The following is a 72,089-nucleotide window of genomic DNA, read 5'->3' on the forward strand; positions in this document are numbered from 1 at the left end:
AACAGGTTAGTTGAAAAGGAAGATGAAGCAGTTAAATGAAACAAACAAATATGGTGACAATGGTATGGCCAAGCAATTCTGAGCAACATGATCTAGTACTATTATCATCACATTCTAAGTCAGACAATATAATTCTGAAGCAAACTGACAAGTAATATATTTACATATAGAAAATACTTAAAAACCACCAAAAAATCAACATATTTATACAACGTTATTGTTAGAGTTAAGCATTTACTGAATTGATTAATGCCTCAATTACTCTTTCTGACATGCTGTGAGCAATTCAGCACCCTCCTTTAACAGGTACTAAGTTATTGTAGTTTAGATGCTTCTTTCAAAGTCCAGAAACCACATAAATCATTTGAACAAGGAAAACTTAACATAGACCTATTTATGTCTGAGGCCCTGAATTTAATCCCCAGCACTGAGAAGAAAAAAGAAAGAATCAAATAGGAAAAGAAGTAAAAGAAGGCTCAGAAGAACAGAAATGGCATACATAGGGAAGATAGTGTAGCCAAGGAAGGAAAAAATGGATGACACCAAATGTTTGAAGATTTCCACACCAATTCTCTGCATATATATGGGTGTCCTATAATTCAATTAAGGATTTACAAGAGAATCCTACAGGTTAAGTGGACCCCACAGTCTTAAAAGTATGTCCCCATGACTTCAGATGACAATCACAAGATGGCTCCTCAGGTTACCCATCTGTTTCTGAAGTTTCTGTCACTGTAAGGAGGTCCAATGTAGTCTCTCCGGTGGCAAAGCAAACCTCTACTCAGGACTTTCAGACCCTTGCCCATACCACAGAAAAGAATGTAAGGATGTGTCTGGCTTTAGTAAAGAGTGTCTCAAATTTTTAAAGGCAGGGGTTGGGTGCTGGAATTGTAGCTCACTGTTGATGCAAGTGTGAGGAACGGGCTTTAATCCTCAGCACCACGTTAAAAAATAAACTAAATATAGGTATTGTGTTCATCCGCTACTAAAGAAAAATATTTGTAAAAAATATAATTTGGGATTGTTGCTAAGTGATTAAGCACTCCTGGACTCAATCCCTGGTACCAAAAAAAGAAAAAAAGGAAAGGAAAGGGAATAAAAGAAAAGAGAAAGAAAGATAGAAAGAAAGAAAGAAAGAAAGAAAGAAAGAAAGAAAGAAAGAAAGAAAGAAAGAAAGAAAGAGAGAGAGAGAGAGAGAAAGAAAGAAAGAAAGAAGAAGAAAGAAAGAAAGAAGAAAGAAAGAAAGATAGAAAGAAAGAAAGAAAGAAAGAAAGAAAGAAAGAGAGAGAGAGAGAGAGAGAAAGAAAGAAAGAAAGAAAGAAAGAAGAAAGAAAGAAAGAAGAAAGAAAGAAAGAAAGAAAGAAAGAAAGAAAGAAAGAAAGAAAGAAAGAAAGAAAGAAAGAAAGAAAGAAAGAATTAACTTGCCTTGCAGTGGTCCTTCCAGTGCATTGTACCAACAATCTCACATTGTCTCAGATGGCAAAGAAGTGTTTACAAGGTGCAGTTCCAATAACACAAAGAAAAACCAACATGGAGTGGATTTGGAACAGAAATGCAATGAAATGATACTGGACTCTGTCCACATCTTTGACTTTATACTTTATGTGTGCATACATGTTTCAACCATTTTACAACCATTAGAACTTCCATAAGACAACAAATCTATATGACAAAGCCACCTGACAAATGAAGAGATTCTCATCTGTTCTCCCACATAAGGAAAGAAGCACTCCCAGTCACTGTACACTACACTTCTATATTATCCACTCTTCAAATTCAGTCAGTCTCGTTGACTATACTATTACCAAAAAGACAACAATTTGTATAGAAAATCATAAATATAAGAAGAGAGGAAGCAAATGGTCAATATATACAAATATACACATATATACCACAAGCAAAGAGAAAATATACAAAGCTATTAAAGTCCTTGTTTTTAGAAGGACTGTGTAGTTATATGTACTTTCTATCTATCTTTCAAGTCCCAAACTGTGTTGTCTCTTCCCCAGTCAGAACAACTGGTCACAGTTCTTCACCTGGTAGAGTGAACACACCTTTATTCTTCCAAGGTCTAAGTCTTCAATAGTCCTGTCTCTTCTTTTTTGCTGTGGTTTTCCATATACCCTTAATATCAGACTTGTAATTAAGAAGAAATATATTAACTGGATCCATGCTCATGGTCAAAGTTTGCTGAATTCACCTTGCATCTGGAAATTCTCTTTTTCATTAATGTTTACGCTAATAAATCTTGTCTTTCCTCAGTTGTAGTATAGACACAACGTGGAAATGTAAGGAAAAGTCAAAGAGGGTAGCAGAAAGGGGGATATGATCAAAGTATAGTATATGCATGTATGAAATTGTCACAATAAGAACCAATATTTTATAGAATGAATATGTACTAATAGCTTTTTAAGGAGGGGATCCATTGCCTTATCCTTAATTCCCTGGATTAACATATCACAACATTATCAATGGTACCAGAAATTTACTGAATTATGGAAAAATAGGTATGTTATATTCATCCCAGAATAGGAAGCAGATAACATAGAATGTTGGACTCCTCTCTTAAAATTCTATCATTCATTGTAGTTTAGAACTGAAATATCCTCCAAAGGCTCATGTGTTAAAAGTTTGGTCTCCAGCTGGTGGCCCTTTGGGAGGTGGTAGAAACTTCAATGGGTTCGGACTAGGAAAGAGGAAGGAAGTAGGTAACTGTGACTGTGTCCTTGAAGACTATGTCTTGGCCCCTTCTCTCTCTCTCTCTCTCTCTCTCTCTCTCTCTCTCTCTCTCTCTCTCTCTCTCTCTCCCTCTCTCTCTCCTCTCTCTCTCTCTCATTCTTTCTCCTCTCCTCCTCCTTCCCTCTCCTCTCCCCCCCTCACTTTCTCTCTCCCTCTCTTGCCTTATGTCTGCCATAAGGTGAGCCACTCACTCCACTACCTGCTCCCTGTCATGACATGACGTTCTACCTCAGAAACAACGCAGCCAGGTGACTATGGAATGAAACCAATAAAACTAAGAGGAAAATAAATCTTTCCTCCTTTAGGTTGATTTTCTCAGTATTTTGTCACAGAGACAAAAAAAACTGAATAACACACTTATCCATTTTGCTGGAAATTTTTTGATAATGAATGGTCATCTGATAGTCCAAATCTGCAAAAATAGAACTAGGGACCACTTTCAACCTCGAGGTTCCACTACACACATGGAGGTGCAGTAATGAAATCTTTCCTTTGTTTGAATTTTTTGTTTTGTTTTGTTTTCGGAAACAGAGTATCATCCTGTTGGCCAGGCTGGTCTCAAACTTATGGGATAAATTGATCCACGTGCCTTAGCCTTCCCAGTAGATGGGACTATAGGTATGTGTTGCTACAGCTGCTTGAAATACTTTTTAATACCAAAACATAGGGCTCCTCAGTTAAATTGCACATTCTCTAAACCAGTTACAAAATAGCCAAATTTTATCTTTTGCTCTCTGAATATAAGATATGAACTGAACTCTCATAACCACACATCTGAAATCTTAACACAGAGCAGAAGGAAAAGCCCACCGAACAGTCCAAGTCTCATATCATGGGCTTTTGACACAGGGAGTCTATAGCCCCAGAAGATCCACAGTGAGGGATCACAGACAGCAAGGGACCAATGTGGACAAAACCTGGGAATGTCAGGGAGGTAACAGAGATTCAGTCTCTGGGGGAGCTCCATCAACACCACAACCTGAGCTGAACCCCTCCATTGGGGTGCTCAGGGTTTCCTCCAAAGTTGGAGAATTGCTAAGGAGTTCAGAAAGCTCCTCAGACCCACTCTCTATGGAGCGGATGGTCATGGACACACGTCCATACGGAAGCATGAAGTATGGAAGGAGAGCTCCAGAGAAGGAGGCGGGAGGGAAAGAGAAAATATGAGACCCATCAGTCATGTTATAGAAGGAGACATCCCCTTCACTGTAGTCCAGGAAAACTCCCACTTTGCAAAGATCATTCCTAGGAGATAAAGAAGTCTCAGGATCTGTTAGGGCAAAATACCTTTTGTTATCTTTACCCATGACCCAAAACCCACTTTGTGATGATTCTAGGTAGCAGCCTGTTCTCCTCTCATCTTTCCTACAGACTCCCAGAGTCCACTTTCTTAAGAATTTATTCTCTATCTCCACTTCCCAGTACCATCTTCCTGATGTGATGCCCTCAAGACCCAGATCACTGCATTTTTCATCACGGAACACAGAGCGGTCCTTCCAGGTCAGACGCATCTTTTCATGAGAGACAAAAAGCCTGCGGTGAGCAGAGTCTGAATCCAGAGTGACAGGCCCTGTTGAGAGAATTGTCAGTCATGTAAGGTCCTCTCCTGCCCCGAAACAAAGCACACAGCCACCTACCACCTCACAGCCACAGAGCTGCCTGAGCTGAGGAGGAGATAAGCCTCCTGAGATATGAATCTTGTAACTCAAGCCCACATCAGGAGAAGGAGCCAGAGGCTGATTTGGGGGACAGACTTGTGACAGAACTCTTGAGAACCGGAACCAGTGTTGTGACCATCACTTCTGCCACAGCAACACCATTGGTGATGCCAGCACCTGAATCACCACAGAGAACTTAAGGAGAAGCCAGAAGCCATGAGGGCAACAGGAGGAACATCTGGAAGCACACAGTCACTCACAGGCTTGGAACCGTTCCTTCCGCCAATCTACGAGAGAACACACATCTCATATCAGGAATTTGCAGGGTCTCTACACATCAGGGACAGCACCCAGACTTCTGAAACACAGCAATGTGGGAGGAGGAAGGGAAAATCTGCTTGAAAACATTCAGCTGCTGTATTTTTTTCTTACACACACACACCTATATACACACATCACTCACACATCCTGCTGCAAGCTTCCCATGAAGACTAAGCCCAAAAGCTTAACATGCTGGGATCAAAATGCTAGGTATCTATCTGAAATGTCACTGTTAAGATTTAGCTACCAAACAATACTTTCTCAAGACAAAGACACACAACCATCCTGAAAACTGGGTCATCTTGAGATATAATTGAGGTTAACAAAATTTCCAAGACCTCCATTTACTTATAAAGAACTGACTGTGCTGAACTTGTAAGATTAACTCTAAGCCATGAGTAGATAATTACATCTAGCTTAGCTATACTTAAAAGATTACTATAAATCATGAGTGCAGGAAACTCAGAGAAATCTTATTTAGTTAGGTGGCAATGGAAAGGGTTTTAAGATGGGAGAGAAAGAAGTTCAAAGAAGAAAACAAATATATCCAGTGAGAGGTCAACACTAGTGACTTTTCTTCTACTTCTCACAGACCAATAGGAGAAAAACATCCTTACAGATATCTGGGAACCCAAAAATATTGGAACTGTTCATTTGCCTCCCACAAGAATTGCCTGAAGAGTTTTAAAACTTCCAGATATGATATAAACCAAATTCCTAAACTCCATAAAGTGTGAATGTGTTAAATCCATGACTAGGCCACTTTACAAATGTGACTAAGATTCAGGGTCTTGAGCGGGGGAGATTATTCTGGATTCTTACATGAGTCCAAACTAATCACATGAATCCTTGTGAACAGAGACCTTTCTTGGCTGTGTCAGAGAAGCAGATAGAATCACAGAAACAAGGTCAAACACATACTGTGTTGCTGGCTTTGAAGATGAAAGAATGGGCCCCCAAATGAGGGAATACAGATGGCCTCTAGAAACCACACAAGACAAAAGCCTCCAGAAAAGAACACAGCCTTGTCCACACCTTCTTGGACTTCTGACCTACACACATGTAAGATAATATATTTGTGTTGGTTTAAGCTACTAATTGTTTTAAATATTTATTTTTTAGTTGTAGTTGTCAATACCTTTATTTTTTTATGTGGTGCTGAGAATCGAACCCAGGGCCTCGCAAGTGCTAGGCGAGTGCTCTACCACTGAGTCATAAGCCCAGCCCCAAGCTACTAATTTTGTAGTAACTTGGCAGCAAATAGAAAACTAACATGCCCACATAGATGACACACCCCATGTGGAACAAAGCACTGGCAGAGAAATGTGCTTGCAGAAACCATGAACCTCCCTGTCTCCTGCACTTAGGAAACTGAGTACCAGGAAAATCTCACATTCTCTGCTAGATGGTGAAAAGACAGGGGCCCAGTGAGTCAGTGAACCAGAAAAGGCCTGAAGATTAGAGGAAAAAGTCCAATGGCAACCAAGAATCAGTGACACCGACCTTGGACTTTATCTCAGGGTCAAGGGAAGGAGGACCAAGCAATGAGATGAGCCCTGCCTTTTCTCAGGAGACACCAACCCAAGGGTCTTATGAACCAGTTAAGACTAGATTCCTGATGGACAGTACCTGAAATAACTAAGAGAAAACACATGGTCCTTCTTCCCCCATCATTACAAGGCTCTTTTGGGAAGAGCACAGGAAGGTAGTTGATCGAAGCAAAGCTTTCATATGTCATACACTCCAAAATGTCTTCAACTGTAAAGCTTTTTCCTCCAACAGGGCAGAGCTTCAGGAACAAGATTAGAATGATAAACATAATAACTAAACAATGTTTTTCTATCTTAAAGATTTGTGTTTAAATTTGTGCTCCCCATTTCTACTAATACATGTTCAATCACAAACATTGGTATTTCCATCTTTGTTGAGTTGCTTGATAGAAACTAGATAATATAAAATGGCTGAGCAGACTCAGATGACCCTTGAAGAAAAGTAAACTTTGCTTATTTTTTACTAAGACATTAGTTGGAATCCAATTATAATTTTATATATAATAATTGACTGAGATTATCAAAGAAGAAGAAAAGAGAGGAGAAGGAAGCAGAAGGGGGAGAAAAGAAGAAGGAGTAAAAGAAGAAAACCTTTTGAGACTTTCCAGTGTGTCAAGTACCATGCTATGCACCTTAATGCAGCCTTCATATGATTCCCATAGAAACATTTAATTTATACCTCATTGTTACAATTTCATGAACAAGATGAAATAGACATCTGTCCACCTCACACTATGCACCTGTCAATATGACAGTGTTGATTCTAGTACAGCAATGGTGTTTATCCTTACAAAATAAAAGAGTATGCAAGTTATACATGAAAACTTATAGACAATGATTCAGCAGAGAATGGGAAGATGGTTTTTTAAAAGACCATTTGATCTTTCTTTTTTAATAAACATGTCCCCAGGAAAATCATTAAGATTCTCAAAGAGTGTTCCTCATACATCTGAATCCAAAGCCTCCTTGATGCCATGACTCACCCTGTACTTTCTCACACAGTCTTTATCTCTGATGTGAAAAAGAAACATTCAGAGCAGGAAAAGGGCATATTATACAAATTCAGATGGCACAGGTCCTAAACTCAACCCCAGAGTTAAAGAGTCCTCTGAATTATTTTTCATTGCATTGGAAACTGCCTTAGCATATGTCTGTCCTAACTGCTACTGGAAGGAGGAGGTGGTCTCATTATCACAAATTCAATGAGATGATTACTTAGAAATGGCTTAATGGAATTCACACACACACACACACACACACACACGCACACACACAATGTATTCACTGAAAACTATCAAAGATGTATCAAGGAGTTGGTTGCATTTCATGCACTCAAGGAACCTGCAGATCCTCTTCACTCAACTCAAACCACCTTGGATGGGATTTTCCAGCTCTCACTGCTTCAGCACACCCCAAATGTCTATGTAAATCTTGGGCACTCTACTTTCTTTCTCACCTCCTCTCTCCTCCCCCTCACCCTTATTCTCTTATTTGTTCCAACCCTTTCTCAGGTAAACAGTATTAAACTCTCCAGATTTCTTCTTTTATGATCTTCACACATTAAAAAAACACAAATGAAAATTTTCTTAAAAGCAAGAAAATTGTTGTGAACATCATAAATTGCATTGTGTTTCTGTAACACAAACACAGACTTTGTATATAATTTCAAATGGTTCACAGATCCCCTAAGCATCCTGGACACCAAATTCTGAACACCAAAAACTCATTTCTCAGAAACCAAGGTGCTTAGAAGAAACCCAGCTAGGACAGCGAGTCAGAGTTGGAGGTGGCTGAGAGAAGACTAATATCCAGAGGACAAGAAAAAAACAAGAAAACCAAACCTGAACCCAAACAGTAGGAATCTGGGGTAAAGGGAAGAGAGAACCCAGGCCCCACATTAGGAAGATGAAATTCCTAAACTGTCAAATATGATTTCTGAAATTTTTTGGAGACCATCAATTCCTATCCACAGTTTCAACCCTGTTCCATCCAGTCTCTGCTCACAACTGAACGCTCCAGTGTCACTGCACCAACCACAAATACCAGTTAAATGCTATGTTTTCAGGGGTATGGCTAACCCTAGCCTGCAGGGGAGGATGGGCCTAGAACAGGTTCACTCCTCAGCACCACAACATAAAAAACTAAAATAAAAATTTAAAAAGACATTTGGGAAATTATCAAAAATGAAGAATAATTGAGGGCTGAAGTTGGGGCTCAAAAGTAGAGTGCTCACCTATCATACATGAGGCACTGTGTTCGATCCTCAGCACCATGTAAAAATAAAATAAAGGTATTGTGTCCATTTTCAACTAAAAAACTGTTTAAAAAAATGAAGAGTGTTTCAAAGATAGGAATATGGGGTGAGTTCTGTGATCCAAACAGAAGAAGTCCCTGTGGTCTTCCAATGCAAGTTACAATCATTTCTCTATCCATTTAGGACAATTTTGCTTTCCTGTTGTGTTTGGCTTTCATTAGTTTGGGGAGGGGACAGATTAATGTGTGATGATTATGAAAGTAAAAAAAAAACAAGAGAAGTTAAAAGTCTTTACTGGGAAGGTGAGAAACAAATTAGAGAAGAGAGAGCAGGAAACATATCTCATCCTGGATGGAGGCCACTGATACAGATGTCAGAGGAGGATCCTGGAGGAGGGAAGGTCAATGACACATCAGAGTCACGTACCTGCATACAGGGGGGCCTTCCTCCAGGCTGAAAGGGAACACACAGTGGTGAGACCACAGCTAAAACAAGCCTGCTCAGCATGAATGTGCCTGTCTTGGCCTCCCCTCCATTCTAAAGATGAGACTACCCACAGGAGGAGGGAGCCAGAAAGGAGATGGCCTCTTGCAGTATTCAGGGACTGCAGGGTGTTGTGGGAAATGCCCTGGACCACAGATCAAGATGGTGGCTTTACAGGCCAACTTCTACCACTGCCCCACTGCTTTCTCTCTGTCAGAAAACCATCTGCCTCAAAACTCATAACAATTCATATTCTATCTGTCTTTATTCAGTTTTGCCACTAAGGATAAAAATTATGTGGGAAAATATTTGAGAGAATAAAATATAATTCACTCCACAATTCTCAGGGGTATTATTATATCCAAGCATTTTCTAGCAAAGATATATTTGAAAAGGGGTGGAAATGTACACCATGGTAGAGTTCTTGCCTAGCATGTACGTGGCTCCAGGTTCATGCCTTAGCACCACAAAATGAAAAAATAAAATTAAAAAAGACACTTGGGAAATTACCAAAAATGAAGAATGATTTAGAGCCAGCAATGAGTTCTGGGGTAAAACTGCCCAATTTTTAAAATGTGAAGTATTTCTAGACAATAAGAACCACTTTTTAGGAAGTACATGGTTCACTGCACCACATTTCCACCTGTGATGAGCAGCCCCCTTGAATTAGCACCTTCAGGAGCTGGAGAAAACATAATCCCTCACTGGTAATTTGTAGGGACACAAACAGAAGGTCACACTTCTAAACTTAATGACACCATTTATTTATATAGATCATTTAATAAAATCATACTGTCTTTAATATTCTAGGTACAGTTCAACAGCTAGAGGCATTGAAGGAAGAAAAACAATATAATGTGCAAGCCAGGGTTGAAATAAGATGCAGAATACATGAAGCACCACGGGTCACCATCATACCCAGGTTTCCATGCACTAAGAAGGAAATAGCAGCCTAGACCAAGGAATGCCCAGGGACCAGTGTTCTGGCTTCCACTAGATTCCCAGGGATGGGGCCCACATGTCTGTGCCTAGACAAAAACAAGTAGAGGGGATACCAGGACACAGGTAAGATAAGGAAACAAGGAATACCTGGAGAGCCACTTACCAGACAGATAAGCAGCTTTCCTCTGATCTGAAAAACAAGAAAGAAGGGAGCTAGGAACAAGAACATCTGCTACCAAGGAAACAAAAAATTCAGAAGGGAAAGAAGAACTTACTGAGATCTGCCTTAAGGTCATCTAAAAATAAATGAAAAAAAATTATGACCACCCATCCCCAAGAAAAGGAAAGACTGTGTGTCTGGAAAAACCTAAGAAAATGTTTCTGTTCACTCAGATTTCTAACTACAAACCCACCCAACCCCCACCAGTCTCTAGCTGTCCTCACTGATCTCCTCAGTCACCTCCTCTGGGTCCAGGACCCTGGATCTCCCTAGAGAGCTGGACCCCAGACCCTGGCCCCTGTCAGCTGTCCCACTCACCACCAGGTCTGCACTTGCCCTGTGGGGTCTTACCATTGGCCTTCAGCACCTCTTCCTTTGCCTGCTGTTCCTCCTCCTTAAGCTGCGGCAGATGCTCCTTTTCCTGCCTCACCTGAATCTTTGTCAAATGTTCTTTGGTGACAAAATAGCAAGCCCCCAAGAGTAGGAGCACCAGCATGGTCAGGATCACCACAAATGCTGGCTTCCAGGGAGAAGCCTGAGGGAAGAAGGGCTCTGTGGCCCAGGCAGACAGAGGTCAGGGGCACACCCAGGAGAGCCAGCACACTCAGAGAGGCCAGCCCCTCCCCACAGCTCTGCTGGGAGTGGAAAGCAGCACTGACCTGGGATGTAAATAGCCATGGCCTTCTCCTGGTCCAGGACAGGGTTGAGGACAGAGCAGGTCACATTCCCCACAGAACTGTCTCTCACCACCAGAGTGGCCTCCACACTGAACAGCTCCTCAGTGTCTTGGGTGTGGGCCTCAGAAAGTGCTGGGAACTTGTTTCCACTGAGGTCTCTCCACTGCACCTGGGGCTTTGGGAACCATCCTGAGGCTTTGCACACCACACGCACTCCATCCTCTTCTGGCCCTTCTATGTGCACTTGGGGGTCAGAGCCCATCCCTGTGGGAAGGAAGCTGTGGAGCCCCAGGAGGCCACCTTGGGCCCTGAGACCCCAGAGTTGCCTAGATATCACAAAACTTCAGAAGGAAGGATTCATGTTGAATTCTGAGAGTTCTATGGGAAGAGGGAAGAAAAGGAAAGAGGACAAAAACCCACAGAGGGCAGTGGGTTCTGCTCCCCAACTGTGAAGTCTAAGGCAAACAGGAAGAATATGGTCCCAGGACTCCCTCCTTGAATCTCAGTCTTCTCACCTCATAGACTCTCCTGGGACATCTGACTCTCTGTGTACATCACGTCCAAAATTATATTGAGTGACCACCTTGTATCCTGAATTCTCTTCTGCTATACCCATGTTCCCATGAGTTATCTTTACCAGGTTTCCTCACATACACCCATACACCTCAAACTCAAAACTCCAAACTGAAATCATAAATTTGCACCACTTGTGATAAAACAAAATTTAAAATCTCCCTAATTCCTCATCCTTCTTTATACCTAGTTCTCCCACTTCCACACACTTTTTAGTGCCTTTATCTTCTGCCTCTGGGCCCAGTCACGAGATTTGATTTACCCAATGAGAAATTAGCTAATGTGACTAGTGCAGAGGTTTGAAAAGCTCTTGCACCTTGGTTTTACTCTCTGCCATTTCCACAGAAGGACAATACGGGGCTACCCAGTGGAGAATGGACTCATGGGTCATTGCCTGGTCTACCTGCTACAGCTGCCCTAGGTCAGCCACATGACAACCTGAAACATGAGCACAGCCAATCAAGACGCACCTGGTGAACTTTTCAGCTGACTTAAGAACAAATAAAAATTACAAGTAAAAAGCTTAATTCTCCTTGTTGAATAAAAGATTTTATTCCTTTTTCTTATACCATTTGCATTAGGAAATGTTAATTACAAATAGGTACTTTCGCCTCTTTTGAAATGTTTGTATATGATTTTGAAAACTGGTTAGTTTTTCTGCCAGCTTTGTGGCTCAGGACCTGGGAGCCATTTCTTTGAAATGTAAACATCAGGGAAGATAGCAACACTCTGCTCCCTTTTTGTGGGAAGATAGGAGCCTAACTTATGTGGGCATCTTGCTCCAAGTTATAAAACTACTTCCTGTCATAAACCAGGAGAAGTTTATTGTGCTTCCAGATAAAGCCTATTAGATGACACAGATGGTCTCCCAAACTACCAGGTAAATTTAGGATGAGTTATATGGAACAAATAGAGCTTTGAGCCAACTTAGTTGAGGATTACTCATTGTTCATCTTGAAAACAAATATACAGGAGATTATATATGATTGGCTCTAAAGAGAATGATGAAATTTTTTTTCTGGTTGTGTAATACATTCACAGATCACCATACTATGTATCACACTCTGGTTTGATGCTCATTCAGTACTAAAAGTGTTTTCTCCTAGCATGGAAGGAATATTCTGGTTTTAATATATTTCTGAAATATGACCAAAGATGTGAGTAAACCCAGGTGAGATTAGCCAAGTTCAGCCCCAATTAGTTGAACTCACTTAGTACCTGAATTAAATATATTTTTATTGCCAAATGCACCTGAGATTGTGGCTGTTTGATACACAGCATTATTGCAGCAGTAGAACTGACACATAATTATCAATAGTCCTGCCACAAAACAACAAATGATTCAAATAAAACCCTGGAAGTCTCTGAACTCTTCTCCCCTTCCAAACTCTGTGACTACAATCTACTCAGTTGACTCTAGTTTCTAAACCTGTCTGACCCCTCCTCTCCCACCCCACTGCCATGCCTCAGGTCAGTCACTCATTCTCTCCACATCATATCTGCACTCCATGCCTCCTTCTTGCTCACCTCCCATCCATCCATTCAAACTGCCAACATGAGCATTCCCTGCATGGCTCTGTTTAGGATTCCCCCTACTCTGCATCCAACTCCATAAAACAGCACACAAAGCCTTTACTGATCTAGTAACTGCCTTCCTCTCCAACACTTCTCCTCAAACTCCACAACCTGAGACCCTAAGGGCCCTCACACTCAACATCAAGAACTATCTGGTCAAATGCAAGTAGCAAAAATCACAATGTTGTACGCCCTTGGCCTTTTCACCTTCCAGCCCATCAACATCCATGGCTCTTGTGCTAGTCTGGGTGTCCACTCCTAATGACCTCTTCCTTACACCTGTGAATGGTGTTATTACAGGATCATCTCTTTATTCCAGTATTGCCACTTCTTACCATCCTCCCCTCACTCCTCCTACCAACCATGATGGCCTCATTATACCCAGAATAATCAACCATACTCCTACTTCAAAGGTTTCATTCCAGGTGCTCCCTATGCATGAAACTCTGCCCTCCCAGATATCCACATGGCAAAATACCTACTTCCTTTGAGCCTTGCTCAGACTATCAATAAGGCTCTGCCTGAGCCCCTATGTAACACTGCAGCTTGCCCTAACTTCCCAGCCCATATCCTGAGACACTTTCCTAGTTCCAACTATTCTTTTGTCTTAACTACTTCTCATCTTATAACATATTATGCTGAATTATTTATTATAATTTTTCCTCCTGTGTCTCTTGAGAGTAAACTCTTCATAGCTGGAATCTCTGTTACACTGATATATCTCTGGTGCACAGGACAAGTCCCCACATATTTTAGATGCTCCCTATACAGTGTTTGTATTGAAACAAGGAATAAAAGATGAGCCACTTTTTTCTCCCATTTCACCTATAAAATGTGAAGCTAAATTGGATGATCCCTGATATTCCCACCAAACCCAGTACTCCCAAGGTCTCCAGAATAGACATAAAGTAACTAACCTGCCACCTTCACTTCCAAGTCAGCCTCTTCATAGATGCCTCCATGTCTGAAGAAGCAGGTGTACATTCCATTGTCAGAAATCTGGACCTTGTGGATGTACACAGCAGCCTGCCCTTCAGAAAGGAAGTCCCTCACCAGTGAGGTCCGCCCTCTGTACTCAGCCATCTGCTCCTCAGACTGTTCCTGTTGGTTCCAGTAGATGAACACTGCCTGTGAGAGTGTGGTGCGGAACCACCTCAGTTCCATGTTCTCTGCATTCATGGCTGGGACTAGGAAGCAGGGCAGTATAGCATCCTCACCCAGCACTGCCACAATGGGGTGTTGAGGGCCAACAACCTGGAACTGCTCTGTGAACACAGACATAGGAGGAAGGAAGTTAGAGAAACACAGACCAAAAAACATAGAACAGACGACATCAGGTGGAAGGGCCAGGAAAGCTGGGGCAGGGCCACATGAGATGACCCCTGCAGTCTGATAGATTTGGAAGAGGTCTTATGATCATAATGATGTGGCCAGAAATGATGTCAAGGACACTCCCTCATTGTCTTCTGCTCCTGATTCCAAGCCCTTCCATGAAGTAATCTCTAATTCAGTGGTTCTCAAGATTTCATGCACAGAACATCTCATTCACTAGATCTAGGGTGGGCCAATGAATGCACATTTACAAGAAGTTCCCAGGGTGTTCAATGAGAACACATTGGGAACCCCAGGTCTAACTTGTCCTGTCTCAGAACAAACCTGAAAACAGACAAAGAGCATACCTGCAACCTAGGTCACACTCTGGTCATTCAGCCACACCCAGGAAAATCTCCTCTTGCAATTCTTCATTTTTTACTTCAGTCTATATTTTTTTCCTCCACTGATGGAGGAGAGAAATACATATGCACTTTAAAACAGAGTCAAATGCTACCTACTGCTGTGAAAATCCTGTTCTCGTCATTCACAGAAACCCCCATAACTGCATGTTCAAGATGCAAGTTCACCTCACTCTCCACCCACTTGGTGTACTTAGGCTTCTGAGGCAACTCTTCTGCAGGACACACTTCAAAGGGCCTCCAAATAGCTAATCTCAAACCATGTGCCACTCCACTCTGTTCTCAGCCATCATTAAATCTCAACTGGAGGATAACTAGGATTCCTGACCTCAGTGATCCTTTTAACAGGTGAGCTAATCCATGCTGCTGCTCTGCTCAAAGCCTCCACATGTCTCCCCACTTCTCCCCAGGCCTGACAAGGTGGACACCCCCTTCCCAAGACCTCTCTGAACTCACCATCTGCTTCTCTCCCCATGGGCTCTAGTCCAGCAACACTGGCCTCTGAGCTTCCTCACACCTCAGCACACTGCCAGCTCTGCACAGGCTCCTCCCCCTGCAGGAACCCTCCTTCCAAATGGTCCTACAGCTCACTCCTCCTTCTCCAGGGTTATGTTCCCATCTACACACCACCTCACTGAACACTGCTGCCTGCCCACACTGCCTCCCATGCCCCTGACTGCCCACACCCTGCCCTGCTGCATTTCCCATCATGGTCATCTCCTCCAACACATGTAGGCCTCTCTGGCTCCTTGCAGTTATTATTCACTCTCTCCTGCTAGAAGGCAAACTGTATGACAGAATTTCTGTCTGATTCTTTTATAGAATAGCACCTAACAATCAACATTTCATTAATATTTCAGGAATAAAATGAATGAATGAATGCTTGCAGCACTAAAAAAAGGCAAGAAAACAAAAAATGAGGGAAAATGTAGAACAAATATTTTTATATCTTGCTGTTAGAAGACAGATGGGGACACTCACCCATGGACAGCTGGACAAGGAGAAGCAGGGAAGTGAGACAGCAGAGCAAGGAGTGACTGCAGCACCCTTCCATATCTTTAGAGCAGCGAAGAGAGATGGGGATGAGGACCAAGACCTGCAGGAAGGAGGCAGGTCCAGCCCAGAGCTCCAGCACCTCAGCAGAGAGAGCAGGGCTCAGGGCTGGAGCAAAGCATTTCCTATTGGTTCATCATATTAACAGGGTGCTGGGCCCCCCACAACTCTGACACTGACAAACAGCTGAGTCTGGGCTCCTTCCAGCCCTTCTGGGAAGACTGTGGTATCAGGAAACCATTAGAGTTAACTGGTAAGAAACTGTTCCTTTCTTTCCCACCCCAACCACAAGGCAGCTCTACTTGGCCCCCATACCTGGAGCTCTGTGGTGGAAGGCATTCCTCTCTCTCTCTGTTATTCACACACCACTCAAGACCCCCAGAAACAAGGGCCAAGATTCAGGGCCCCCATCAGGAAGGACATCCAGTTCCTGCTTCCCTCTTTTTATGCCCCCTAATTTTTCCCAGGTTTGGCCTGGGCACTGTCAGAGACAGACACATCCTCAAGGAGGCTGTGGTCCCATCACAGGAGCCCAGAACCCTGTCCTGAATTTTTAGATGTGGAGTTCACCTAAACCTGATTCTCAGCCCAGTCCCTTCCACTGTGAGCTCAGGACATGATGCTTCATTTGGCAGGTGCCAAGCACTTCCCTAACAACAGGTTTGTCCTTGCCTTCTTTTTCTTTGGGAAAGATTTCTACCTGAGAGGTAAGGGACCCTTCCTGGTGACAGAGCATAGAGATAATGAGCCCTAGTCAGAGAAAGACCCCCAAGCCACCTACTATTTGGAAGGAACAGGGGAAAGGCAGTCTGTGGCATAAGAAGGGAAAAATTCTAGCAGATGACTTCTAGGCTGCCTTCCAGGCTCAGCCACCCTCAACATGACCTTCTTGGCCTCCGTTTCCTTATCTATACAATGGTCATAGTTACAACATATACCCCCCAAGTTTGTAATGAAAATGACATGAATTTATAGTCACTACACGTAATTAGAATAGGGCCTGCTCCAGGAAAAATTTACAGAATTATCATTAAAACAAAGGAGTAAAGGAACAACCCTCATTAAGCTTCTCCTGGGTCTTCCTAGAATAAGACTGTCCCACCTACCCACCCCAACTGCCTCTCCCACCACCTCATCCTCTGCTCCTTCCTGCCACCAGCTTTTCCCTAAATTCCTCCTCTTAGGTCACAGGTGTCTTCAAAGCCAACTTACCTGCTTCTCTGTTCTCCCACCTATGAAAGGCTGTGACTTCCTGAAGCGTCTCTAAACATAGCAGCTGGAAAAAGGTCAGAGTGGCAATCATCCCAGCAGGCCCCAAAACTGCCCTCAGAATTTTCATCTGCCCTGAGCTGCTCTCAGAGCCCAATCCTCTGCCTCTAAATCCAATGCTGGGGTCCCAAATTCTTCATTTCCAAAAGGCAGTTGGTTCCCGGAATAGAGGGAAAAGCAGAGCCAGATATAAGTTGCAGTGATCTTAACAGAGTTTCTGAACACAGGGACCCCACTAAGCCCTCTCAGTTAGAGGAGGAACCCCTCTTTGGCTCCTTCCACCATCTAAAGTGAAAGCTTGCAAAAGGAGCAGAGTGTGCCCTGCCCTCTGGACATTGCTCCCTTTACCAGGAAGATGGCAGCATAGCAGCAAAAAGAAGGTGCCCACAATATCCCGGAAACACTGCAGAAAAACCTCACTTAGAGGTGAAATGTCACCACCACCCCACAATGCCACCACCAATTCCTGCCCCAAGGGCAGACTCCCCAAGGCCTAGAGATCTCAGGGAAATCTTACAAAACAAAGAAAACAAAATTACATTGAAACCCTATCACGAACTGTGCTACATAAATTTTACTTATGCCATCTCATTATCACAGCTTAAGAGATAAAGCCATGAGCCCTGCCATCTGATAACATCAATCTAGTAACTTCCTAGAGGAGAGAGAGGCTAGATGTGCCAGGAGACTGCCTCCCACCACCACATCTCCAGCCCAGCCCAGCCCCCTGCCCCAGGTAACTCAAGTGAGCAAGATCCTGAAAGGGACCTTGGACTCTCAGTTTCCTCAATTACAGGGCCAGAAAGCTTACCTCACCCTGACCTGAGCATTCTCCCTCCCAAGGTGCACTTTGCCCTCCATTTGGGGAAGAGGGCGTGGAAGCAGTGACAAAGTGCCTTGAACAGCACTGGCAGGGGACGCTGTACTAAGCACTGTCCTCTCCCAGCTCATCAGGATCATTGTTCAGCTGTTTGAAAAGAAACACTATTCAGTAAACACTATTCAGTAAACCACAAATAAATTTTCTTGTATATATTTAAATTATCCTAATACTAACGAGGTTAATATTAACTTTCTTTTATGACCAACATGTAATAAATACCTCTTCTTTTTCCTATATTAAGTGTATTCTAAATAGCTTCGAATAAATGCCTAAACCATAAAACAATGGTTAATGTAAAATGTGTGAATTGCATTGGGATTCTAAAATGTGACAGTTGATATAAAGTACTTAACTCCCCCAGACCCCCAATACTGTTCATACTGCAGATTAAACACATCCTGAAATTTCCAACCAGAAGTGGCTGAGAGATATCTTTATGCCTCTTTCTCTTAGTGGAGCTAGGGCCTGGCCCAGCCCCACCCTGAATTCAGTTGCTGAGCCCTCCTGGCTAAAGCACCTTCCTCACCACCCTTTATATGAGCATCCACCCACTACCTCATCTGAGATTCCAGGGAGGAAAAATATTCCTCCTACTCAAGCCCTGAGATAGAAAAGGGTAAGGGAGTGAGGCCAGAGGGGCAAAAATATACATGCCTATAGAGAATTGAGTGAAATGTATTAGACTAATGAAAAGCAAACAATAACTAAAAATGTAAATGGAAAGACCCTGACTGAGAGAAAGCTGCTATAAAAATGAAGGAGCAGGGCTGGGGATGTGTCTCAGTGGTAGAGCCCTTGCCCGGCACATGCGATGCACTGGGTTTGATTCTCGGCACCACATAAAAATAAATAAAATAAAGGTATTGTGTCCATCTACAACTAAAAATATTTTCTTAAAAAAGGGAGGCTGGAAGGGCCTGGCATTTGGTCCTACCTATCAGGAGATGAGGCACCAAAATGGACACATTGGACCAGAGTATCTGAAACATGTTCCCCAGTTACTGCAATGTCAGATCAGTTGCAGAGAGCCAGCACAGGCACTGACCATATGTGTGACCCATCAGTGACCCAGGAAGAATATAATGACCCTCACAATCCCAGCAAGGTCAGGCCCATGTATGGTCAAGGGTGAAACAGGTGAGTCCCAGTGGACAGATTTCAGAACTGGCACATGGAAAAAGGCCTAGAGGTCTCAAAGGTGGACCTCTGCCCCTAAGAGAAGTAAAGAGGGACCCAGGTCAGGAGAGGCCTTGTCCAGCCCCAAGAGGCACATTCTAACAGTCCCTAGGATTCTGCACACCCTGTTCCTCTCCTGTCACAGAGACCCCCCCCCAGGCACAGCCAGGGTCTCTGTTCTCTAATAACCACCAAGAAATACTTAGGCACACCATTCACTGAGGGTCATTTTACGTTGAACATTTTATACTTCATTCCCATGATGATTTAGTACAATACCATGAGCTGGTTCTCACTGTCCTCATTCTAGAGCTGAGGGATGGAGTCTCTACAATAGTGGAAGTTTTCCAAGGTCATAGGGTCATGTGGACAAACACTGACAGGATCAGGTCTGCCCCAAGGCACAGTGTAAACGTAAAAGAGGTTGGGGGCACCAGTACTTGGGGTGCTCTTGGGACCTGGGGGCAAAAGGGAAAGAAAAGAGTACATCATAACTTCTATCATAAAAATTTTACCCTTACATATATTTGTTTTTATAAGCTGAATAATATCTGTACATATTTGTGAGCTGCATGTTCAAATTACATAACTTTAAAGGAGAGCATATGGGACTGGGTTGTGGCCAAGTGGTAGAGCGCTTGCCTAGCATGTGTGAGGAACCTAGTCGTCAGCACCACATATAAATAAATAAAATAAAAGTTTGACTCAGGGATAGAGAGTTTACCTAACATCTGTGAGGCACTGAGTTCGAGCCTCAGCAGCACCACATAAAGAAAAATATGTGAATAAAATCAAGTATTTTTTTAAAAAGGAATCTTAAAAATGTGGAAGGAGGAGGAAGAGAGAAGATGGCGGCGAAGGGAGTGCATCACCCCAGTGCGCCGCGTCACTGAGCCGGAGAAAGACGATGTGAAACAGCTGAAGGCTATCTTGTTGGGAATTTCCAGTGAAATTGAGGCGCTCCAGAATCTAGTGGACAGATTTCCATCGTGCGAGGTTCGGCTGTGGGAGCTCCATTTCTCCGCACGGAGGGTCGCATAGCCTGATAGGCGATCGCCCCACGGCTGGAGTCTGTGGCTCGCGCTGGGGAGCGGCAAGGTGCCGGAGCGGGGGAGCAGCAATACAGATTTGGGGGGCTCCCACCAGTGGTACATTGGCAGCACTTAGTGCTGAGTTCCAGCTTTGAGACAGAGGAGAGAAGTGGTCCATCTTGGTTCCAGACACCGACACCGGTCGGACCACAGAGGAGGACAGCAGCCGCCATTTTGGAGAGATGATGTAATCATCCCCATGTTCTACTGATCTCAGCTCATTCAGCTACGGAACAGGTGTTTTCAGGCTGGTATTTGCCTGCGTCTAGCAGACAGATTTCTTGCTCAGGATCGGGACTGGGGATCTTGTGGAGAATACTCCTAGAGGCTCGTGCCTGGAAAGGCGTGCGCCGGGCACTGAGCAGCTGGATTCTGGTTCCCGGGGCTAACCTGGCCCAGGTCTGAGGAATCTGCGGAGACTGCCGGTGGAGGCCAGCTCCAAGTGGAGCATGCACTGAGCTTGGGGCGACTGGGTTCTGACTCCCGGAACAGTTTTGGCCTGGGGCTGGGGAACCCGTGGGGGTCGCTCACTGGAGCCAGCTCCCAGCAGAGAGTGTATCGGGATCAGAGAGGCGGGGTTCTGGCTACCTAAGCTGCTTTGGCCCAAGGCTAGGGAACCGGTGGTGACTGCTTCTCAGCCAGGGTCCTGCTGGGTGCTGTGGGGGCAGAGTGGAGCTTCCACCTGCGCCCAGAGCAGGCCAAGTGACCCGCCGGCGGGGTATCATGACACCCCAAATGCAGCGGGGGCTGAAGAGAGTAGCCGCCCATGCCTAGAATAGGACTAGTGACCCCGCGGCGCGGTAGCCAAGTAACCTCATTTGGAGTAGCGGCGGTACAGAGCTGCCATATGAGCAAGCAGGGCAGGCAGACCTGCGGCCCACTGGCAAGACAGGCCAGGTAGCTTGCCAACGTGGTGGACACGTAACACCGAGGCAGTCGCGTCACACTGGTTGGAGTGGGGGTGGAGCAGGGTCGCCACCCGGGTCCGGAGGGGGCTCAGCGACCCGTTGGAGAGGTAGTCAGGTACCCCCATTGGGAGTGGGGGCTGTGCAGAACTGTTTTGAACGACCAACAATAAAAAAAAAATGTGGAAGGAATTGAAGGAAACCAGACATAAAATGCCAGATGCTATAGGATTCCAAATATATGAAGTTAAAGAATAGACAGATGGAAACTGTGGTGACAGAAGTCATATGAGGAGCTCCCTGGCAGGCTGAGGAGGTAGTTAGGATAGAAAGAGACAGCAGGGAGCCTCCTGGGGTGAGAGAAGTCTTTATATCTTAATCTATCTGGAGTGCTTCCTCAGGTATACACACATGTAAACTGTGTAACTGGAAATTAGAGATCAGTGCATTCATTCACTTTCAACATTAAAAAAAAGAAAAAGCTGATCACAGTGGCACACACATATAAACCCAGTAGCTCAGGACACTGAGACAAGAGGATTACAAAATGGATGCCAGACTCAGCAAATTAGTGAGGATCTAAGCTACTGAGCAAGATTCTGTAAATAAAAATAAAAATAAAAAGGGTTGGGAAGGTGCCTCAGTGATTAAGCACACCTGACTTTATTTGTGATGTGACCATGTTCATTATGATCTCAAAGGAGAAAAAAAAACCAAATTTGTAAAAAAAAGTAAAAACAAAGACAACAACAACAAAGGAAAACAATCTTATTCCGAACACTCCAGTGACTTTTTTTGTGTATGTACTTTAGCTGCACTATAAGTAGTTGGTTTTATATGAGATGGTTAAAAAGGCCAAAGATAAAAACGTTTCTTTTCTTTTTTTATCTATGAAGTTGCTGTTTTATTATTTTAGCTTGTTTGATGTATGTGTGAAACAAAGTTCAATGTTGTCCAGTAATAAACTGGAATTTTATTTTGCTGAGTTGTTCCAAAAAAGTTGTCTCAAGTAAAGAAAAAAAAACCTCTCATCTCATGGACAAGAAGTGAAAGAGACTACGAGTAAAGGTTCCTAAAATCTTCTTCGAGGGGACACCCACAATGACCTAAAGACCTCTTGCTAGGCCCCACCTCCTAAAGGCTCCACCACCTCCCACTGGCACCAAGCTGGGAGGAAAAATATTTTTTATTAGTTTTTCAAAACATTACAAAGCTCTTGACATATCATTTCATACATTTGATTCAAGCGGATTATGAACTCCCATTTTTACCCCATATACATTTTGCAGATCCACATCAGTTACACATCCACTTTTTTACCTACTGCCATACTAGTGTATGTTGTATTCTGCTGCATTTCCTATGCTCTACTATCCCCCCTCCCCTCCCCTCCCCTCCCCTCCCCTCCCATCTTCTCTCTCTACCCCATCTACTGTAATTCATTTCTCTCTCTTGTTTTTCTCCCCTTTCCTCTCACTTCCTCTTACATGTAATTTTGTGTAACAATAAGGGTCTCCTTCCTTTACCATGCAATTTCCCTTCTGTCTCTCTTTTCCTCCCCCCTCTCATCCCTGTTTAGTGGTGATCTTCTTCTCATGCTCTTCCTCCCTATTCCATTCTTAGATGCGCTCTTTATATCAAAGATGACATTTGGCATTTGCTTTTTAGGGATTGGCTAGCTTCACTTAGCATAATCTGCTCTAGTGCCATCCATTTCCCTGCAAATTCCATGATTTTGTCATTTTTTAGTGCAGAGTAATACTCCATTGCATATAAATGCCACATTTTTTTTATCCATTCATCTATTGAAGGGCATCTAGGTTGGTTCCAGAGTCTAGCTATTGTGAATTGTGCTGCTATGAACATCATTGTAGCAGTATCCCTATAGTATGCTCTTTTAAGGTCTTTAGGGAATAGTCCAAGAAGGGGAATAGCTGGGTCAAATGGTGGTTCCATTCCCAGCTTTCCAAGGAATCTCCATACTGCTTTCCAAACTGGCCGCACCAATCTGCAGTCCCACCAGCAATGTACAAGTGTACCCTTTTCCCCACATCCTCGCCAGCACTTGTTGTTTGACTTCCTAATGGCTGCCAATCTTACTGGAGTGAGATGGTATCTTAGGGTGGTTTTGATTTGCATTTCTCTGACTGCTAAAGATGGTGAACATTTTTTCATGTACTTGTTGATTGATTGTATGTCCTCCTCTGAGAAGTGTCTGTTCAGGTCTTTGGCCCATTTGTTGATTGGGTTATTTGTTTTCTTATTGTTTAATTTTTTTAGTTCTTTGTATACTCTGGATATTAGGGCTCTATCTGAAGTGTAAGGAGTAAAAATTTGTTCCCATGATGTAGGCTCCCTATTTACCTCTCTTATTGTTTCTCTTGCTGAGAAAAAAACTTTTCAGTTTAAGTAAGTCCCATTTGTTGATTCTTGTTATTAACTCTTGTGCTATGGGTGTCCTATTAAGGAATTTGGAGCCCGACCCCACAATATGTAGATCGGAGCCAAATTTTTCTTCTATCAGATGCAGCATCTCTGATTTGATATCAAGCTCCTTGATCCATTTTGAGTTAACTTTTGTGCATGGTGAGAGAAGGAGATTCAGTTTCATTTTTTTGCATATGGATTTCCAGTTTTCCCAGCACCATTTGTTGAAGATGCTACCCTTCCTCCATTGCATGCTTTTGGCCCCTTTATCAAATATAAGATAGTTGTAACTTTGTGAATTAGTCTCTGTGTCCTCTATTCTGTACCATTGGTCCACCTGCCTGTTTTGGTACCAGTACCATGCTATTGCTCTGTAGTATAGTTTGAAATCTGTCGCTATACTGCCTGATTCACACTTCCTGCTTAGAATTGCTTTTGCTATTCTGGGTCTTTTATTTTTCCCTATGAATTTCATGATCGCTTTCTCTATTTCTACAAGAAATGCCATTGGGATTTTGATTGGCATTGCATTAAACCTATAGAGAACTTTTGGTAATATCGCCATTTTGATGATGTTAGTTCTGCCTATCCATGAACAGGGTATTTTTTCCAGCTTCTAAGATCTTCTTCTATTTCTCTCTTTAGGGTTCTGTAGTCTTCATTGTATAAATCTTTCACCTCTTTTGTTAGGTTGATTCCCAAGTATTTTTTTTTTGAGGATATTGTGAATGGGGTGTTTTTCCTCATTTCAATTTCAGAAGTTTTGTCACTGATATACAGGAATGCTTTGATTTATGTGTGTTGATTTTATATCCTGCCACTTTGCTGAATTCATTTACTAGTTCTAGTAGTTTCTTTCTAGACCCTTTTGGGTCTTATAAGTATAGAATCATGTCATCCACAAATAATTATAATTTAATTTCTTCTTTTCCTATTTTTATGCCTTTAATTTCTTTCATCTGTCTAATTGCTCTGGCCAGTGTTTTGAGGACTATATTGAATAGAAGTGGTGATAGAGGGCATCCCTGTCTTGTTCCAGATGTTAGAGGGAATGCCTTCAATTATTCTCCATTCAGAATGATGCTAGCCTGAGGCTTAGCATACATAGCTTTTACACTGTTGAGGTAAGTTCCTGTTATTCCTTATGTTATGTTATGTTATGACCTTATGTTATGTTATGACTCTTAAGTTTGGTTTTTTTATGTTATCCCATATCTCTTGGATGTTTTTCTCGTGGTTTTTTACCAGCCTTTCTGAGTTGGCTAGACTCCTTTCAAGATGATATATTTTGTCTTCATTATCTGACATCTGGCTTCTACTTGCTCCACTGTTAGTGATACTCTCATTTGAGTTTTTAATTTGGTTTATAGTTTCCTTCATTTCTAGAATTATTGTTTGATTTTTTTATAATCTCTATCTCCTGATAAAGATGCTTATTTGCTTCTTTTATCTGTTTATGTAATTCATTTTCAATGTGTTCTTTCATTGTTTGAATTTGCTGTCTCATATCCTCTTTAAGATTCCATTCCATCTGTCTATTCCTTGAGTTCTTTATTTGACCATTTTTCTGATGCCTCTAGGTCCTCCTGAATATTTAGGCTGTCCTGCATTGTTTGTACTCCTTTTCTTCTTTGCTTTTTCATGCTGCTCATGTTACTTCTTGTTCTGTTTGACTGCTGAGTTACTGTTTACTCCTATACATTTATTTGGTTTTGTGTGTCTCTGGGGTCTCTCTTTTATGCTGGGAGACTATGACTAGAGATGATGAGTTTTGTTGCACTTTAATACAGATTCATTCGTTTCCTAAACTGTGTATGGATTTTGATGGCATATAGAGGTCTGCAGTTTGGTCTTGGGACTTATATTTAGGTTGAATGATGTGATGGTATTGAGACTGGTATCTCTTGGAAACCTTGGAAGGTTGCTCTACTGAAGAGGGATATTAACAGGAGAATGGTCTGGAGTATTGGGGGGAAGCTAGGGACTTGGTAGCACTATATAATGCCTCAGAACATTGACCTATACATATTTAGTAAATTACACATAAACAGCGTTGTGATGCTTGGGAGGAAAGTTATTAGAATGGAAGGGAAGTAGTCACTAAAGAGAATGAGAGTAAACAGGTAGAATTCAAGGAAAGGGGAATAAGGAAATTGAAAAGAAATGAAAAGACAAAATAAAAAATAGAAAAGAAAAAAAGAAAAAATTTTAAAAATAATCAAAAAATAAAAATAAAAAATAAAGAAATAATTTAAAAATATTTTTAAAGTTTTTAAAAAATAAAAATTAAAAAAAATTAAAAAAATTTTAAATTGCAGTCTTAGAGTTCTATTAACTTCTCTTCCAGTAGGTGGAGCTGTGCCCACCGGGCCAAGCTTCTCCTCTCAATATATGGGAACCAATCACTGTGCAGCAGCTCCTCCTCCCTGACTGGGCAGGTCTCCAATCCTGAGTGCCTGGGGCCTTTTCTTGTGTCTAGTCACTTCCCCACTTTTCCTCCAGTCAGGCCCCACTCACAGGTGACGCTCACCACAATACTGGCTACACGCCAGGTCTGTTCCCGGGAGCCATATTTTCTTAACGACTGGGCACCCTCTCCCTGCTTGCCATTCCCTCAGACCCTAAGGTTGTGGATCTTGGGGCTGAGAACCCTCAGCGTATTTTGCTTGCCCTCCGGTACCCACGTCCCCGGTATCTGGTGCAAGAGACCTCAGTTGTCAGTGCTGGTGGGAGCGGTAGCTGGGGGTCCCGTGCCTCGGGTCCCGTGCCGCTCCTGAATTCCTCGGTCTGACTATCATGCTCATGAGAGAGCTTGGAGGGGCCCTTGAGGTTTCCCCGCTGTGTAGAGAGGGGTGGGCTAGGGGGTTACACACCTGCCACCGCTGGTTTCAATGAAGTTATCTCCTCCGCCGCATTCTGGTGATGTCAGTTCTTTGCCATGGTGGTATCCCATGCGAATGGCAGCAGTTCATTCCCTTTGCCGGGTGACTGAAGCAACTGGTGGGTCCTAACTGGCTCTCCCAAGCCCTGTCTCAATCCTGTAGCCACTACCTATGAAGGCTCGGTTGGTATTAACCTCTGCAGGTTCAGAAGGGCTGACAAATTGTTTCAACGGAATCATTTAGCGCTGAGTCACAGCAGTTTGGCTGCGAGACACAGGCAAACGGGAGCCTGAATTTGGCCACTCCAGGCTTGGTGTGTATTCTGAGAGGCACAGACTATTCACCCCAGATCCACGTTAGCTCAGCATTGCCTATTGATCCTGAGCAAACAGCTTTTAGACAGTTTAAGACTCCCTATGCCCATGCAGCTGAAGAGGTCAGAGACTTGATACCTCCATGCCTGCCGCCATGTTGGATCAAAGCATGGGCAGAGTAAAAGAAACCAGCCAGGGGTGATGAGCCACGTCCTACCCCAGCAAAACTAGATAGGGATACCACCTCAAGTCCTGAAGTAGGAGAGGGGAGGAGACACCACTGGAACCTGCAGAGGGAAACTAGAGCTCAGGAAAAATATTTAAATATTGGGATATTTGAAACTCAAATGATAATAGCATGGTACTACTCCATGTTTCCTGGTACTAAGACCAGAGAGATCCCATCCCTGTCGTCCCTCAGAAAAATGACACACCACTTAATAGAGCAAGCAAAATCCCCACAATACACTCAACATTGAGTCCAGTCAGATTATCCTTTGTAACACTTCCTGGTGTGGACCAGGACGAAATGCCAAAGCCCAGGTCAAAGAAGCAATCTCCAGGGGGAATAAGAATAAGCGGACCAGGGACCTAAATTTCCGCTGCCCTTGCTCCTTCAGAGGTAAGTTGATAAAGGAACAGGTGGGCTCTGTGCCCTTCCTCGTGGTGCTCAGGTCAGAGAAGCTTTGTTAAAGTATCCTGCTGGTACTGTAGAGAATGATGGACATGGATAATAGTCTTGATCATCTTAGGATTATTACAGCATCCCTCCGACCCTACTGGTAAGGCCATGTGGCTAGTCAATGTAGAACAGTAGAGGAAACAACAATAAGTGTTGGCAAGGATGTGGGGGAGAATTGTACTTTCATACATTGCTGGTGGGTCTGCAAATTGGTGCAGCCAATATGGAAAGCAGTATGGAGACTCCTTGGAAATCTGGGATGGAACCATCATTTGACCCAGCTGTGCCTCTCCTCTGTCTATACCCAAAAGACTTAAAAATAGCATACTACAGGGACACAGCCACATCAATGTATATAGCAGCACAATTCACAATATCTAAAATGTGCAGCCAACCTAGATGCCCTTCAGTGGAGGAATGAATAAAAAAATGTGGCATATATGCATAATGGAATATTACTCAGCATTAAAAGAGAATAAAATCATGGCATTTGCAGGTAAATGGATGGCATTGGAGAAGATAATGCTAAGTGATGTTAGCTAATACCCCCCAAAAAAACAAATGCTGAATGTTTTCTCTGATATAAGGAGGCTGACTCATAGTGGGGTAAGGAGGGGGAACATGGGAGCAATAGATGCATTATAGACAGGGCAGAGGGGTGGGAGAGAAAGGGAGGGGGAAGAGGATTAGCAAGGATGGTGGAATGTGGTGGACATTATTATCCAAAGTACATGTATGAAGACTCAAATTGGGTGTCAACATTCTTTATATATAAACAGAGGTATGAAAAATTTTCTATATATATGTAATAAGAATTCTAACACAATAAAACAAAGTACATATATAAGACATGAATTGGCATAAACACACTTTATAATAAGAATTGCAATGCATTCCACTGTCATGTATTAAAAATAAAATCAATTTTAAAAAGGAACAATAGAGGAAAGAAAAAAAGGAAAAAATAAAGGACTCAGTGAAAGTAAAAGATTAATAAACTCCCTCAAAACTAATGATCAGATGTCTAGTCTGGACTTCACCCAAGAGACTCTGATGTTTTTCCAGAGCTTTGTGTGGTGGGAGGACACACAGGAGGTACCAAAGTAGGAAAACAAAAGCCATTTCGCGAGAATGACTCTTGAGAACAGAAACTAACTCTCCAAAACATCCCTTGGCCTTTCTGAGAGTCCCTCTCCCTCTGGTAAAGAACTCTGCTTCCCATTAGATGTCCTCCTCACTGAGGCAGAGTCACAAAGGTGCTTGGAAAAGGTGATGGACAACAAGCAAAGGTCCATAAAGAGAATGAGGCAAAGAAAATATTAGCCAAGGACTCTGTGATGAAGTATAAAAACATTCAAACAAAACTCCCTCCAGTTTTAATGAATGATAGTTCTGTATCACATACTACACCAGTTAGGGGCAAGAAATTTTTTATAAATCATTTCTGATACTAAAATAGTAAATAAATAAATAAGATTCTGGGACAAGTATAGAAATCAAAGAAATTATTTAATTAATTAATCAGTATTAGAATTGGTATTAATCTAGGCTGATTCACAGAGTATTTTAAGGAATAGGATGTTTATTGTGCAACAAGAAATACAATTTAAATCAAAGATGCTATGGTCTACCAATCCCATGACTAGTAATATATCTAAAGGAAAGGAAATCAGTGTGGCAAAGAGATATCTGAACTCCCATGTTCATTGTGATACTATTCACAATTGCCAAGATATGGAATCAACCTACGTGTTCATGGGAGGATGGATAGATAAAGAAAGTATATGTACAAACACAAACACACACATACATATATCACAAGTAATACATAATCTTTGTATTAGCCTATTAATGTCTAGTATGATACTGAAAGGACATAAAACCGAATGTTATTATGTTTGTTTATTTATTTGTTATTTATTGTTTGTTATTATGTTTTAAATAATTTTCCTTGACAACATAAAGAATGGATACCTTAAATAATATTGAGGTAGGACTAAGATAGGAATAAACCATGACAGAAACAAGCAGAGACTGAGTAGAACTGCTCAAACAAGGACCTACAGCAGCCAATCTATGTGGACAGTGAAGTGGAGCTGGCCTGTGGGGTTAAGTTCACGCTCTCTTATGAAATCTGGAGGGCTTTGCAGAACCTGAGTCTGTAGAGAAGCATCAAAACCTTTTGGAGAAGTGAGCTCTGCTGTAAATCAAAGAGAGTAGGATTTCAAAGATCTACATTATGGATTTGGATGTGATAAATATAGCCAGGAAAAAAAGTATTCCTTCTGTATAATCAAACATTTCCCTTTAAACAAAATTAAAAAGCTCATAAAAGCCTTTTACAACCTTGATCAGCATAACTTTCCAAGATATACTGATTGCAATATGTATACCCAGGTAACTTATAAATCAAAACAATTTAACAAACTTTACCAATAGTGAGAATGTTAAGCACTCTCTGTAATTAGGAAGCTGCTCCACTTTTTAAAAAGATATACTCCTATTTTGTATGGATAAAATTATGTTATCTGCTTACCATCTTTTCTGTTTCAAAAGAAGTATTCCTGTAGCTCCTTCAAAAATAATATAGCCCATAAATTTACAGGGTAAATGGAAAAAAGTATATGACAAGTAATATCCCATTGATTTTTAAATTCTTTATATGGTAAAAATACTATCTTGTTCAAATACAAAATTATATACTGCTATGGTCATGGTTCTCAGGATGATGTAAATAGTCACTGGCTCCTCAACTGTTCACTGTAATGTTTTTTTTCAGATTAAGTATATATGACAGCAAAATTCATTTTTGTTAATTATACACATTGCAGCACAAATGTTCATTTCTCTGGTTGTACACCAAGTAGCCTCACACCCTATGTGCAGTCTTACATGTACCTAGGGTAATGATGTCCATCTCATTTCACCAGCTTTCCTGCCCCCATGGCCCCTGTCCACTCTCCCTCCCCTTTTCCCAAATCAATTTTCCTCCATTTTCCCCATGCCTCTCCCTCCCCATTTTGGATCAGCATCCACTTAGCAAAGAGAACATTCAGCCTTTGGATTTTGAGGATTGGCTTACTTCGCTTAGCATGATATTCTACAACTCCATCCATTTACCTGCAAATGCCATGATTTTATTCTCTTCTAATGCTGAGTAATATTCCATTGTGTATATGTACCACAGTTTATTCATCCATTCATCTATTGGAGGGCATCTAGGTTGCTTCCACAGTTGAGCTATTGTGAATTGAGCTGCTATGAACATTGATGTGGCTGTGTTACTATGTCCTTTGGATATAGACAAAGGAGTGGGTCAAATCATGGTTCCATTCCAAGTTTTCCAAGAAATCTCCATACTGCTTTCCATATTTGTTGCACCAATTTGTTTTTTTTATTTAATTGATTTTATTTTTTTAAATACATAACAGTGGAATGCATTACAATTCTTATTACACATATAGAACATAGTTCTTCATATCTTTGTATATAAAGTATGTTCACACCAATTTATGTCTTTATACATGTACTTTGGTATTTTTTTGAATTACAATTCTTATTACACATATATACACAATTTTTTTCGTATCTCTGTTTATAAAGTAGGTTGATACCCAATTCGTGTCTTTATACATGTACTTTGGATAATGATGTCCATCACATTCTACCATCCTTGCTAATCCTCTGCCTCTTCCCTTTCCCTCCCTTCCCTCTTCCCTATCTATTCCTCCCATGCTTCCCCCTCCCTACCCCATTATGAGTCAGCCTCCTTATATCAGGGAAAACATTTGGCATTTGTTTTGTGGGGGATTGGCTAATATCACTTAGCATTATCTTCTCCAATGCCATCCATTCACCTGAAAATGTCATGATGTTATTCTCTTTTATTGCTGAGTAAAATTCCATATGAAACAGGTTTTTTTTAATCCATTCATCCACTGAAGGTTGTGAACGTCTAGTGCGTTCGGGTTCCTGGGTAAGGGTCACGAAATCACCGGGACACAGGTGATGCAGAGCCAAGGCAGCAATTGCAACTGCATGCTGAGGTTTATTTGCATGTTCCTTTTATATTCTTCTTCTAACAAAGCAAGCAATTCTTCAGTAACACTTCACCCACATAGCCCAAATATCATGCCTCAGCGGGTACACAGAGCTAAATTCAAATTGTTCCTGTTCTTTTTGATAAGTACCCTCCCAAAGTTCTTTGTAGACATTATCTAATCCCCTGAGGATGTATTTGCTTCTTTAGAATGTACTGTTCCCAGGTCCAGTATGCAGGAAGCTTCTTCCTCTTGGCCAAACCATGCAGAACTTGTGAATTGTGATAAGGGGAAGAGAACTTTTCCTCCTCCTAGCTGAGGCTTGCCTCAGCTGACCTAAATCACAGCCACAGCTCTTTGCAAAGTGTCAGGCTGAGGGAGCTAAACTCTGCACACTTAAACCCCAACAAAGGTCATCTAGGTTGATTCCACAGTTAAGCTATTGTGAATTGTGGTTGCATCAATTTTCAGTCCCACCAGCAATATATGAGTGTGTCTTTTCCCCCTCATCCTCATCAACATTTATTGTTATCTACCTCTTGATAACTGCCATTCTGAGTGGCATGAGATGAAATCTTAGAGTAGTTTTAATTTGCATTTCTCTAATTACTAGAGATGTTGAACATTATTTATATATTTTTTGATTGAATGTATATCTTCCTCTGAAAAGTGTCCATTCAACACCTTAGCCTATTTGTTGACTGGATTGTTTGGTTTATTGGTGTTAAGTTTTTGAGTTCTTTATAAATCCTGGAGATTAGTACTCTATCTGACATGTGTATGGTAAAAATTTGCTCCAAAAATGAAGGCTCTATTTACCTCATTGTTTCTTTTGCTGAGAAGAAATTTTTTAGTTTGAGTCCTTCCCATTTATTAATTCTTGATTTTATTTCTTGTGCTTTAGGAGTCTTGTTAAGTAAGTAGGGGTCTAATCCAACCTGATGAAAATTTGGGGCTACTTTTCCTCTAATAGGTGCAGGGTTACTGAACTAATTCTTACGTCCTTGATCCACTTTGATTTGAGTTTTGTGCATTGAGAGAGATAAGGGTTTATTTTCATTTCACTGCATATGAATTTCTAGTTCTCCCAGCAACATTTGTTGAAGAGGCTATCTTTTCTTCAATGTATGTTTTTGGTGCCATTGTCTAGTAAGAGAAAACTGTATCTATCTGGGTTTGTCTCTGTGTCATCTATTCTCTACCATTGATGTACATATCTATATGGGTGACAATACCATGCTGTTTTTGTTACTATTAGCTTTGTAGTATAGTGTAAGGTCTGGTATTGTGATGCCTCCTGCTTCATTCTTCTTGATAAGGATTGCTTTGGCTATTATGGATCTCTTATTTTTCCGAATAAATTTCATGATTGCTTTTTCTATTTCTATGAGGAATTCCATTGGGATTTTGATCAGAATTGCATTGAATCTGTATAGTGCTTTGGGTAGTGTACATTTGACAGTATTAATTTTTCCTATCCAAAAACATGAGAGATCTTTCCATCTTCTAAGGTCTTCTTCAATTTCTTTTTTTAATATTCTGTACTTTTCATTGTAGAGGTCTTTCACCTATTTTGATAAGTTGATTCCCAAGGATTTTATATATATACTTTTTAGACCATTGTGAATAGAGTAGTTTTCTCAATTTTTCTTTCAGAGGATTCATCACTGATGTATAGAAATGCATTTGATTTATGGGTATTGAATTTATATCCTGCTATTTTGATGACTTCATTAAGTAATTCCACAAGTTTTCTGGTGGAGTTTTTTGGATCCTCTAAGTATAGAATCATGTCACCAACAAATAATAATCTGAGTTTTTCTTTTTCTATTTGTATTATTTTAATCTATTTGTATCCTTTTAATTCCTTTCACTTATCTAATTGCTCTGGGCAGAGTTTTTCAAGAACTATATTGAATAGAAGTGTTGAAAGAGGGCATCCCTGTCTTGTTCCAGTTTTTAGGGGAAATGCTTCCAATTTTTGTCATTTAGAATGATGTTGGCCTTGAGTTTAGCATAGATAGCTTTTACAATGTTGAGATATGTTCCTACTATTCCAAGTTTTTCTAGTGTTTTGAACATGAAAGTGTCCTGAATTTTATTCAATGCTTTCTCTGTATAAATTGATATAATTGTATGATTCTGATCTTTAAGTCTATTGATATGATAAATTATATTTATTGATTTCCATATGTTGAACCAAATTTGCATCCCTAGAAAGAACCCCACTTGATCATGGCACATTACTTGTTTAGTATGCCTTTGAATGCAATTTGGCAGAATTTCATTGGAAATTTTTGCACCAATATCCATCAGGGATATTGGTCTGATATTTTCTTTCCTTGATGTGTCTCTGCTTGCTTTTATATCAGGATGATACTAACTTTGTAGAATATCTTCAGAAGAGCTACTTCCTATTCTATTTCATGGAATAACTTGAGGAGTATTTGGTATTAATTCTTCCTTGTAGGTCTTGTATAATTCAGCTGTGAATTCGTCTGGCCTCAGGATTCTAGGTTAATAGGCTTTTGATCGTGTCATCTAATTTCTTGCTTGAAATTGATCTGTTTAAACTGTGTATGTCCTATGACTCAGTTTGGGTTGATTATATGTCACTGTAGTGTATATTAACTCCAACCACAATTTCTCTGGCTTCAGTCATTTATCACAGCTAAAATCATATTATAAAGATACATAATGAAATGAAGCAAGTGGAAACAGGTTGATCATGGCTTCTTTCATGAGTGACTTCAGTTGACCTCAATTTTGCATTTCAGTTGGATCAAACACCCTCATGTTGCCACTTTATACCATAATAAACCAATCTATATTCCAACTAGCAACAGGTAAGTTGAGAGGGAAGATGAAGCAGTGCAACAAAACAAGCAAAGTATAGTGACAATGGTAAGTCCAAGAAATTCTGAGCAACACGATCTAGCATTAATGTCATCACATTCTAAATCAGACAATATAATTCTGAAGTAGACTGAAAGGGAGATGAGGATGCAACAATTGTGGAGGGAGGAGACGAACACTACTGCCTCCATTCTCCTCCTTCTCCTTTCCTTCCTCCTCTGTTATTGACACTCTTTCCATCAAACTGACAAAATATTTACGTATAGAAAATACTTAAAATCCACAAAATATCATAATGTTTATAATGTTATTGTTGGAAATAACCATTTTACCAAATTGATTAATGCCTCAATTACACTTTCTGACATACTGTGAGCAATTCAGCACCCTCCTTTAACAGATATTAAATTTTTGTGGTTTAGATACTTCTATAAAAGTCCAGAAACCACATAAATCATTTGAACAAGGAAAACTTAAAATAGACTTATTCATGACTGAGGCCCTGGGTTTATTCTCTATCACTGAAAAAAAGAAAAAGAAAAAGAATTAACCAGTAAAAAGTGGTTTATTACTAAAAGAAGTAAAGGAAGGCTCCAAAGAATGCAGAAATGGCATATATAGCGAGCAGATACTAACTCTTGGGATGAAGCAGAGTAGCAAAGGAAGGAAGCAATGTATGATAGGGTCCCCAGTGAGATTGAAGTGCAGAGCTCCTTGGGGAAGATGGGACTTTGGCCCACTGGAAGGTTGAAAGGGATCTGTAATGCTCCAACTAACCAAGGTGTCCTCTTTCATAATACCCTCCAGAATACTTCTGACACCAAATGTTTGGAGTTTTCCACACCAAGTTATTCTCCAACTCTCTGCACATATCTGGGTATCTTATAATTCAATTAAGAAATGAGTGCAGACCCCACAGGTTAAGTGGACTCCACAGTCTTTAAAGTTATGTTCCCCAAGACTTAGTGACAATCACAAGTTGACTCCTCAAGTTACCCACCTGTTTCTGAAGTTCTTGTCACTGTAAGGAGATCCAGTGAAGTTTCTTCAGTGGCAAAGAAAATCTCTATTTAGACCTTTCAGACCCTTGCCCATACCACAGAAAAGAACTGAAACATGTGTTAGGCTTTAGCAAAGAGAGGAAGAGCATCATTAGAAAGTGAAAAGTGATATAGGAATACTCAGAGAATATTGTGAGCAATCTCAAGAGCAAAAATACATCTACAACCAGAGATTAAGGTAAGGTTATTTTATTAGGGTACAAAGGTAGAATATATGATCCAAAGGGACAGGACTTCTATGGAGATTGGGAAATATTGAGCAAGATGTTTTCCCTTCAGGGAATCTGGTCTGGTATGTTGTTTTCAGCTGATTCAGCAGGCAATTGATCCAATCATATGTTAGCCCCTAGCTTCATGAGGTTAGAATTGTCTTTCTATTGAAATCTTGTTCCTGCTAGGCTGCATTCCAGAAAACTCATTATATGGGATTATTTGGTGCATTTTTACATTTTTCTCTCTTTTTGACCCTTAAGCTTTTTGTCCAGGTCAGGAGTAGTTCACAAGTTATTGTTTTACATCTCAACAGGCACATTTCTCCTTTAGAGAGTTTTTTTCCTTAGTACTCTAAATTTCTACCTCATTCCCAAGACCCATCCTCCATTCCCAAGATCCATCCTCAGAATGGATGATATCTTACAGCCATTTACTAGAAAGGTTCACAAAACCAAGAGAAACAACTGTGTTTACTAACCAATTTATTATAAAAGATCTTGTAAAGGACACAGTGAATAGCCAGATGAACATGTATATTAGGTGAGGCTCAGAAAAGTCTCGAGTTCAGGAGTATCTGTCCTCAAGGTGAAGTTTGAGAGGCACAACCCAGACACATGGATACAGTGTTGTTTATCAACTAAGAAGTTCCTTTAATATTTCCATGGAGGTTTCACTGTATAATTATGATTGATTAAATCAGCGACTGCTGGAAATTAATTAACTAAACCTTCAGTCATATTTTCTCCCCTCTTTCAACTTTATACTCATAAAATTTGCTCCTTTGGCAACTTGCCCCCATCCTGAGGTGACTTTCTAAAAGGGACTTTCTAAAAGTTATCTTATTAACTTAAACTCAGATGACTGAAAGGGGCTTGTTATTAATAACAACAGACTCTCCTTTCACCTCCATCAGGAAATTCTAAGGACTTCAGAAACTGTTTTCAGGGACCATGGAGAGAAACCACTTTCCAGGAACCTAAAGTAGAGACTAAAAATACAGATAGATATCAATACAGACATTTCTTACTATGTGACCAAAAAGTAAGCCTTCTGCACACCACTGGAAGGTGCATCAAAAAGAAGAAACAGGCAAGTAAAATGGTTCATGCCTGTAATCCCAGCATTTAGGAGACTGAATCAGGAGTATCACAATTTCAAAGTGAGTCTCAGCAACTCAGCCAGGCCCTAAGCAATGTAGCAAAATCGTGTCTCAAAATTTAAAAAGAGTTGGTGGTGCTTGGGTTGTTGCTCAGTGGTGGAGTAAGTGTGAGGCACTGCATTTGAAACTCAGCACCACATTAAAAATAAACTAAATTAAATAAAGGCATTGTGTCCATTCACAACTAAAGAAAAATTTTTTAAAAAAGATTATAAATGTGGCTCAGTGGTTAAGCATCCCTGAGTTCAATCCCTGGTACCAAAAAGAAAGAAAAAAAGAAACAGAATTCACTTGCCTTGCAGTGGCCCTTCCAGTGCATTCTACCAATAGTCTCACATTGTGTCAGATGGCAAAGAAGTGTTTACAAGGTCCAGTTTCAATAACACAAAGAAGACCAACATGGAGTGGGTTTGGAGCAGAAATGAAATGAAATGATACTGAACTCTGTCCACACCTTTGACTTTACACTTTATGTATGCATACATGTTACACCATTTTACAAACATTTGAACTTTCGTAAAACAACAAATCTATCATGAGAAAGCCACCTGACAAATGAAGAGGTTCTCATCTGTTCCCCAACATAAGGAAATAAGCACTCCCAGTCACTGTACACTACACTGCTATAGTATTTACTCTTCAGATTCAGTTAGACTCATTGACTATACTCTTACCTAAAAGATAAAAATTTATATATAAAATCATAAATATAAGAAGAGAGAGGAGGCAAATGGTCAACATATACAAATATACACATATACACCAGAAGCAAAGAGAAAATACACAACATTCCTTGTTTCTTGAAGGATTATGGTTATATGTACTTTCTATCTTCCAATTCCCATTCTGTGTCATCTTTTCCCCAGTCAGAACAACTAGTCACAGTTCTGTACCTGGTAGAGTGAACACACCTTTATTCTTCCAAGGTCTAAGTCTTCAATAGTCCTGTCTCTTCTTCTTTCTGTGGTTTCCAATTAACCCTTAACATCAGACTTGGAATTACTAAGAGAAAATATATTAACTGGACGTGTACTCATATGAGGTCAAAGTTTCTGCAATTCATCTTGCATCTGAAAATTCTCATTTTTTATTTATGTTCACTGTAATAATACTTCTCTTTCCTCAGTTGCAGTATTGCCACAAAAGGAAAATTAAGGGAAAAATCAAAGAGAGTAGCAGGAAGGGTGGATATGATCAAAGTACATTATATGCATGTATAAAATTGTCACAATAAAACCCAATATTTTGTACAATGAATATATACTAATAGCTTTTTAAGGAGGGGGAATCCATTCCCTTGTCTGTAATTCCCTGAATTAACATATTACAACACTCTCAATGGTACCAGAAATTTACTGAGGTATAGAAAAATAGGTATGTTTTATTCATCCCAGAATAGGAAGCAGATAACATAAAATGTTGGATTCTTCTCTTAAAACTCCATCATTCATTGGAGTTTGGAACTGAAATGGACTAGGAAACAGGAAGGAAGTAGGTAACTTGAATGTGTCTTTGAAGATTATATCTTGTCTTGGGGCCCTTGTCTCTCTTGCTCTTGTCCCCCATCTCTCCCTCTTTCTCCCTCTCTTGCCTTTTGTCTGTCATGAGGTGAGTCACTTGCTCCACAGCCTGTTCCCTGTCATCATATGACATTCTGCCTCAGAATCAATGAAGCCAGGTAACTATGGACTGAAACCTCTAATACTGTGGGGATAATAAATCTCTCTTCCTTTAGGTTGATTTTCTCACAGAGAAAAAAATAAAAGTGACTAATGTACTATTCATTTCCCTGGAAATTTTTGGATGATAAACTATCATCTGATAGTACAAATCTGCAAAAATAGAATGTGGACCATTATCAACCTCAAGGTTCCTCTACAAACATTCAAGTCCAGTAATGTGGTGTTCCACTTCTTTGATTTTTTTTTATTGAAATAGAGTAGCACTATGTGCCTAACCTGGTCTCAAACTTATGGGATAAGGTGATCCTCTTGCCTTAGCCTCCCCAGTAGATAGGACTACAGATATGTGTATGTGCTGCCACACCTGTGTGAAATAATTTTTAATACAAAAAAAACTTATGGCTCCTCATAGTTCAATTCCATATTCCCTAAACCAGTTACAAAACAATCAACTTAATCTTCTGCTATCTAAATATAAGACATGAACAGAACTCTCGTAACCACACATCTGAAGTCTGAACAAGAGCAAGAGGACAAGCCCACGGAGCCTTCCAAGTCTCATCTCAGGGAATTTGCCACAGGGAGTCTCTAGCCAAAGGAAGGACCACAGTGGGAACTCAGAGACAGCAAGGGATAATGTGGGAACAAAACCTGAAAGTGTCAGGGAAGTAATGGAGATTGAGCCTCTGGGGGAGCACCATCAACACCACAGACTAAGCTGAACATCTTTGTTGAGGTGCTTAGGATCTCCTCCAGAGGAAGTGAATTGTTAAGGGGTACACATAGCCCCTCGGACTCACTCTCCATGGAGCAGATGGTCATGGATACATCTCCATATATAATCATAAAGTATGGAAAGAGACCCCCAGAGAAAGAAGCTGTATGGAAAGAGAAAATTTGATACCTGTGGTGAGCCGTTCCTGCGGACTGTGGTCGCCATTACATGATGGCGCTGGCTCCGTTGTGGTCTGTGAAGAACAACTCCATATCAAAGAGAGTTGGCGTGTTCCCAGCTCCTTATCAGAGAAAGTTGGCATGTCATTTTCTAGCACCCTGTGAGAAGGGTACACGTGGCAGCTTTGCATTGGGGTTCGCGGTGCTTTATTAAGGCTGGGAGGGGCATCCGAGGTAGTAGTAGAAGAATTATTAGAAGAATATCAAGGGCCTGAATAAACTGCTGAAAGAAGATTCCTGAGTCGCATTTTCCTTGCGGGCAAGGGGGGTCGCGACAAGTGGTGCCGAGACCCGGGAAAAAAGAAACAAAGAAACACCCAGGAACCAGAACTTTCAGCAGTCAGGGAGGTGCACCGGTAAGTCCCAGGTAACGTGGGACCCGCTGTTAAAAAGCGGGAAGCTCCTCTGTAAAGAGAGGGCGCTACATCTTATAGCAATTGCACTCTGAATTTTTGTTCTCTTTCTGTGTATGTTCGTTTTGTTTTGTGTACTTTCACTTTCGATTTCTGTGTTTTCTTGTGTTGCGTCATGGGTGCCGTGACTTCAAGTCCACTTCTTCTGGCCTTAGATGGCCTTTTACGTTCCAAGGGACTGGAGGTGAAACGCAGTACCTTAGAGAAATTTTTACAGAGGGTAGATACAGCTGCACCATGGTTTGCATTTTCAGGCAGCCTCACTACACCCAGCTGGGATAAATTAGGCAAAGACCTTGACTTTGCTCGTGAGCAGGGCATGCTAGAGGGCGGGGTGATACCCCTCTGGAAGATGGTCCATAGTTGCCTTACGGATGGCAGATGCCAGGAAGCGCTTGTTAAAGGGCAAGAGGTTTTAGAACAATTGCATGAGGAAAAATCAGAAACAACAGAGAGCGAAGTGTCTCAGGAAGAGGGGAGTGTGCGGGGCGTGGAGAACGGGAGGAGACTGTATCCAGATCTCAGTGTGCTGCGCACGCCCCCATGCGAAAGTGGGTCAGAGGCAGAAGACGCTGAGGAGGAGGAGATAAGAACGCTGTCTTGGCAGCTAGGGAGTTTAGGTACAGGGAACAGAGATAAGCAAGAGCTCAAGAACAGACAGCCTCCCGATCCGCCTCCGTATGGCGGGGGTGTTTCAGGACGAAGTTTCCACGCCCAAACAAAGAGGGCTGCCGCTGCTTTCCTCTGTTCCTCAGGGCTGGCATATCATTGCTATTGACATTAAAGACTGTTTCTTTTCTATTCCTTTGCATCCTAAGGACTCACAGCATTTTGCCTTCACCCTTCCCTCGTGTAATCACGAGGAACCAGATCAAAGGTTTGAGTGGGTTGTTTTACCACAGGGAATGTCTAACAGTCCTACGATTTGTCAGATGTATGTAGGGAAGGCACTCGCACCTCTCAGACAAAAATATCCTTCCATCAAGATTATTCATTATATGGATGATGTATTATTGGCAGCCAAATTAGAGCAGTCAGTTAATGAGGCCTATAAAGACCTGGTGAAGTTGTTAGCTCAGTATGGATTACATATTGCACCTGAAAAGGTTCAAACAGGGGATTCTATTCAGTATTTGGGAGCGACGATTAGATATGACGTGTTAAAACCACAAAAAGTTACTATAAGAACTCAAGATCTCCAAACTCTAAATGATTTTCAAAAACTGTTGGGAGATATTAATTGGATAAGAGGTTATTTACATATTCCTAATATCGTGCTCCAGCCTTTGTATGCTATTCTTAAGGGTGATCCAGATCTTACTTCCCCTCATGCCCTCACTAAAGAGGCCAGAGCGGCCCTTATAAAAGTAGAAGAAGCTATACAACATGCTACTCTATGCAGGCTCCAGAGTGATAAACCTTTCCAGTTATGTGTGCTTGCCACTATGCGGCAGCCTACTGGAGTACTGTGGCAAGATGGGCCTTTACTATGGATCCACCCACATGTATCCCCAGGAAAATCTTTAGAATACTATCCTGATGCTGTTGCAGCGTTAGCACTTAGAGGGATTCAACAGAGCATTCAATTTTTTGGACAAGCACCTTCTTCTCTTATCATACCCTATTCTAAAGTTCAACTTAATGTTTTGTGTGCTACTCTAGACAACTGGGCCATTCTATGTTGCTCGTTTCAAGGGGATATTGATAATCATTACCCTTCTCATCCATTACTCCATTTTGTTAAAGAACATCCCATCATTTTCCCTAAAGTAACTTCACCCACTCCGATTCCGGGGGCTGTTAATATTTTTACTGATGGCTCTAAGTCTGGAATGGGAGCTTATGTGATTAATGACTCTCCCCCTGTCCAGCATCAATTTGCTCCTGGAAATCCACAATGGGTAGAACTACAAATTGTCATTGAAGTTTTTAAACAGTGTTCTTTTCCTTTCAATCTCATTTCAGACTCCATCTATGTGGTGCAGGCGCTCAAAATTCTGGAGGCTGTAGGAGCTATTAGTGACACCCGTACTGTGTCTGCTTACTTTAATCAGCTTCAACAGCTTATCCGTAGCCGTACTGCCCCTTTCTATCCAATGCACATTCGGGCTCACACCTCTCTTCCTGGCCCGTTATCACAGGGTAATGTCTGTGCTGACTCGGCAACTAGAAGCCAGTTGGTATGCTTGGCCTCCTCCTTAGAAGAAGCTAAATTGTTTCATCACAACTTTCATGTCAATGCTATGACACTGCGCAGACGTTTTTCTATCTCCAGAGCAGATGCTCGTCAGATAGTATTACAATGTCCCCATTGTGTCACATTTCTTCATCCTCCTACTTATGGTGTAAACCCATGAGGATTGAAGCCATTGGTCGTCTGGCAAATGGACGTAACTCACGTGCCTGACTTTGGTAACCTCAAATATGTACATGTTTCTATTGACACATACTCTGGAATTATTCATGCTTCTGCTTTATCGGGAGAAAAGGCACGTAATGTCATTACTCATTGCTTAGAGGCATGGGCAGCATGGGGTGCACCTGCATCCCTTAAGACTGATAATGGACCTGCTTATACGGGCAGACAGTTTACATCTTTTTGTTCTACTATGGGAGTACAACTTGCTCATGGGTTGCCTTACAATCCTCAAGGGCAAGGCATTGTTGAACGTGCCCACCGCACCTTAAAAGAAACCTTAGAAAAACAAAAAGGGGGAATAGGAGTTGACCACACTCCTAAAGAACGCCTGTCCTTAGCTCTTTTTACCATTAATTTTTTGAATTTGGATATTCATGGCCGCTCTGCGGCCGATAGACATGTGTCCCCTCAGCCCTCTGTGACTGGCTATGTTAAGTGGAAGGATGTTCTTACGGGCCAATGGAACGGCCCTGACCCCGTGCTGACATGGGCACGAGGATCTGTATGTGTTTTTCCCCAGGATCGCACGGAGCCGCTGTGGATCCCTGAACGCCTGACAAGAAGAGTCTCGAGATCTACTAACCAGCAGCAGGAGGTGCCACAACAGTCCCATGATGAGGAACTTCATTCTGATGAGTGCTCTGGCTCTGATGCTGGTGCCAACAGTACAGATGGCACCAATGCAGTGGTGGGCAGTGGCACGGGCATGGCCAATGCCAATGCCAGTTCATAGTAATTCTAGTGTCCTCCCCACTCTTTTTTCTACCTCATGTGAGATGTCTGCTCCTTGTACCTCTCCTAGAGGGGACATGGAAAATATTTTTAATCAGTCTCAAGTTAATCTCACAGGAGTTTTTTGTTTCAGTCTTGGGAACACTAATTGTATTAAGACCAAAAATTTGACTAACTGGGAGGACCCATTGCGGTCCAGTCGAGTCTCAGGGAGTATTCTCAGTGCTGTATTGAGCCAAGTAGTTTCAGGGAAGCAATCAGGCTCAGGGACCCCCGCAACTAGCTCTGTTTTAAACATAACTACTTTAGCTATTATCTCCGAGGTATTAATCCCAACGCCTCCTTCTTCTAATAGTACTTGCTATGCCACTCATTTCAAGGCCTCTCCTTACTGTACCCCTAATTTTGGTTTTCCCCCGACATTTACGCCTTGTCAGGATCATTCTTGGGAGAAACATCAAGTTGCTAAAGGTTTCTCCTTTTCCCCCCCTCTAAAGAGATATGTTTATAACTTTAACAACAATGCCAACTCCTCTACAGGAACAGGTTGGTCCTGGTTTCAATGGCTCATTTCCAATGAGAAGGGGGCTTCAGCCGATATTTCCGCATTGGCTCAATTACTAGGAGCCAAAAGTTGGCTGGCTAATGTTTCTGGCACTACTAAGGAGAGTGAACGAGGTAATAGGCTTACATCTGTTTCGTTCAACTCTCTGTTACATTATGCCACATTGCCTCCTGCAATGGTCTGTATCCAATCCCCGTTCCTGTTCCTTTTAGCTAATCACACCTCATCGGGGATGCTGGATTGTTCTATTATTACCTGTTTCTTATCTGAGTGTTGGAATGGTTCTTGGACTGTAGCAGTAATTATGAAAATTCCAACTTTTGTCCCAATCCCAGTCACTGCGGATCCAGATAAATTTCCTATTGTAGAGCTACTTAGAGTCCGCAGAGATTTTGGAATCACAGCAGCTATAGTGACAGCCGTGGCGGCATCTGCTGCAGCAGTTATGGCCGGAGTAGCCATGGCCAGTCAAGTACAAACTGCTGCCACTATTAATCAAGTTGTTCAACAAACGTCCACTATACTTGAATCGCAAAATGCGATTAATCAACATATTTTGTCAGGGATTTTAGCTACCAACCCCTGATTTTCTTCAAGCTCAGGTAGAAGAATTGGCTGACCTAGTACTTTTGGGCTGCATTGACCAACGTGCACATTTATGTATAACCTCTGTCAGATTTAATGATTCCAGGAATGCTTCCCACATCATTGGTGGATATCTGGCCGGAAATTGGTCCATGGAAGCGGAAGACATGATCCAGTCTCAACTAACCCAGATAGCTGTCTTGAATAGTACCCGTGTCGATCCCGTGACTCTGGGTCAATTCACCAATTGGATATCTTCTGCTTTTTCCTTTTTTAAGGAGTGGGTGGGAGTAGGCATTTTTGGTGCACTGTGTTGTTTTGGTATGTTCCTCTGTTTGTGGTTTCTCTGTCACCTTAAAGCTCGTAGTGCTCAAGATAAGGCTATGATCATACAAGCTCTTGCTGATTTAGAAACTGGCAACTCGCCACAGGTCTGGCTTGCGCATCTTAAGCACTAAACTTTTGACATGGTCATTGCACCCCAAGTTATTATAACATTGCACTGGGATTGACATGTCTTTCCTCGTTATTCTCTTAGTGTCAGAAAGCCCTTGCACTCTGCCGGTCTTGCTACCATTGCACGCAGATGGGTTTCTACACTAGTGCCTTTGACATGGTCGTTGCACCCCAAGTTATTATAACATTGCACTGGGTACGACATGTCCTTCTTTTGTCTTTCTCTTAGTGCTGGAAAGCCCTTGCACTCTGCGGGTCTTGTTGCCATTGCACGCAGAAGGGTTTCCACACTGGTCTTTATCTATCACTTTAAAGTCCGTGCCTTTCTTTCAGGGTGCTGCCAACTTGTTTGTAGTTGTACTTCTAGACAGCCACAGTTCAACCTCAGCTATTCCCTCTTACTCACCATCGTCACGATACAGGATGCGAGGCAAGGCACTGCACTTGAGTGATCCATTGAGAAGAGGGACCTCAAGGGGAGCATGTCCTATTGCATGCGGGTTTGACGTGTCTCTGCCCCGCCCCACGAAAAAAGGCGTCGGCTGATATGGTGTCAGATCTGGGGAAGGTGCCCCCTGGGGCTGGCCCATACTATGCAGCCACTTTTGCACAGTGGGATAGGACCTCTACTCTCGCCTGTATTGTCTTAGTGAAACAAAAAGGGGGAGCTGTGGTGAGCCGTTCCTGCGGACTGTGGTCGCCATTACATGATGGCGCTGGCTCTGTTGTGGTCTGTGAAGGACAACTCCATATCAAAGAGAGTTGGCGTGTTCCCAGCTCCTTATCAGAGAAAGTTGGCATGTCATTTTCTAGCACCCTGTGAGAAGGGTACACGTGGCAGCTTTGCATTGGGGTTCGCGGTGCTTTATTAAGGCTGGGAGGGGCATCCGAGGTAGTAGTAGAAGAATTATTAGAAGAATATCAAGGGCCTGAATAAACTGCTGAAAGAAGATTCCTGAGTCGCATCTTCCTTGCGGGCAAGGGGGGTCGCGACAATACCCATCAAACATGTTATAGAAGGAGACATCCCCTTCACTTTAGTCCAGGAAAACCCTCACCCTGCAGAGATCCTGCCTAGAAGGTAACCAAGTCACAGGATCAGTCCAGGCAAAATATATATTGTTAAACTTCCCCATGACCCCAAACCCCCTATCTGTTAATTTCTTGGGCCAGCCTGTTCTGCTCACATCTTTCCTACAGACTCCCAGAGTCCACTTGCTGAACAATCCATTCTCTATCTCCACTTCCCAGTACCATATTCCTGATGTGAAGCCCTCAAGACCCAATACACTGCACTTTTCATCGTGGTACACACATGGATCCTTCCATGTCTTTCCATGAGAGACAGAAATCCTATGGTGAGCAGGATCTGGATCCAGAGTGATAGGCCCTGTTGAGAGAGTTATCAATCATGCAAGTTACACCCCTGCCCCAAAAGAAGCACATAGCCATCCACCACCTCACAGCCACATAGCTGCCTGAGCAGAGGAGGGAATAAGCCTCCTGAGATATGAGTCTTGTAACTCAAGCCCACATCCTCAACCAAGAGAAGAAGCCAGAGGCTGATTTGGGGGATAGACTTGTGACAGGACCTTTGATAGCCAGAACCAGTTTTGTGACCATCACTTCTGCCAAAGCAATACCATTGTTGATGCCAGCATCTGAATCACCACAGTGAACTTAACAAGAAGCCAGAAGCCATGAGGGCAACAGAAGGAACATCTAGAAGCACACAGTTACTCACAGGCTTGAAATCATTCCCTCCACCAATCTACAAGAGAACACAAATCTCATATCAGGGATTTGCAGAGTCTCTACACATCAGGGTTAGCACCCAGTCTTCTGAAACACAGCAGTGTGGGAGGAAGAAGGGAAAAGCTGTGTGAAAACATTCAGCTGATGTATTTGTTTTTTACACACACACATACACACACACACACACACACACACACACACACACACAACACTACTCATGTATCCTGCTGCAGCCTTCCCATGAAGACTAAGCCAAAAATATCCACACCCCAGGATCAAAATGCTGAATATCAATTTGAAAGATCACTGTACATATTTAGCTACCAAATAATGCTTTCTCAAGACACAGACACACAACCATCCTGAAAACTGGGTTTCGTAAGATATAATTGAGGTTATCAAAATTTCAAAGACCTCTATTTACTTATAAAGAACTAACTATGAGCAGACTACCATGGGCACTCAAGCCCAGTGGCCCAGATCCACCTACACTGGCCTCTGCAGGGCCCAGGCACCCAGAAGGCCTGATCCATCCCTTTACCGGTGGGGGAAAGACTTGCCAGAGCCTAGCCTCTGGTGCAGGACTGTCCTTTCTGACCAGTGGACACCATGGGAGCCACGATCCAGCCCACACTGCCCACAACAGCCCACGTGGGATCCAGGCCTGGTCCACCCGTCCCTCAGTGGGGCAGACACTGTCAGAGCCTAGCCTTTGGCACAGGACTTCCCCTTCCAACCTGCAGACTACCTTGGGAAGTCAAGCCCAGTGGCCCAGATCTACACACACCCACCTGTTGATCACACAGTCTCATAACAGGTCCAGTCCACCCCTCCCCAGGTGGGGCAGACAGCCAAGAGAGCCTAGCATAAAATTTATGCTTTTTTATTGAGTTTTTAAATTTGATTTATTGTATCCTTCATTTCAAGTATTTCTAACTGTTTTTTTCCCATGGTATCTATCTCTCTCTTGAAGTAATCTTTTGCTACCTGTATTTGTTCTCTTATAGTTATCTCTTATCTCATTGTTGGAGTGATAAATTTTTGCTTGTATTTTCTCATTTGGGTCCTTCTTTAATTCACAGATCATTTTAATTATGAACCTTCTGAACTCCTTCTCAGACATTTCATCAACTCTTCTGTCCATGGGTTCTGTTATTATAGTATCTTGGTTTGTTTGGGGGCACCTTCCTCCTTGTTGTTTCATGCTGTTTTTGTGTATTCCTTTCTTGCAGTGTGGATCTGAGATATTACAGTTTCCTTTCTATATTCTTCTAGAATCCATGCAGATTGTCTATACCTCATGTTGATGTTGGGCTTCCAGACCCTGCTAGTGTCCCTCAATGAATGCTACTGCATCCTGTATCTGGGTCCTGCATATGTTGGAGTGGGTGGATGTGGGCCACTTGGCTTGACCACCTATTGTAGTCTGCTGGTTGGAAGGGGTGGTCCTGTGACAGAGGCTAGGCTCCTCAGCACCACAAAATGAAAAACTAAAACCAAATTTAAAAAGACATTTGCGAAATTACCAAAAATGAAGAATGATTTAGGGCTGAGGTCATGGCTCAGAAGTAGAGTGCTCAAAGAGCATGAATAAGGCAATGGGTTCAATCTTCAGCACCACATAAAAATAAAGTAAAGGTATTGTTCCCACATACAACTAAAAAAATGTTTAAAAATGAATAATTATTAAAAGACAGAAATATAAGGATAGTTCTGTGGTCTAATCCCAAAGAGAAGTCCCTATGGTCTTCCAATGCAAGTTACAATAATTTTTCTCTCCTTCCATGAGAATTTCGTATTACTGTTGTGCTTGGCTTTGATTAGTTTGGGAAGGAGACAGATTAATGTATGAGGAGCATGAAAAAAAAAGAGTAATTAAAAGTGTTTACTGGGAAGGTGCCAAAAAATTAAAGAAGGGAAAGCAGGAAAATCTGTCTTATCCTGTGGTTGAGGCCACTGATACAGAAGGGCAGAGGAGGACCCTGGAGGAGGGAAGGCCAAAGACACATCAGAGTCACTTACCTGCATACAGAGGATCCTTCTTCCAGGCTGAAAGGGAACACATGGTGGTGAGACCATACTCAGCATGAATGTACCTTCCCTGGCCTCCTTCCATTCTAAAGCTGAGACTACCCATAGGAGAAGAGAGCCAGAAACAAGATGGCCACTTGCAATATGCAGGGTCCACAGGGTGTTTTGGGAAATTCCCTGGACCACAGATCAAAATGGCTGCTTTACAGGCCAGCTTCTAAGCCACTGTCCCACTGATTTTTCTCTATCAGAAAACTGAGAAAACTTTCTGTCTCCATTCCATCTGAGTCAGTCTCTGTTCATTTTTCTAATGCCTCTAGATTCTCCTGTAAATTCAAGTTGTCCAGCATTGTTTGTAATCCTTTTTCCCTTCTTTTTTCATGGTGTTCATGTTACTTTCCAACTCTGTTTAACTGCTGTGCTTCAGTTTCCTCATATAAATTTGTTTTGGTTTTGTATATCTCTGTGGTCTCTCCTTTGTGGTGGGAGACTATGTCTAGAGCTGTTGAGCTTTATTTTAATTTAAAGCTGATTCATTCATTTCATAAAAGGCTTCTGGAGACTGCTACTAACACCTTTCTATCATCACAGGGTGTAAGTGTCCAACCAACAGCGCCACCTTCATATGTTGGGAGGCCCCCAACCCTCATAGTTGATAGATGGGATCCTGAGACAGAACCTCAAATATTAACATGCCCTGTATTTGAGCAGGCAGGAGGGAAGAGAATTCACCATGCTTTAGATTTCAAAACAGTGAAGCAGCTAAAAGAGGCTGTAACAACCTATGGTCCTCAAGCACCCTTCACTATAAGCATGGTTGAATCCATTACCAACTTGAACATGACACCAGCAGATTGGGCTAATATGTGTAAAGCTGTGCTAAATGGAGGACAATACCTGTTATGGAAGGTTGCCAATGAGGAATTTTGCAAGTAGACGGCTAGGTGAAATGCAGCAGCTGGTTATCCTCAGAGAAATTTAGATATGTTGTTAGGAAAGGGACCTTATGAGGATCAGCAGCAACAAATTGCATATGATCCTGCCATATACTCACAATTGCTGCAGATGTGGTTAGGGAATGGAAGACTTTACAAGGACACGGAGGTTTACAAGGTCAATTATCTAAGGTAATACAAGGAGCTAATGAACCTTATGCTGAATTTGTAGATAGGCTTATTCAAACAGCTACCAGAGTTTTGGGGAATACAGAAAAATCAATGCCATTAATAAAACAACTGGCTTATGAGCAAGCAAATCATTGGTGCAGAGAAGTCACTAGACCATGGAAACACGAAGATTTAAACACATATATTAAATTATGTAGAGACATTAATGAACAAGAGCAAGTCTTGGCAGCTTCAGTACAACAGGTTTTAGATACCAGGCCAAAAACATGCTATAATTGTGAACAAACAGGACATTTTAAAAGGAATTGCCCTATAGGAGGAGGGTTTAACAAAACTAGGTATCAAAGGAGTAGAATACCGGGTATTTGCCCATGATACCACAGAGGGAGACATTGGGCTAATGAATGCCATTCTCAAACCACCATAGAGGGTACTCTGTTATCAAAAAACGAACAAGAACCAGGTGTCTATACACGATATCATGAAGAAAAACATTGGGCTCCATTGCCACAAAATGAACAGGGGGGCCCAATGCTCTGGGGCCCAAGACCACAAATATATGGGGCACTGGAGGAACCCAGCAACCCCATAAGGATAGTGCCCAGGACACATTGTCCATTAGATCTCTCATCAGACAAACCAGAGAGAACACAGGGTTGGATGTCTGAGGCTTCACAAGAGCAGGACTAACTCCAGAGATGGGAGTTCAAATCATTCCCACAGGGGTAAAAGGACCTCTTCCCAAAAAAAAAAAAAACAGTAGGCTTATTATTGGGATGAAGTTCTTCTACTCTAAAAGGACTTATGATAAGTCCTGGGGTAATTGATCCCGATTATGAAGGTGAAATAAAATTTATAGCCAGTTCTCCAAAGGGTATATCAGTAATTTCACCAGGAGATAGAATAGCACAGTTATTAATAATATCCAGCCTACATAATAAATTTTCCAGTCCTACTGTAGAAAGAGGTTCCAGGGGATTAGGCTCCACAGGTGTACATTGGGCTATGTTTTCTTTAAATTTAGATTCTCGCCCCATGCTAAAACTAAATATTCAAGGACATGAATTTAATGGGCTACTGGATACAGGTGCAGACCTTAGCATCATCTCTCATCAAGAATGGCCAAAACATTGGCCATTACAACAAACCACTCAAATGCTTCAAGGCCTAGGAGTGGCGACTAATCCCCATAGAAGTGCAATGGTATTAGATTGGAAGGATTCTGAAGGATGTGAAGGAACTACACAGCCATATGTATTGGATCATCTTCCTATAAACTTTGGGGGGACGAGATGTCCTAGATCAATTAGGACTAACATTAACAAATAACATTAATTCAAATGCATCCACTATTATGGCTAGACGAGGTTTTAGGAAAGGAAAAAGATTAGGAGAACAAGAACAAGTTATAGCAGCACCAATACAAATAGATCAAGGAACAGACACACATGGATTGGATTTTCAGGAGGGGTCACTGAGACAATAAAGATTACTTGGAAATCAGAAAGATCAGTATGGGTTCCTCAGTGGTCCCTGACTAAAGAAAAGATACAAGCAGCCCATGACCAGGGCAAACAACAATTAGTGGAAGGACATATACAACCTTCTGTATCTCCCCATAATACTCCCATTTTTGTCATCAAAAAGAAATCTGGTAAATGGAGATTATTGCAAGATTTAAGAGCCATTCATAATGAGATGGTTATTATGGGACCTGCTCAATCAGAGATTCCTCAATTGTCTGCTTTGCCAAAAACCTGGTATGTTTTAGTTATAGATATTAAAGATTGGTTTTTTTTCAATTCCAATTCATCCTGAGGATAGTCCACGTTTTGCATTTACTATCCCTGCAATGAATCATGAAGGTCCTGATGAGAGATATGAATGGAAAGTACTCTCTCAAGGGATGGCTAACAGCCCAACTATGTGTCAAATTTATGTTAACAAAGTAATCCAGCCACTTAGAAATCAAAATCCTGAACTACAAATATTTCAATATATGAATGATGTATTATTAGCACACAAAGATAAAAACACATTGCTAGAATGTTATGCCACACTTACAAAATTATTAAAAATTATAATCTAGACATAGCAATAGATAAAGTACAAGTAAATTTTCCAATTAATTATTTAGGAGTTCTATTATCCTCAACCATGGTCCGTTGACCAAAAATTCAAATACGAGTAGATCAACTCAAATCACTTAACGACGTTCAAAAGTTATTAGGAGACATAAATTGGATAAGGCCTTATCTAGGCATACCAACAGGAGAGTTGGGACCTTTATTTTATATCCTAAAAGGTCCATCAGATCCAAATTCACCCCGAATTTTAATGCCTGAAGCAAGAAAGGCATTAAAAATTATTGAAACATATTTGGAAAATATGCATTTGAAGAGAATTGATATGTTTGCCTTTATTATTTATTGTACTACCAACAAAAAATATTCCTACGTGAGTATTTTGGCAAGAAGGTCCATTATTATGGATACATTAATCTTATTCTCTTAACACTATTCTTACTAGGTATCCTGAGGCTGTAGGACAATTAATACTCAAGGAATAAAAGCAGCAAAGGGAGTGTTTGGAATTTCTCCCAATAAAATTATTACTCCATATACTATGAATCAAATTGATGAGTTAGCTGATGAGTTAGCTATTGAGTTAAATACTTGGGCAATAATCATGTGCAAATCTAATGATTCATTTGATAACCACTTACCATCTAATCCTTTATTGTCTTTTTGGCCATTGCATCCTGTAATTTTTCCAAAAATGACAAGAAAAACACCTATCATGAATGCTCCAAATGTATTCACTGATGGGTCAAATAATGGTACAGCAGCAATAGTTACACCTGATCAAACTTTTACATTTTTAGTACCCAAACAATCAGCTCAAAAGGTAGAGCTTAATGCAATATTACAACTTTTGGATTGTTTAAAGATTCTGTATTTAATTTATTTTCCAGTAGTCAGTATATAGTTAATGCTATAGTATCCCTTGAAGATGCTGGTAGGATTTCCCCTTCCTCTACTGTTTTCTCTTTGCTTTCCACTATACAAAGTCTAATCTTGGACAGAAAAGATCCAATCTTTATAGGACATATCAGGGCACATACAGGATTTCCTGGAGCCCTTAGTTTGGGCAATGATTTAGCAGATAAAACTACACATGACATACATATTTTCTCTACACTAGAAGAAGCTACAAATTTTCATAAAAAGTTCCATGTCAATGCTAATATTTTACAAAAGCATTTTTTAAAACTAAGGAACAAGCTAGACAAATAATGAAACAATGTCAAAATTGTGTGACCTTTTTTACCACAAGTTAATTTTGGAGTCAATCCTAGAAGACTGATACCTAACCATATTTCGTAGATGGACATCACACATTTGCCAGAATTTGGAAAATTAAAATATTTGCATGTTACAGTTGATACTTCTTCCAGATTTTTGATGGGCTCCCTTCATGCCAGAGAAAAAACTAAAGATATTATAGCTCATTGCTTACAAAATTTTGCCACTGTGGGTGTTCCAAACAGTTAAAAACAGATAATGGTCCTGGTTATACTTCTATCTCTTTTAAACAATTTTGCTCATTGTTTGGCATTACTCATATAACAGGAATCCCATACAATCCACAGGGACAAGTCATAGTTGAAAGAGTTCATCAAACAATTAAAATGTACTTATTAAAGCAAAAAGAGTGAATTGGGAAGGGGTATATATTCCCCAAAGATAAACTTTAAATAACCCTTTTTATTCAAAACTTTTTAAATTTGGATTCATCAGGGCTTAGTGCTGTGGAAAGGCATATGTGTCCAAATAATGTACATAAGCCCAAGGTACTTTAAAAGGATATTCTAACAGGACAATGGAAAGGTCCTGACCCAGTAATTGACTGGAGTTGGGGGTCTGTTTGTGTGTTTCCACAGGGAGAACAGCAGCCAATTTGCATTCCAGAGAGATTAACTAAAGCGAATTCTACAGGCCAAAAAGAAGATGATTTGGCTCAAATCCATAACAGCTGATATCCAAAACTCCAGTTTGGCTATCCTTACATCTGTGACAGAACCAGGATGCTTTTTTCAATATCTATTTTTTTATTGCCATTTCCCACATCATAAAGTTCTATTTTGTTCTTTGAGCTCATACAGACCTAGGTTAATGTTTTGCTGATCAGTTCTATTTTTTGACTATAGAGTTTTTAAACATTGCAATGGAGATTTCACCTGTAAAAAGTTATAAGGCCTTTACTATTATGTTATGTGTTGTATGTATTATATTATGTGTGCACACTTGTGTTTTGTGTTGTATGTTTGTATGTGCCTATGTCCATATATCATATATGATGAGCGCTCATGAAAAAAAGGATCCAAATATTTTTTTTCTTATTCACATGATTTAAAGGGTTTAATTTAAATTGGGTAAACAGCTGTTGAGGATTGTTTTAATAGGTGAAAAAAAAGGAGGTTAACAGATCTGTTTGTTTACTTTCACCTTTCCTTTTCATTATATTTAATAATTCTGTTCAGGATAATGTAAATTGTTCAGAAAATTGTTTTCTTTTAGTGCCTGCTGGAATGTTACATAATTTTTTTTTAGCCATTATTGCCAGAATTCCTATCTTCATCCCAGTGCTGGTGAAGACAAAGATAAAACCAATCTACAGATTCTTCAATAGCTATCACTGAACTGCTCTCAGAGCTTACCAGGACTATGTATCACTTGTATGCATTGTGAACTATCTGTTGGTGCAATGACTTGTGGTAGTGTTGGGGTATTTTTGCTGATGGTATCATCAGTGGTATGATTTTTCCAAAAGGAGCCGTCAATTGGCTTGGTGTATCCTCCTCACTTCTGCTTGTGATGATAATTCAGGTAAAATTTGGGGGCCAACAGAGGTGAGGCAAAGAACCTCACACCCCCCCACTGGTACAAAGGCCTATCCACAGGTGTGGCTGTATGCTGGACTGGTAGTCAATGACAGGTAAGATCCAATTGCAATGGTACCAACCTAAGACAGGAGGCTGATGCCTTGAGGTCAGCTTATCTGATGATGGGCAAGGACCATATGTAGTATTGGACAACCTAAGGCAGGCACAGTTCGTAAGCCACATGCTTGTTGTTTAATTAAACAGAGAGAGGGAGATGTTGAGAGCCACAGCCAAAGAAGCCCCAGCAAACTTCCAGCTGATTGGCTCATCACGGCCCCAGCATACTTCCAGCTGTCAGCTGATTGGCTCCTCTGCGGTGATGCTCATTGGCTGTTTCCCCACTCTTTCAGGCCATGGAGCTGCTCATTTGGGAACTCTTTTGACTCTGCCCATGCAACCCAGCCAATCGGCCTCAAGAGCGGGAGGAGTGGGGGTTGAGAGGCTCGCCGGAAGCTGGTGGTGGCAGTTGGGCTCTGAGGGAATTCCTGAAGAGCTCGGGTGGTGCAGCGTGTCTGTTCTAAAAATAAAGTTTGTTTCTGCTTGACAAGTGGCTCGTGAATTATGCCCAGCCAGACTGTGGCATCACCTCAGGGCTGGCATCTCTGTTACACTGGTGCACAGAACAAGACCACACATATTTCAGGTGCTCAAAAAACAGTGTTTGTATTGAAACAATGAATAAATGAATGAGCCAATATTTCCTCTATTTCACCTACAAAATGTGAGCCTAAATTAAATGACACCTGACATTCCCACCAAACCCAGTATTCCCAAGATCTCCAGAATAGACATCAAGTAACTAACCTGCCGCCTTCACTTCCAAATCAGCCTCCTGATAGAAGCCTCCCTTTCTGAAGGAGCAGGTGTACATTCCATTGTCAGAAACCTGGACATTGTGGATGTGCACAGCAGCCTGCCCCTGGTTGGGAAAGTTGCTCACCAGTGAAGTCCATCCTGTGTACTCAGCCATCTGCTCCTCAGTCTTTTCCCATTGGTTCCAATAGATGAACACAGCTTGTGAGAATGTGCTACAGAACCACCTGAGTCCCATGTTCTCTGCATTGATGGCTGGGACTATGGTGCAGAGCAGTGTGGCATCCTCACCAAGCACTGCCATAATGGGGTGTTGAGGGTCTACAACCTAGAACTGCTCTGTGGACAGAGACATAGTGGGAATAAAGCTTCAGAGACACATAACACAAAACAGAGAACACACAGCATCCAGCAAGGAGGCCAGGAACACTGGGGCATGATCCAGAAAGATGACCCCTGAGGTCTGATGGATTTGGAAGAGATCTTCTGACCACTATGATGTGGCCCAGAAATTATAACAAAGCCACTCCCTCATTGGCCTCTGCTCCTCCCTTACTTGAAGAAATCTCTAAATCAGTGGTACCCAAGCCTTCATGCAACTGAACCACTAGGATGCCTTACAGAGCACACATCACTACACCCCACTCTGTGTCTCATTTAGTACATCAAGGATGGGCCAAAGAATATGAACTTCTTCAGAGTTCCCATGGTGGTTCAGGAAGCACACCTTGGGAACCCCAGGTCCAACTTGGGCTGTCTCAAAATGAACCTGAAAACAGACAAAGGTGAACACTCTTTGGTCATTCAGACACAACCTGAAAATTCCCCTCTACCAATTCTAAATTTTTTACTTCAGTTGATATTTTTCTCCTCTAATAAAGGAGGAGAGAAATACATATGCATTTTAAAACAGAGTCAAATGCTATTTGCTGCTGTGAAAATCCTGTTATCATCATTCATGGAAAACCCCATCACTGCATGTTCAAGAAGCAAGTTCACCTAATCCTCCACCCCTTGTTGATCTTGGTCTTCTGAGGATACCACATGACTCCTCTGCAGGACACGCTGCAATGGGCCTCAAAAGAGCTACTCTCATACCCTGTGCTGTTCCACTCTGGTCTCAGCCACCATTAAATCTCAATTGGAGGATAAATAGGATTCCTGACCTCAGTGATCCTTTTAACACATGAGCTAATAGATGTTACTGCTCTGCTCAAAGCCTCCACATGGTTCCCAACCTCTCCCCAGACCTGGCAAGGTGAACCCTCCTTCCCAAGACCCCTCTGAACTCACCAGCTACTTCTTTCTCCATGGACTCTAGTCCAGCAATCCTGGCCTCTGTGCTTCCTCACACCTCATCACACTGCCAGCTCTGCACAGGCTCCTCCCCCTTGCAGAAATGCTTCTTCCAAATGGTCCTACAGCTCCCTCCTCCTTCTCCACGGTTATGTCCCCATTTTCACACCACCTCACTCAACACTGCTGCCTGTGCACACCCTGTCTCCCATGCCCCTAACTGCCCACACCCTGCCTGCTGCATTTCCCATCATGGTCATCTCCTCCAAAACACTTAGGCCTCTCTGGCTACTTGAAGTTATTACTCACTGACTCCTTCTAGAAGGTAAGCTGTATGTTGGAATTTCTGACTGATTCTTTCATAGAATAGCACCTAACAATCAGCATTTCATTAATATTTCAGGAATAAAATGAATGAATGAATGCTTGCAGCACAAAAAAAGGCAAGAAAACAAAAAATGAGGCAAAGTGTAGAACAAATATTTTTATATCCTGCTGTTTAAAACAAAGGAAGACAGATGGGGACACTCACCCATGGACAGCTGGACAAGGGGAAGCAGGGAAGTGAGACAGCAGAGCAGGGAGCGGCTGCAAAGCCCAGAGCTCCAGCACCTCAGCATAGAGAGCAGGGCTCAGGGCTGGACAGCAGTCCCCTACTGGAGAAAGCATTCCTATTGGTTCATCATACTAACGGGTGGTGAGCCCCCCACAACCAAGACACTGAAAACAGGGGAGCCCAGGATCCTTCCAGCCCTTCTAGGAAACTGTGATATCAGGAAACCATTAGAGTTATCTGGTAAGAAACTTCCTTTCTTTCCCACCACAAGCACAGGGCAGCTCTATTTGGCCCACAACACCAGACTGTTCCTTTTCCCATACCTGGAGCTCTGTGGTGGAAGTCATTCCTCTCTCTCTCTGTTATTCACACACCACACATGACCTCCAAGAAAGAAGGGCTCAAACACAGAGGCCCCATCAAGAAGGACATCCAGCTTCTGCTTCTCTTATTCTGCCCCCTAATTATGCCCAGAGACAGACACATCCTCAAGGAGGCTGTGGTGCCCATCACAGGAGCCCAGAACCCTACCTTGATTTTTTAGATGTGGAGTTCATCTAAACCTGAATCTCAGCCCAATCCCTTCCACTGTGGGCTCAGGACATGGTGCTTCATTGGCCACACAAATCCCCACACACAAGTTTGTTTTTGCCTTCTTTTCCTTTGAGAAAGATTTTTGCCCGAGAGGTAAGGGACTCTTAAAAGAGCCATGATCTGAGAAAAGACACCAAATCACCTACCTTTTGGAAGGAGCAGAGAGAAGGAAATCTGTGCTATAAGAAAGGACAAATTCTGGGAAATGATTTGTAGGCTGCCCTCCAGGGTCAGCCACTCTCACCATCACCTCCTTGGCTTCAGTTTCCTAATGACAGGCATAGTTACAATATCTACCCTCCATGTTTTTAATGAAAATGACATGAATTTATAGTCACTACATGTAATTAGAACAGAGCCTAGTCCAAGAAAATCTTAAAGAAATATCATTAAAACAAATGAATAAAGGAACAACCCTCATTAAGCTTCTCCTGGGTCTTCCTAGAACAAGAATATCCCACCTACCCACCCCCACTGCTTCTGGTACCACCTATTCCTCAACTTTTTCCTGCCACCAGCGTCTCCCTGGATTCCTCCTCTTAGGTCACAGGTGTCTTCAAAGCCAACTTACCTGCTTCTCTTTTCTCCCACCTATGAAAGGCTGTGACTTCCTGGAGCATCTCTAAACACAGCAGCTGAACAAAGAGTCACAAGAACCCCAGCAAGCCCCAAATCTGCCCTCAGAATTTGCACCTCCCCTGGCTCAGAGTCAAATCCTCTGCTTCTGAGTCCATTGCTGAGGGCACAAATTCCTTATATCCAACAAGCACCCAGTCCTCAGGAATAGGAGGAAAGCAGAGCCTGGCATTAATTGCAGTCATCTCTGCAGAGTCTCTGACACTGGGCCTCCAATAAGCCCTCCCAGTCTCAGGAGCTGACCCTCTCTGGCTCCTTCCACCATCTAAAGTGAAAGCTTGCAAAAGGAGCCAGGGCAGAATGTGCCCCGACCTCTTGACATTGCAGAGCAGAGTAGAAAAAAAGAGGCTACCCACAAAACTTTCCTGAAACACTGCAGAACAACTCCACGTTGAGGTGAAATGCCATCACCACCCAAAAGGCCACCACCAATCCTTGCCCAAAGGGCAGAATCTCTGAGGCCTAGAGAAGTTAGGGCCATGTTACAAAAGAAGAAAACAAAATTATATTGAATCCCTACTAATTATCAAAAACTGTGCTACATAAATTTTACTTATGCCATCTAATTATCACAACTGCAGAGATAAATCCATGAGCCCTGCCATCTCGTAACATCAATCTAGTAATTTCCTAGAGGAGGGAAAGGCTAGATGTGCCAGGAGACTGCCTCCCACCACCACATCTCCAGCCCAGCCCAGCCCAGCCCCCTGCCCCAGGTAACTCAAGTGAGCAAGATCCCGAAAGGGACCTTGGACTCTCAGTTGCCTCAATTACATGGCCAGAAATCTTATCTCACCCTGACCTGAGCATTCTCCCTCCCAAGATTGCCCTTTGCCTTACATTTGGGAAGGAGGGGCTGGAAGCAGTGACAAAGTGCAGGTCAGGTCTCCTTAAAGAACACTGGCAAAATTCTTAAACAGCACTGGCAGGGGAACACCGAACATCAGCACTGTCCTCTCCCAGATCATCAGGATCACTGTTCAGCTGCTTTGACAAGATACACCATTCGAGGAGGAAGAACATGGCAGTGGGTGTGGAGCAAGCTATCCTGTGACCTCCTCAGTTTTGCTAGCAAAGAGAGACTTCAGAACGACTGGATGCTGTCTGTTCAAGAAAGTCCAGCAATGTTGGGCTGAGGTGGTACCTAAGCGAGCAATTTGAGCTTCTCAGAGGCCCCAGCGTGCTCCAGCGCAGGTGAATCCAGGCCACCTCGCACACAGAGTTACTGGCTGGTTGATTTAGGACCTGCCACCGCCCTGCTGCAACTCAGCGATACAGAGACCCTCAAATGAAGTAGAGAAACAAAACTTCAGAGCTTTGGATGATCTTTATGATCTTTTGAGGTGGTGTCAACTGAGCCTCCTGGGGCCCGTGGACTGAGAGCTGAGGTAGGATTTAGGAGAGACAGACCAGACCCACCCTTCCCATTGGACACCTCAGCAAGGAGACCGCCATCCACCATGGCAGAGAACTGATATCATCAAAGTTCAGCAGATGGATTGCTTCACAGTGAAATTGGTGACCACAGGTGTGTGACCCTCAACTCCCTCCCCATACAGCTGGAAAATCTCAAAAATATCTCTAGCTCTCCGTGAGCGTGATTATTGGAGCTGAGAAAATCAGGAGGGGCACATGACCTCCATCTCCCCTACCCACCAGTACTGACAGCCAATGTCTTTTTCTTCAGCTCCCAGGGGCATGGTTACCAGAGGGAATCAGGCAAAATAAGCTGATGTCCCCCTGCCCCCATGCTCTACAACCTTGGGGAGCAAACCTGGGTGAATGGCAAAAAGAGAGAGTGCCCAGTCATTCAAGAGAACAGGGCACCCAGGGGGCTGTAGGCCCAGAGTGTAGCTAGATCTCTGGAAAATGGCACCAGTAAGTTGAGCCTGGCTGGCAGGAGAAGTGGGGGGCACTGGAGACCAAGAATGGTCCTGGGTGACCAGGATTGGTGAGTCGCCCAGCTGGGGATGAGGAGCTACCTCACAGAGTTTGTTTCCTGCCTCTTGAGGTAAGAAGCTTGGCCCAGAGGGCACAGCTCTACCTACTGGAAGAGAAGATAATCGAACTCTTAAGACTGCATTTATCTTTCTTTTGTTTTGTTTTTTCAATTTTTCCCCTTTTCTTTTATTCTATCTATTTTTCTATATCTCTCTCTCTCTTTGCTTACTGCTTCCTTCCCCTTCTCCCACCTTTCCTCACAAGCATTATGACTTCAATTATATGTAATATATTAAATGCATATATGTGAATGTTCTGAGGCAGTCTACAATACTCCCAAGTCCCTAGCTACCCCCAAATACTCCGGTCCATTCTCCTGTTAATATCCCCCTTCAGTAGAGCAATCTTCCAAGGTTGCTAAGATATACCAAACCCCATACCATCACATCACACGACCCAAACATAAAGTCCTAAGACCAAACCAGAGATCTCTATACACCATCAGAATCCATATGTCATTTATAAAACAAATGAATTTGATTTAAAGTACAATAAAACCCAACATCTCTAGACATAATCTCCCATCACAAAGGAGAGATCCCGGACATATACAAAACCAAAACAAATTTATAGGAGTAAATAGTAACATAGCAATCAAACAGAGCTGGAAAGTAACATGAGCATCATGAAAAAACAAGGCAAAAAAGGATTACAAGCAATGCAGGACAGCCTAAATCTGCAGGAGAACCTAGAGGCATCAGAAAAATGGACAGCTAAAGAACTCAAGGAATACCTGACTCAGATGGAATGGAATTTTAAAGAGGTCATTAGACAGCAAATGCAAACAATGAAAGAACACCTCAACAACGAATTACATGAACAAGTTCAAGAAGCAAATCAAGAACTCTACTGGGAGATAGAGGTTATTAAAAGAAAAAAAAACAATAATCCTAAAAATGAAGGAAACAATAAACAAAATTAAAAATTCAAATGAAAGTATTACTAGTAAAGTAGATCAAGTAGAAGTCAGAACATCAGACAATGAAGACAAAATATATCATCTCGAAAAGAGTCTAGTTAACTCAGAAATGCTGGTAAGAAACCATGAGAAAAAAACATCCAAGACATATGGAATATCATTAAAAAAAAACAAACTTAAGAGTCATTGGGATAGAAGAAGGTATAGAGGTCCAAACCAAAGGAATGAGCAATCTGTTGAATGAAATAATTTTAGAAAACTCCAGATAGGAAAAATGAAATGGATATCCAAATCCTAGAAGCCTACAGGATGCCTAACATACAGAACCACAACAGACCAACTCCAAGACACATTATTATGAAGACATCCAGCATACTGAACAAGGAGAGAATATTAAAAGTTACAAGAGAAAGAAGGCAGACTAAATTCAGGGGAAAACCAATTAGGTTAATGGCTGATTTCACATCACAGACGCTGAAAATGAGAAGATCCTGGAACAATGTATTTCAAATGCTGAAAGATAATGGGTACAAACCAAGAATATTTTATCCAGCAAAATTAAGCTTCAGGTTTGACAATGAAATAAAAATCTTTCACGATAAAAAAAAAAGTTAAAAGAATTAGCAGTCAGAAAGCCAGCACTGCAGAGCATTTTAGCAAAAAAAGACACGAAGAGGAAATGAAAAACAACAAGCAAAACCAACTGTGGGAAGTACTTCAGTAAAGGGAGGGGGAACTAATCAAAGAGGGAAAAACAAACCAAATTAAAAATGAATAAATAAATAAACAAACAAACATGATCGGAAGTACAAACCATATATCAATAGTAACCCTAAACGTTAATGTTTAAACTCACCAATAAAGCAAAATAGGCTGGTAACCTGGATTAAAAAAACAGATCCAACAATATTCTGCCTTCAGGAGACTCATCTGATAGGAAAAGACATACATAAGCTGAAGGTGAAAGGTTGGGAAAAATCATACCACACATATGGTGCTCGGAAGCAAGCAGGGTGGCTATCCTCATATCAGATAAAATCAACTTCAACCATAAGTTAATCAAAAGGGAAAAAGAAGGACACTATATACTAGTAAAGGAAACCATTCACCAACAAGACATAACAATTATCAATATTTATGCACCAAACAATAGTGCTGCTACATTCATAAAACAAACTCTCCTCAAGTTCAAGAGTCAAAAAGACCACAATACAATAATTATGGGTGACTTCAACACACCTCTCTCACCATTGGACAGATCTTCCAAACAAAAGTTGAATAAAGAAACTATAGAACTCAATAACACAATTAATAACCTAGACTTAACCAATGTATATAGAATATATCAACCCTCATCAAGAGGATATACTTTTTTCTCAGCAGCACATGGATCCTTCTCTGAAATAGACCACATATTATGCCATAGGGCAACTCTTAGAAATTATAAAGGAGTAGAGATAATACCATGCATCTTATCTGATCATAATGGAATGAAACTGGAAATCAATGATAAAAGAAGGAAGGAAAAATCCTACATTACTTGGAGAATGAAAAATATGTTCCTGAATGATCAATGGGTTACAGAAGACATAAAGGAGGAAACCCAAAAAACTCTTAGAGATAAATGAAAATAAAGACACAACATATCAGAATCTATGGGACACAATGAAGGTAGTTCTAAGAGAGAAATTCATTGCTTGGAGTTCATTCCTCAAAAAAAGAAAAAACTAACAAATAAATGAGCTCACACTTCATCTCAAAGACCTAGAAAAGGAAGAGAAAAACAACAGCAAATGTAGTAGAAGGCAAGAAATAATTAAAATCAGAGCTGAAATTAATGAAATTAAAACAATGAAACAATTAAAAAAATTGACAAAACTAAAAGTTGGTTCTTTGAAAAAATAAATAAGATTGACAGACCCTTAGTCATGATAACAAAGAGAAGAGAGAGAACTCAAATTACTAACATACGGGATGAAGGCAATATCACAACAGACACCACAAAAATACAGAAGATAATTAGAAATTATTTTGAAACCTTCTATTCTATAAAAACAGAAGATATTTAAGAATCAATAAATTTCTTAAGTCCTATTATTTGCCCAGATTCAGTCAGGAGGATATACACAACTTAAACAGACCGATATCAATTGAGAAAAAAGAAGAAGCCATCAAAAGACTACCAACCAAGAAAAGCCCAGGACCAGATAGGTATACAGCACAGTTTTACAAAACCTTTAATAAGAACTAAAACCAATACTTTTCAAGTTATTTCAGGAAATAGAAAAAGAGGGAGCTCTTCCAAATTCATTCTACAAGGCCAACATCACCCTGATTCCAAAACCAGACAAAGACACTTCAAAGAAAGAAAACTTAACTTAGATGCAAAAATCCTCAATAAAACTCTGGCAAATGGAATTCAAAAACATATCAAAAAGATTATACACTATAATCAAGTAGGATTCATCCCTGGGATGCAAGGCTGGAAATCAATAAATGTGGCATTTATACACAATGAAGTATTACGAAGCACTAAAAAATGACAAAATCATGGAATTTTCAGGGAAATGGATGGCATTAGAGCGGATTATGCTAAGTGAAGCTAGCCAATCCTTAAAAAACAAAGGCCAAATATCTTCTTTGATTTAAGGAGAGCAACTAAGAACTGAGCAGGGAGGAAGAGCATGAGGAAAAGAATAACATTAAACACAGAGGAGTGGTGGGAGGGAAAGGGAAAGAGAAGGGAAATTGCATGGAAATGGAAGGAAACCCTCCATGTTATACGAAATCACATATAAGAGATTGTGAGGGGAAAGGGGGGGGGAAACAAAGGAGAGAACTGAACAACGTCAGATGAGGTAGAGAGGGAAGATGGGAGGGGAAGGGAGGGGGGATAGTAGGGGATAGAAAAGGCAGCAGAATACAACAGTCACAAATATGGCATTATGTAAATATGTGAATGTGTAACTCATGTGATTCTGCAATTTGTATTTGGGGTAAAAATGGAAGTTCATAACCCACTTGAATCAAATGTATGAAAGATGATATGTCATGAGCTTTGTAATGTTTTGAACAACTAATAAAAAAATAAATAAATAAGTGTTATTCACCACATCAGTAGACTTAAAGATAAGAACCATATGATCATCTAGATGCAGAAAAATTATTCGACAAAGTATAGCATCGCTCTATGTTCAAAACACTAGAAAAACTAGGGATAACAGGAGTTTACCTCAACATTGTAAAAGGTATCTATGCTAAGCCTCATGCTAGCATCATTCTAAACAGAGAAAAATTGAAGGCATTCCCTGTAAAATCTGGAACAAGACAGGGATGCCCTCTATCACCACTTCTATTCAATATAGTTCTCAAAACACTGGCCAGAGCAATTAGACAGACGAAAGAAATTAAAGGCATAAAAATAGGAAAAGAAGTACTTAAATTAGCACTATTTGCAGATGATATGATCCTATACCTAGTAGACCCAAGAGGTTCTACCAAGAAACTTCTAGAGCTAGTAAATGAAATCAGCAAAGTGGCAGGATATAAAATCAACATGCATAAATCAAAATCATTCCTGCATATCAGTGACAAATCCTCTGAAATGGAAATGAGGCAACCACCCCATTCACAATATCCTCAAAAATAAAATAAAATACTTGGGAATCAACCTAGCAAAAGAGGTGAAAGAGGTATACAATAAAAACTACAGAACCCTAAAGAGAGAGATAGAAGAAGACCTTAGAAGATGGAAAGATATACCCTGATCATGGATAGGCAGAACTAACATCATTATAATGGCGATATTACCAAAAGTACTCTATAGGTTTAATGCAATGCCAATCAAAATACCAACAGCATTTCTCACAGAAATAGATAAAACAATCATGAAATTCATCTGGAAAAATAAAAGACCCAGAATAGCAAAAGCAATTCTAACCAAGAAAGCGTGAATCAGGCAGTATAGCAATACCAGACTTTTAACTTTATTACAGAGCAATAGTAACAAAAACAGCATGGTATTGGTACCAAAACAGGTGGGTAGACCAATGGTTCAGAGTAGAGGACACAGAGACCAATCCACAAAATTACAATTACCTTATATTAGACAAAGGTGCTAAAAGCATGCAATGGAGAAAGGATAGCATCTTCAACAAATGGTGCTGGGAAAACTGGAAATCCATATGGAACAAAATGAAACTGAATCTCTTTCTCTTGCCATGCACAAAAGTTAACTCAAAATGGATTAAGGAGATAGGGATCAAACCAGAAACTCTGCATCTAATAGAAAAAAAAGTTGGCTCTAATCTCCATCTCTTAGGGACGGGCTTCAAATTCTTAATAGGACACCTATAGCACAAGAGTTAAAATCAAGAATCACCAAATGGGACATACTCAAACTAAAAAGTTTTTCCTCAGCAAGATAAACAATAAGAGAGGTAAATAAGGAGCCTACATCTGGGAACATAGTTTTACTCCTCACACTTCAGATAGAGCCCTAATATCCAGAGTATACAAAGAACTCAAAAAATTAAACAATAAGATAACAAATAACCCAATCAACAAATAGGCCAAGGATCTGAACAGACACTTCTCAGAGAAGGGTATATAATCAATCAACAAATACATGAAAAAATGCTCACCATCTCTAGCAATCAGAGAAATGCAAATTAAAACCTCTCTAAGATACCATCTCACTCCAGTAAGAATGGCAGCCATTATGAAGTCAAACAAAAACAATTCTGGCGAGGATGTGGGGAAAAGGGTATACTTGTACATTGCTGGTGGGACTGCAAACTGGTAAGGCCAATTTGGAAAACAGTATGGAGATTCCTTGGAAAGCTGGGAATGGAACCACCATTTGACCCAGCTATTCCCCTTCTTGGACTATTCTCCAAAGATCCATAAAAAGCATACTATAGGGATACAGCTACATCATTGTTCATAGCAGCACAATTCACAATAGCTAGAATGTGGAGCCAACCTAGATGCCCATCAATAGGTGAATGGATAAAAAATAATTGTGACATTTGTACATAATGGAATATTACTCAGCACTAAAAAATAACAAAATCATGGAATTTGCAGGGAAATGGATGGGATTAGAGCCGATTATGCTAAGTGAAGTTAGCCAATCCCTAAAAAACAAATGCTGAATGTATTCTTTGATATAAGGAGGGCAACTCAAGACAGAGCAGGGAGGAAGAGCATGAGAAGAAGATTATCATTAAGCAGGGATGAGAGGTGGGAGGGAATTGGAGAGAGAAGGGGAATTGCATGGAAATGGAAGGAGACCCTCATTGTTATACAAAATTACATATAAGAGGATGTGAGGGGAAAGGGGAAAAAAAGAGAGACAGAAATGATTTACAATAGATGGGGTAGAGAGAGATGGTGGGAAGGGAGGGGAGGGGGTTAGGAAGGAGATAGGAAAGGCAGCAGAATACAACAGACACTAGTATGGCAGTATGTATAAATGTGGATTATAACCAATGTGATCCTGCAATCTGTACATGTGGTAAAAATAAGAATTCATACCCCACTTGAATCAAATGTATGAAATATGATAAGATCATTGTAATATTTTGAGCAACCAATAAAAAAGATACACCATTCACTGAACCACAAATAATTTTTATTGTATAAACTTAAATGATCCTAATACTAATAAAGCTAACACTTTCTTTCTTTTTTGACCAACATGAGATATCTCTTATCTTTTACCTATATTAAGTTTATTCTAAATAGCTTTGGATAAATACCCAAACCATAGCACAATGGTTAATGACAAATGTATGATATGCATTGGGATTATAAAATGTGACAGTTGATATAAATTACTTACCTCCCCTCCCAATCCAGCCCCATTTTTTTCACATTGGGGATTGAACAAATTATAGGGAATCCCTCTACCATTGAACCACATGAAACAGCCCTTTAACCTGTTTTCTTAAGGAAATAGGACCATCTCTATCTTAACATTGCTAAGATGAGTTCATTTGGTTATCTTCTACTGTAGGAAAAGGTTTAAAGAACTGTTTTCTGGCTACTTATTTCTAGAAAAAAAATGAAAAAAGAAAAAAACATAAGTTGCTGAATTTGTTTCAATTTTCAACTTATCCTTCCAATCTTTATCCAGCATGAACCTGGCTGATAGGCTGCCCTGTGAACTGGTAGTCCACTGAGCCCCAGTGGTATGGCAGTACAAGCCCCTTCTTCTGAATCTGCCCATCTGCCTCTCTGGTAGGGAAACCCCGCCCACGTGAGGCTGTCACCTCCAAAACTGAAATATTTAACTACAAGTGACTAAGAGACCTCCTTATGCTTCACATTCTCTTAGTGGAGCCACGGCCTGGCCCGGCTCCACCCTGAATTCAGCTGCTGAGCCCTACTGGCTGGAGCATCTGCCCCACCACGCTCTGCATGAGCATCCACCCCCTTCCTCATCTGAGATTCCAGGGAGGTAAAGTATCACTTCCACTCAAGCCCTGAGATAGAAAAAGGTAAGGGAGTGAGGCCAGAAGGACAAAAATTGTACATTCCTATAGAAAATTTAGTGAATTTTATTACATGAATAGAAAGCAAAAAATAAATTAACATTTAAATGGAAAGACAGCCAACTGACAGAAAGCTAGCATAGAAATGAAAAAAAGGAGAGAGGATCCAAGATGGTAGAGTAGAGGAGGTACTCTTTCTGGCTATTCTGTGGAATTAATCAAAGAAAACAGTCAGGTGGGGTCTCCACAAGGTCTCACCTTGATGGAATACAACATCTCAGAGCATGAGACAGGACCCCTACACAGTGGATTTTCACAGAAACCATCAGAGCTGCGACCATCTGCACAGAAATAAGAGCCTCTGTGTTCTAGTAAGACTCCAAACTCTGGACACAAAGCCCACAGTTCTAATGCACATACATCTCTCAAGCTGTGTAGCAGAATCACCTAATCAGCTGTGCACCACTCCCATGCAGGCCACATGGCTGCAATCTAGCCACAGCACAAGGCCATCCCAGCTCCCCCCACCTCACCAGACACCCTAGCTCTGGAAGCAGACTGACTCCATCTTGGAAAATCTCTCTATTTTTTGATCGGCGTGGCTATCAGCACAGACCTCCATTTGAACAGGTACCTGGTTTCCAAATTTCGCCCCCTGCCCCCCTCCCCAGCTTCAATTACTTGGTCCAATGACTACCCAGTGCAAAAACTGCTCTCAGCTGAATTGGAGTGGGAGAGCAATGCAATCAGGGCACCTTCCACCTGGCACAAACCTGAGGGTGAGTGGTCTGATAAGCAAAGGAGGGGAGGGGCCTAGTGACAAAAGAGTGAAAACCTGAAGCAAATAAGAGCAAACAGGATTTGGAAGCTCCAGGCAGGAGAGGGGGATGATGGTGGTGGGACTCAAGTCTTCTCACCTGGATTAAGACAACTCCCTACACCTACTGGAAGAGAAGAGATGCAGAAAAAAAATGGAATTCAAAGAAGTTTTTTTTTATATAGTTGTTTTTGTTGTTTTATTTACTTTATTCTTCCTTCTCTACCCTTCTATCCTCTGGCCCTCACAATCTCAACATATGTGAAATCAAGAATTTTACAAGAAATAGAAATATGAGGACTGAGTCACATGAATAATATAATATAGAGGAATTGCATAAGCCCCCTTTTTTATTATTCTATTTTTTCTTTTTTCTCTTTCTTCTCTCTTTTTCTCTTTCTTACTTTCCCTTTTTTCTTCATTCTTCTTCATGCGCCCTCCAAATTTACCATCTCAACATTCTGTAATTTTATAAATACATATGTATGTCTGTTTTTATGTACTCTACTGCCCTCCCATGTACTTGTCTACCCCCAAATTACCACCTTCTATTTCTCTGCTTCCAATCCTCTTCATTACAATTCTCTTTCAAATTTCCTAAGTTATATTAACCCTATATCCTTATATCCTTCCCCTTAGCATATCGTCCTACACCTGACCCCAGTTCACTGTCCACCACCAGAAACTGTCCACCACCAGAAACTGTACACTTTTTATGAAACTACTGATTATATTAAAAATAATAATTGAACCCAACATTTCTGGACATTGAAACTAACTATAAATGTCTTAATAACAATATTTTTCTCATAAGTGGTTTACTCTTGATATTAGCATCTGTTAACATTGTCCTCCCCACAAAGAAGGGATCTTGGAACCATACAAGAGCACTACAAGTCTATAGGGTAAAAACAATAACACAACAGTCCCACAGAGCTGGAAAAAAAGAAATGTGAGCAACATGAAAAGACAAGGGAAGAAAGTACCACAAACAAATCAAGACAACACATCATTAGATAGGACAACATATCATTAGAAGAATTAACAGCTACAGCAGAAAAAAAAAATACAGAGAAAAATTTCAGGATATGCATGGTTAAAATGTTTGGGGATCTCAAAGAAGACATTAGACTACAAATTCAGGCAGTGAAAGATCACTTTGACAATGAGCTACATAAACAAATCCAAGAAGGAAAAGATCACCTCAATAGGGGGATAGAGGCTATGAAAAAAAAAAGAAATCCTTGAAATGAAAGATACAATAATGCAAATGAAAAACTCAAACAAGAGTTTCACCAATAGAGTAGACCACTTAGAAAATAGGACATCAGACAATGAAGACAAAGTATATCACCTTGAAAAGAACGTAGATAGCACAGTGGAAATGATATGCAACCACGAGCAGAATATCCAAGAAATATGGGATAGCATGAAAAGACCAAATTTAAGAGTTATTGGGATAGAAGAAGGCATACAGATGCAAACCAAAGGATTTAGCAACCTGTTCAATGAAATAATATCATAAAACTTTCCAGACATGAAGAATGAAACATAAATCCATATCCAAGAAGCTAACAGGATGCCAAATGTGCAAAATCACAAAAGACCCACAACTAGACATACTATAATGAAAATGCCCAACATACAGAATAAGGAGAGAATTTCAAAAGCCACAAGAGAAAGGAAGAAGATTACATATTAGGGTAAACCAATTAGGATAAAAGCAGATTTTTCAACACAGACCCTAAAAGCTAGAAGATCCTGGAAACAACATATTTCAAGCTCTGAAAGATAATGGGTGTCAACCAAGAATATTGTATCCAGCAACTAAGCTTCAGATTTGAAGATAAAATAAAAATCTTCCACAATTAAAAAAAAAAGATGTTAAAAGAATTTATAGCTAGAAAACCAGCACTACAAAACATCCTTGGAATGATATTTTATGAAGAGAAAATAAAAAATAACAATAAAAACTAGCAGAGGGAGGTATTACCAAAAAAGAAAAAAAATTAATCAAAATGGAAAAACCAAGTCAAGTTAAATAACAAAGTAAACAATTATGGCTGGAAATACAAACCATGTCTCAATAGTAACCTAAAATATTAATGGTTTAAACTCACCTATCAAAAGACATAGGCTAGCTGAATGGATTAAAAAAATTACCCAACAATATACTGCCTCCAGGTGACTCATCTGATAGGAAAAGACTTACACAGACTGAAGTTGAAAGGTTGAGAAAAATCATATCACTCACATGAACAATGGAAGCAAGCAGGGGTTTTCATACTCACATCAAATAAAGTAGACTTCAAGCCAAAGTTAATCAAAAGGGATAAAGATGTACATTACACTGCTCAAGGGAACCATACACCAACAAGACAGAACAATCATTAATATATATGCCCCAAACAATGGTGCAGCTATCTTCATCAAACAAGCTCTTCTCAAGTTCAAGAGTCAAATTGACCAGAATACAATTATCTTGGGTAACATTAACATACCTCTCTCACCACTGGATATATCTTCCAAAGAAAACTTGAATAAACAATCTATAGAACTCAATAACACAATTAAAAACTTAGACTTAACTGACATTTGTAGAATATTTCAACTGACATCAAGCGGATACACTTTGTTCTTAGCAGCACATGATCCTTCTCTAAAATAGACCATATACTATGCCACAAAGCAACTCTTAGCAAATACAAAAAAGTAGAGATACTACCATACATTTTATCAGACCATAATGGAATGAAATTGAAATCAATGACAAAATAAAAAATAAAAATTTCTGCATTACAGGGAGACTGAATAATATAATACTCCTTAATGAGATTAAAAATTCTTAAAGGTAAATGAGAACACAGACATTAAGGTGAAGATTAAAAGTTCTTAAAGTAAATGAGAACACAGACACAACATATTGAAATCCTTGGAACACTATGAAAGCAGTACTAAGAGGAAAATTCATTGCATGGAGTTCATTCCTTAAAAGAAGAAAAAGTCAACAAATAAATGACCTCACACTACATCTCAAAGCCCTAGAAAAAGAAGAACAAATCAGTAGCAAAAGGAGTAGAAGGCAAGAAACAATTAAATCAGAGCTGAAATCAATGAAATTGAAACAAAAGAAACAATTGAAAAAAATTACAAAACTAAAAGTTGGTTCTTTGAAAAAATAAATAAAATTGACAGACCCTTAGCCACGTTAATGAAGAGAAGGAGGAGAGAGAAAACTCATATGATCAACATACATGATGAAAAAGAAAATAACACTACAGAAATACAGAAGATTGCCGCAATCTGGCTGGGCACAAAATCACGAGCCACTCACAGCCTTGTAGATTCAAACAGCAATTCTTTATTCCCGAACTCACACCGGCCCTCTACAAACACATTCTGGGGAAATCCACGTTCTTCTCCAAAATTCACGTACTCCACCAGGCTTTGAATCCCAAATACTTTTTCAATCCCACGAGAACTCAACGGGAATTCAAGGATCGGGCATGCCTGAGGCAGTAGGATATGCCCTATTCCCAGCAGGGTACACCTTAAACCTG

The 72,089-nt window shown here is 41.1% G+C and overlaps 1 protein-coding gene and 2 pseudogenes across 1 annotated transcript; all 3 read right to left on the reverse strand.

The window, feature by feature from the left end:
- Positions 1–2,866: 2,866 nt before the first annotated feature.
- On the reverse strand, positions 2,867–14,225 carry LOC144365936 (butyrophilin-like protein 1). The gene is made up of 8 exons (XM_078018645.1): positions 13,910–14,225; positions 10,827–11,108; positions 10,486–10,719; positions 10,223–10,381; positions 10,111–10,137; positions 8,949–8,975; positions 4,658–4,684; positions 2,867–4,309 (listed from the first exon to the last, which is right to left on the reverse strand). Exons 1-8 carry the CDS (start codon positions 14,169–14,171, stop codon positions 3,666–3,668), a joined length of 1,662 nt encoding a protein of 553 aa, XP_077874771.1. The 5' UTR covers positions 14,172–14,225; the 3' UTR covers positions 2,867–3,665.
- Positions 14,226–34,101: 19,876 nt separating this feature from the next.
- Positions 34,102–34,494, reverse strand: LOC101976016 (protein cornichon homolog 4-like; annotated as a pseudogene).
- Positions 34,495–39,078: 4,584 nt separating this feature from the next.
- On the reverse strand, positions 39,079–55,568 carry LOC144365785 (butyrophilin subfamily 2 member A2-like; annotated as a pseudogene).
- Between the last annotated feature and the right edge of the window lie 16,521 nt (positions 55,569–72,089).

This window comes from Ictidomys tridecemlineatus, chromosome 8 (assembly GCF_052094955.1).
Source record: "Ictidomys tridecemlineatus isolate mIctTri1 chromosome 8, mIctTri1.hap1, whole genome shotgun sequence".
NCBI classification, from domain to species: domain Eukaryota; kingdom Metazoa; phylum Chordata; class Mammalia; order Rodentia; family Sciuridae; genus Ictidomys; species Ictidomys tridecemlineatus.

Excerpts from the sequence above, each read along its gene's own strand:
- LOC144365936 (XM_078018645.1), bottom strand. The coding sequence starts at position 14,171 with ATGAATGCAGAGAACATGGAACTGAGGTGGTTCCGCACCACACTCTCA. Across the intron at positions 10,720-10,826 it reads CATGGCTATTTACATCCCAG|AGCCCTTCTTCCCTCAGGCT; the intron begins GTCAGTGCTGCT and ends CCTGGGCCACAG. Across the intron at positions 10,138-10,222 it reads TGACCTTAAGGCAGATCTCA|ATCAGAGGAAAGCTGCTTAT; the intron begins GTAAGTTCTTCT and ends CTTGTTTTTCAG.